The sequence below is a fragment of the Lagopus muta genome, chromosome 6 (assembly GCF_023343835.1).
Source record: "Lagopus muta isolate bLagMut1 chromosome 6, bLagMut1 primary, whole genome shotgun sequence".
Taxonomy (NCBI): Eukaryota; Metazoa; Chordata; class Aves; order Galliformes; family Phasianidae; genus Lagopus; species Lagopus muta.
Genome location: NC_064438.1, coordinates 21652060 through 21722977, shown reverse-complemented (window position 1 = coordinate 21722977; position 70918 = coordinate 21652060). Strand labels below are relative to the sequence as shown.

Genomic DNA, 70918 nt, shown 5'->3' with positions numbered 1-70918 from the left:
TTCTTATATAATATCAAAAAACATATCTACTCCTATTTTTACTGTTCAAAGACAAGGAAGAAGAATCAGTGAGGACAAAAAAATGCTTTAAAGCAAAAATGTGCAGGATTTTGTTTGATTGCTTGTTTAATTTGGAAGTTCTTTTTTTTTATTAAAAAAAAAAGTAATTACTTATAAAATAGTTTTGAATAAAAGCTGTTAAGTTCTGATTTGAATCAAAATTCTTGTTGCAATTTTCAACAAAAGAGAAATGATTCATTTTTTAGACCTTCACATTTTTTGTAATAAAATAAACAAGGTGAATCAAAATCTTCTGCAAAATGTTCTTGATGAATCTTAATTTGCATCCAATTACCTGGCTGACCAAGGGCATGGATTCCTAATTAATACTTTCTATGATTACCAATTTAACCATCTCCTCCTTGGCAGAGACGAGCCTCTTTGTATGCCATCCAGGAGACAAAAGTCAGAGAATGACCTACTTCCATTGCATTTGCTTAATGAATTCTGAGCAGCTTTGTAATGCATATACTGTTAATCAGCATATCTGAATCCCTTCCCTAGTGGAGAAGCAGAAATGAATATGCAATGAAAGTCAACCAGATAAATTGCACTGAGATATACCTCAGTATTTTGATGTCTATCCTTAGAAAGTCTGCATAACTTCCAACGATTGTATGCTTTGCAAAATAGAATTTAATGTGCTTTTTGCATCTTTTTTTCTATCATCTTATCTCTCAAAAATATGGTCACTGTACCAAGATGATTGAAATTTCACTCCTTGAGAAAAATATGGTCATATCACTGCTGCCAGTTTTAAAACCCTGGCTTTTTCTTGTGCCAGACACTGGTGATGAGGAGACTGGTAAGAGCTTGCAAGGACCTCTGTGTCACCTCGTGACTTCAGTCTCCCTGTCCTGCAAAACTCAGCCACAAGTATCTCCTCTCTCTCCTTGCAACTGTTCCAGCTGGTTTCCTTTTGGTTGTCAGCTAGTCTGGCAGTAGTCTTTGTTCCTCAGCAAGTGGAAAGAAGTGTTCATACCACTTTGATGAGATGGTGTACAAACAGTGCAAGAAACACAATCAGTAGGAGCAGTTCCATCAAGCTGGGAAAATGCCCTAGGATTTTACGTGAATTAGATTTTTATTCCACAAATTAGCCAGAGCTCTTGAAAGGCCTTACTAGACCCAGTATGCATTGTCACTTTGGGAAACTGGCTGCTGATTATCAGCATGGTAAGCACTTAGGAGATGGGACCATTGCAGTAGTGTAGCCATAAGTATTAGAAGAGATGATTACTGTTACTGAACAGCATGCTCATCTAAAACAGATACATCACTGATATTTGAGTCAGGTTATGACTGAAAAATCCTAAAGAGGAGAGGCTAGACGAGAAGGCAGAGAATGAGGAATTGTGGGATGAGAGAGAAATATATGGAACAACTTTAGTTTTATGAAAAACAAAACCACAAAAAAACAACCAAACAAAAACACGCAAGCCATAACAACAACAGAAAAACAACCAGAGCAAAAGTGCAGGAAAAATATGACACATAATGAAACAAAATCCACAAATGGATTGTAAGCTAGAAAAGCAAAAAACACAAAAAAAAATATGACAATGAGCCCTTATTAGTATGCAATACATGAAATCTAATGACGAAATAACCACTGAAACATGGATTCCTATGGTATTGACAAACACTTGAAAGCCTCTTAAAATGTGCTGCTGTACCACACATCATCTGCATAAATTTTCTACAGTTTGTTGTTTGATCTCATGGATCCACCTCTCCAAGATTTTGACTGAACTTTGCCGCTGATCTTTGCTTCAAATTCTTCAGTGCCTCTGCTCATAGTATCTTGTTCCAGCTCACAGACAAAGTAAATTTTTTCTAAGATAATTTCCTCTTACTTGTTTTTCAGGTTTTCTCTATGCTTTAATAATTGCATAAAACTGAAAAATTAAAAAACAAACAACAAAAAAAAAAAACAGCAACATAATATAAGATGGAATTCAGTCATGCTGAAGAGGCTTATTTTGTATATTAGTCCTTCCAGACTTTCTCCTGCTGATGAATTCTCCAAGCTTAAATAGAGACCAAATGAATTACTTTCCCTGCAAGATTTATCACAGCATTCAGAACCAGTGTCTTTTCTTCTCCTTATCCAGAAATCTGTTTGTCAGGGAGTGCCAACCATCCACTTCCCTTGCCTTTATCTGCCTTCATCTGTCCTCAGATGAAGCTTCAGAGTCTTTACCACCACTGTCAGAAGCTCTCGGCAATGCACGAAAATGAAGAGAAAAGCAGTGAAAATACAGAGGAGATCCTGCATTGTGGGAGGCAGCTTCTTATCATAATTGTAGTAGTGTTTTTGGTTGTATTCTCTTTGGACATTTCTTCAGGGCTTTGTCCTTGATCACACAAAGCACTTTATAAACAACACTGAATTTACATTTGTAGCCTTGGTCCAACCTGGGCATGATTTATATCTCACAGTAGATTGCTTAGCAGTTCTGTAAGTAAATTAGAGGGATAGGGGGGAACAAAAAACCGTTACTCTCAGCCCCACAGTCCAGCTCTGAGCTATTACCTTCCATTGCTCAAGGAAACAAAGGCACTATCCTGCATGACATCTCAGTTTGGTGTCCAAATTGTGTTTTACTTTCTTCTGCCTCCTAAGCTTCACCAAAGCCAAAGATTCCCAATGGACATTTTGAGAAAGCATGGAGGGAGGGAATGGAGCAGGGTGGCATTACATTTTATCACCCCCTAAACCGTAATACTTTCCTTTGCATGCTCTGTTTCTTATTCACATGCCTATAAAATTCGCCACATCCGGGCAAGAAGATCTCTCCAGTCAACCAGGCGGTGTTTACGAACTGGAAAAGGCATTCTCTTGCTCCTCACTGTAGGGGTGAAACAGAAACATTAACAAGTTGCTTGCAGTTTTCTCTTTCCAGGTTGGACAATCAGACCTTTCTTAACACCCTGGGAGGGGTGTCGCAATTTAGGGACATTTTATACCTCTGAAGATTTGCAATCAGCAAATTGCCTGGAACACTTTTCATTTCCCCACCCTTCTCCCCTCCGCAGTGTCCCACCATGGAGCCTCTTGCTAGGGACATCTTGATGCTTGTGGTCTTACAGATTCCTTGCTCAAGCCAAACACATTTCTTGGAATGCTGGTTCTCAGCCCAGCTTGCTTTACATCATAAATGTAAAAATGTTTCTTTTATAAAAATAAAAAGTGAAGAAAAAAAGAAGAAACACACAACCGACCTATAAACAGAACATAAAAGCTGTTTAATGGAGTGCATAATGAAGCAGAAAGGAAACAGACTTGCACTGATTTTCCTTGACATTTTACCTATTAAATTACAAGTTTCTTATGGAAGAGCCTGAAAATGTTTTTGAGTCAACTTAAGCTCTTTAATGAATAAAACACCACAGTTGTTCCCATTGAGCTGATGTTGTGTGGTAGGCAAATATCAAGAGGGAATAGGGCTGACGTATTAAGACCCCCAGGAAAATGTACCTCCTGGTTTGAGGCACCCCCAAAGCTTTCTCACACCAGTCTGGAGACAATTCAGAAGAGAGGCTGCAGGAAAAACAGGCTGGAGAAAGCAAGACTTTTCAGCCAAAGAAAAAGAAAGTGAGACATAGCCTGCTCAGCCTTGCTGACCAAGAAGTGCTACTTCAGCCATGGCTTTGGTGAGGTATTGGAACAGGCTGCCCAGGGAGGTGGTGGAGTCACCATCCCTGGAGGTGTTCAAGAAAGGGATAGATGTGGCACTGACTGACATGGTTTAGAGTGGTCACAGGCAGGGGCTGATGGTTGGACTAGATGGTCTTATTGGTCTTTTCCAACCGTAATGATTCTACCCTTCCATAATTCTATGGTTTTGGGCAGGCTGCGCTGGTTTCCCACGGCCAGTTCTTGTCCTCCTCAGAAAAGTAGTGATGATGTTAACTCACCAATGGAGGTTACTGGAAAGATTAACTATTCTTGCAGGCTCTTTTGAAGACAGAGATCACTCCTAACATTCATCTGGAAGTCCTCATCTAATAGTTGAGAAAAACTATAAAGCACCCGACATAGCTGGTAACCGGGAAATAACGGGCTGCCCAGACTGCAGAAGTGAGACACTTAATTAGGGACAAGATGAAAAAAAAATAGCAACGCAGCAGGAAAGTGAAAAAACAATGTGGGACTCATTCCTCCAGGCACAAACCACTTGTTTAATGAAAGCCCGTCTCCCCAGTCACCGCTTTCTGCGGTGGGGCCGATCTCACGCAGGGGCAGGGGCTGTGCCAGCAGGCCTGGCGGGTGGCAGGACCAGGAGCTGCCCACTGCTTGGCATGGGCCACAGACACTCACTGGCCTATGCCCTGCTGGCATGGCCATCAGCCAGGCTGCCCCACACAGCCATGCCCTGAGCGTTGGCCCAAGGGTCAGCCATGATTTCAGAGCATGCTAAGCACTCAAATACAAGGGGACATCTCTGAGAGGCCTTTGGCTTCCACGCAAACCCTTAGCATCAGGTCGGAGCAGACCAGGACAGAGCCCCAAACGCCAGTAATAGTGTTTCAAGGACAGACAGCGTCTTAAAATGAGCGTGGTTTGGTTTCTTTTTCAGACCAAATACTAAAAATATGTCAGACTCTTTGCTGAAGGAAAGAGAAAAAATCCCACTGCCCACAGTGGTGTCATGTCCTCTGACAATGCTGATTTGCCTTGTTAGCTGCAGCTGTAACCCTGCAGAAAGACGTGCAGGTTTGAGACAAATGGCTCCACTCCCCATGACAGCACTGTGTAAGAAGTTCCTCTTGTGAGATTTGGGTTTTTTAGGGTGTAGAGATGCCAAAAAAGTATTTTTAAAAGGTCTTGCTTCACACAGATACCAGTTCTTCTCCAAACCACACAGAGAAAACCAGAGCAAATAACACTGACAGAAACACTGGTTCAAGTAACTCTATCTCTTCTTATCTGGGTTGTGGTGACTTACACAATTTCAAGAACATCCCTGTGTGCTCCAAAAACCATGCATCACGGTAATATGTCTCTTCTGGTTTGCCATGTATAAGTGATAAATTTAAGTTCCTGTGATTAAGTAACCTCTGAGTGCTGTAAATTAAATAAACTTTATGGAAAACATAGAGCAAAGAAATGTTCCCAGCTCTGGAAAGTTCATTATGTCACCAGACCAATAGCAGCCTTCTTAAAGAAAATGTTTCTGCACTTTGGAGACCTCCTCAGCCCAGCACAGAGCACAACACAGATGGGCTCAGGCACGGCTCTGCTGGTGGGTGGCATGAAGGGGAGCAACTAGAGCAAGGATACCCCACCACCACCGGTGCTGGTGGCAGCCTTTGGCACCAAAACCCTCTCCAGATGCCTCTATAGGTGGAAGGAGAACATCATAGCCATCATGTCCTGCAGGTTGATGAGGGCTCACCATCCCCAGTGGCACGGCGCAGGAGATGGAAAGCTCAGTTATGTGTCCAGGCCACTGCTTTGTTTGTTTTTGTGTAACTTCTTGAACTTATTAGGAGACTGGGGAAAGGAGCCGTTGTTTTGCTTTGGCTGTGAGGTCCTGGATGCTTTGCTTCCAGGCCTCCATCCCAGTGATCCTAGCAATGAGGACAGATCGAGTGAAGATTAAGTCAGTGCCTCAGGAAATTTACATTTGGGGCCTGGAAGAGAAGACTGTCTTCTCTGGAGAATAGAGAAAAGTGTTAGTAATGCAAGTCAGAATATGTACGCACATGTGTATATATACACACACATACACAAACACTACTTTTCACATTTCTATGTGGTTAAGTCTGTATCTGTTTATTCCTGTATTTCTCTATTTTAAGGTTCAGGTAGACAGAGGTGATTGAGGAATCATCCTCCCACGCACACCCCGCTAGCTATAATGAGGGATAGCATCACTGTAATTAACGATCGAGATTCAGTGCTTAACAGCCAGTTTTTCTAAGTGCTGCAAAAATCCACATGCTTACTCAGGATTTCTTAGAAACTGCTTGCCTTGAGGGATCCTGGGGAAGAACTGCAGTGCAGCCTCCTGTGTCTCAGGATAAGCATACTCATCCTAGACAGCACAGCAGTAGCATTGCACCCCTCTTGTGGGGGGTCCTGCACAGCTGCAGCCTGTAACTCCCCCCAGCCCTTCCCCACCATATCCCTGATTTAGGGCTCAGATGGTGGCTTATCCTCTCCGCTATGCCTCTCTTTTAAAGCACTATTTTAACTTCTCTTCAAGGTATTAATTGAACAACCAGTCAAGGGGTGGGCTCTAAGCCAAGGCAAAGGGAGAAACCGCCTTTCACCACAGGCTGCTCGCAGTGGCAAAACAGCCCTGGCACAGCTGGATAAGGCTGGTGCCGCAGACACTGGGAGGTTCAGTTATGGAGAGCAGCTGCTGCTTCCCAGGAACCTGCAGAAATTGCCGTTGCAGGCTCTCCACAGGGCTCTGCCTCCCCTCTTCCCTTTCCCATGGCAGGAGAGTTTCGGCTTCTCTGCCTGGGCAACAAAGTAGTTCTGCCCATGCTGAGATGAATCTCAGGGTCCTGCATCAAGCCAGTGAGCCCAAGTGAGTTCAGTGATGGAGTAAATATCTTCTGAAGTACCACGCTGCAGGGAACCAGTTCAGGTATCTCCACACCCGGTAATTTAAGACCTATGTAGGTGTTTTAATATTAGAGAATCTGCCTGCATGACCCAGGGGTCGTTTTAGAGGCTACACTTTAAGACCAACATTTCTGATCCCAAAGCCCAAATTTTCAAGTCTGACTCTGATTTTATGTGATTGGTATCCAGAGAAAGATCATTAAGCAGAGAGATGTTGTTTTAAAGCAGTTCAGTAGAGCTTCATGCTCTTTATCCATTCCTGGACCATGGAAATGAATATCATGTTAAAAAAAGCAAATTGTCTATCTGCAAGAACTCAGCCAAAAGCCATGAAGGAAAGGTTCACAGGAGGCTTGTCAAACCTCAGAATATTGCAGTTAAGGAGAGCAGGAAAAATTGGACTCTAGGCCAGACTTACCACATGACCTTTCTTAGAGTGACTGTAATAAACTTCAAATGATATTTTAGGGAGTATGGAAAAAAATGAGTGGAATGAAGACAAGAATAAACATCAGAAATATGTTTAACCTGAAGCACAGAGGTCTGGCGGGCCCTTCTCATTCTCACTAAAGAGAAAATCCCCAAATAAACATGGTGATGGTGCCATCATGTAATTCTCTTTTTACTCCTCTGCCACATGGAGGCCAAAAGGGCTTTCTTCGTGGTCACAACAGGTTTTACCTTTTCTTTCTGTTTCGTTGCTTTCTGAAGCTTGAATTTGGATGAATTTATTGTTACAGCAGACATGCACTACTGCTCACTTCACATATCACTACTAAAACCAAGGCAGGGTACTAAAAGCATAGCTCTTGCGCTGTGTCATTTTGGGAGGTGAGTAGAATTAGTAATTTCACGGAATTCATGTTAAACTAGACCAGAGTAATAAATTAAAATTCAGTTGTTAAGATTGAACTTAATCTACCAGGTGACAAGAATGGAAATATTAAAATAGTTACACTCTTTGAGAGGAGGAAGGGAAAATCCTAGTTTTTTTCTGTGCTCTTGAATGTCCATTTCAGAAGATCAATCCTTGTGCTTTCATTAACACGAACCTTCTTCTTTCCTTCATGCCATAAACTTCTGTGCCTTGAGAGGCACAACTGCATTATCCATCCCAGCCATAGCTCTGATTCTGCGCATGAGAGACTTGCTGTGCTGCTTTGTGTTAAGTGCATCTGGAAGTTTATAATTACACAGGTACTGTTTCTAAAGCACAGTGCTAGACTTTCTGCCAACAGACAAGGCTTTCACTTTCATTTGTTGTTAGCAGCTTCATTGCAATAGGGTATACATTCAAGTACACTGTAGCATTTCCAAATGCCTTTTGGGGAGTTTGATTGTATTTGTGGCTGCTTAGGAGATAGAGACTCCTAGGATGGTTAAGATGAGAGAGAGTTCAGGATTCTCCTTCAAGGAGCTGGGCTGAATACCAAGATACTGGAAACATGAAGGGAAGGAGGTATCCAGAAATAGTTTCAGATGGCAAAATCCATTTGGAAACAATAGGTATCTTCTCAAGAATGCCTTTGACCTGACACAAAGTTGAACCTTTAACCACTAAATTGAGTGAGCTGATTCAGGGCTAAAGGTGAAGCTGAGGCACTTCAGACCAGCACGGTTTGGGAAATTATCTAATTAGGACTTTTTAGCAGTGACGTCAAAAGCAGTTCCTGATTCCACAGCTGGTTTGTAACTGACAAGGTTTTTGTGAAGGCTCAGGAGGTCTGAAAGGTCAGCGAGTCCCTGAAAGCTGGTCTGTTCTCTTCCCTATTGTGGCCTGTGTCCCTCGATTCAAGACATCTGAGATGCCAGCAGCTACTAAAACAAACCACAAAAATAGTTTATTTATCTTTTTTTTTTTTTTTTTTTCTTTTCTTTTTTTTTCCTAATGCACAGCTAGGAAGAAATATTTGCAGACTATGGCAATTGTCAATTGTAAAAGAGGAAGTTCAAACATAATCAAAACCACTGGTGCATCCCAAATTCCCCCGGTCATGGCTGTTGGCTGAATGGGGTTGCTGCTGGCCACGTAGGCTCACAGTATAGCATGAACCAGGCTGGTATCATAGCACCAACCAGGACCCCCTTCACAGTGGCCCGGAGATGCCCACAGCTGGTGGAGAAGTGCTACAGGGATCACACTTACCCCTGCTGTGGCTTTCAGGAATGAGTATGGGCAAATGATGATAATTTCCATGGGATTCTTCTGTCTCAATTCTAACTCTCATGCCAGGTAGCAGCAACCTTGACAGTGTTATAGTACATCCATCCTCCTCTGCTGGCTAGACACAAGCCCATAGAATTAAACTGCTTTTCAAAGCAAAATCATACTAGTGACCATCACCTTTGGGAACAACAACCAATAAACCCTGTATTTCATCATGTCTGTTTGCTCTGTGGATGGGAATTTGGCTTCTGGGACAATCAGCAGGGATCCTTTGGCCAGTGCTTCATTCGAGAATAAGCAAATGAGTTATCTGCTCCAATTCTGCAAGATGAAAAATTCAGAGTTTAGGAACAGAAAAAAACCATGAAGGCAAATAAAGAAAAAAAAAACAAAGCTGAAGGAAACATCTTCCAAACAGTTTCCTACAGTGCAGCAATGGCCAGTACACTAAGCTTCCTTCTTGGTGGATCTTTCTTGGCCTTTGTACTCTGGCTCTGACTGCTCTAATTTAGGTGATAGAGTGGGGAGACACCTAAGGCTGAGTTGTATGAGATTGCCATACACATATATGAGATTGCAACTGCACATATTTACTCAGATGAAGATTTTTCTTACATGTTGACTTGCAAGGTATTCCAAAAATGTAGCGAGCTTCTTCTAAACTTCTGAGCCTCAGCCATCAGCCAGGTGTTTCTTCATCTTAAACAAGCAGCCATCAAGCCAAAGTTATATGTGTACATGGAAGGGGGGAAGCTGAAGATACACTAACAGCTTTCACCACAGATTGAACTCAGTTCAGGCCCACTTTTGAAGGAGCTGAACATCCTTAATTTCCAGTTGACAGCATTGGCCAGCCAACAATACAGAGCCCATAGTGCATCAGATGATGCTACCCCATGTCAGGTAGAGCTTTTTGAACTTAAGGTAGAGCACTGCCTAGCAAGTATGAGATACAGATAAGGAGACATGGAAAAAGCTGCAAATGAGATTCTATAGGTACGCGTGAGAGATGGGAAGTGACAAACTGCTTTTGTCTTCATGTTCAGAGATCTCTTTCTTCAAGTGCTGTTAGAGAGGTTGCTGAACCTCCTATTGGAAATTTTATTGTAAAAGGATACTACTGGGAAGCCAATTCTCAGCAGTTATTGCAGTCAAGGCAAGGATGTGTTTCAGAGTGTTCTCTGGGTAAGAAGCTCAACCAAGAATATAAATGCTATTTAAGAATATTAGCAGAACATCACCTGGCCCTCCTTAATCTGGGGTAAAGATCTCTCTGGCTTCCTACAATGGAAAGGAGAGAGAAGTATTCCTGAAATTCATCCACTCTCATTCACATGCCAGTGCACTATATGTTCTGCCTTTCAGGAGGCATTTTCAGCCCCTTTAGATAGGGAACCCCAATTGCCTGGGCAAAGTGGGGATGTATATTCCATTAAGAACTCCAAAGAAAGGCAGGAAAAATGCCATGCTCATAACCAATCTCCTTCTTTTCCAAAGAAAACAGCTCTGTGACAGCTCAGACAGCAGCTGAAGAGATACGCGTGCATGTGTATATGCGGATGTACATTTACATATTTCCACAAAAACACTCTCACCTGTCCAGTCATACTTGCCACAATATGTACCCAATTCCCAGTCCAACTGGGGGAAAAAAAAAATCTAGCTATCTTAGATGATTTGGTGACAGGCTTTCCTCATGGCAGCCTCATTCCAGCAAGATTCATGCTGTCAGAGAACATCCTCGCTGCTCCTAGGTTACAGTGCTTTTCCTGCATGTGGTATTTTCAATACCCAAAGTGATCTTCACTTTGAGGAACTAATCATACTGGGTAAAAGAGAGAGTGAAGACTGGAGAAAACTGGTTTACATCTCCATTTTCATTCCCTTTCATTTCTTTCCTTTCTTTTCTTCCCCCAAAAGGCGACACTCCCACTTACCAACCCTAAAGCAATTAAGCTGAAGCAAGATAGTAGTGTGCAGAGGGTGATCTGAGACAACCCTTTAATATCAATTTCAGTTTCTGCTGGGCATTCTTCTGACATTTCAAAAGACTGTGATCCTAATGAAAACCACACAAGCTCTCAAAATTAACTCCTTTTGTAGAAATGCGAAAGGATAGAGAAGAAATAGAAAGGAAAGGGGGAAGAGGAAGGGAAAGGGAAAGTGAAGGAATATTCTTTTCAGGTTGTGTTGGTGCATACAAGAATCATATTGTCTATCAAGCCATGCTCAGCCTCATAAGCCAAAAAAAATATATAGTTATTACAGAGCAGAAACGCTACAGATATTTCTTCCTCAACAATTTTTGTCTCAAGAAAACAAAATGAAATATGTTTGGCATTATTAGTGTAAAGTGTAAGGAACAGATCTATCAAAAAAAAAAAATAATACAGAACTATGCTATTGTAGCATTTCTTGGCTCATTTCTAAGTTAAGGATTCCTTGGTAATTTGTGGTCATAAAGCACAAACAAAATGAATATCCAAGTCAGTTAGTTTCATCTGTCACTAGATTTCCCCTATTAGACCTGTGTGAGATCCCTGTGAGCTCATCAAAAGGATGACAGCTCTGTGCCTCCCATTTCAGCAACCCCAGCTGGACAGATGCCAGCCTATCCAATGGAATTGGGTTGGCAGTTCACTTGGGCGCATGCCTTCCTTAAAGCAAGCAAACGTCTTGCCTTCTTCCACCCTATGTTCCCCAAAAGCTTTAAAATGTCACTCCTGAAACTTGCTACTTGCTAGAGTAGTGGGGCTGTATTCTGGGCACTGGTAGTTTGGTGCTTGATGACTATCAGGCTGCTGAGGAATAAATAGAATAAATCTTGTCTCTTGTTTCCTGACAAACAAAAGAAAAAAAGAATCAAGAATCGTAAGCAAATGCTGGACCTTCATTGTCTCTTTATTATACAGAGTTTTTTAGATCACTTGCAAAGAAAGCATCTGCTTTTTTCATCAATTTTCAAGGATCACATTTTGATCACTCATCTGATTTTCCAACATCTGACAGTTCTTCAAATGCTCACCTTTTAGGTCTTCATTGGAAAATGCTCAAACTTTGGTGGAATACAGGTCACTCTGAAACAATCTCAGCCCAGAGGAGGTTTGGACACAGGTTATGAACTCAGACACAGAACACACTCAAGAAATTTGCTGATGTTTGTGGATTTGCTTTAAGTCCAGAACCTAGCTCTTTTTGAGTCATCTTGTGGCTCATGTCAACATTGACAAAAAATTGGAAAAGCTTCCTTTTGTTCTTGTTTTCTAACCAACTCAAAGGCAGCAAAAGATTTTTAACTATACAATGACTAGAGACTTGTAGCAGGTTTTTGCTTGTGTTTCTCATAATTTCTGGTGAGCATAGCAGAAAACAACTTCTTACTGTTGTGATGGGCTCCGTGTCATACTCAGATTGTGAAATCTTCCAGACTTTCAACATAAGAATGTGGCAACTGTTAGCAATGCAGAGCTCAGGCTCCTAGGCATGAACCATAATGTCAAGAAAGATGAAACTGGATTGCGTGGGGAACATTATATGCACTTTCTTATAGACAGTGTTATCCACTCCAATGCCAAGAGAAACAAGGAAACTGGAGGTTTTTGGTGCTTTTTTTTTTTTTTTTTTTTTTTTTTAAATAAAAATTTGAAGGTAAACAAAATTCCCCAAAAGAAACTTCAGACTCTGGATCTGACCCAGAACACACGCTGCAGAGGCCTTGGGTAGACCTGCTCTCCAGAGTTTTAAAGAGCAAATAAGCGAAAGAAAACACATCATCTTGAGGATAGAAACTTCAAAACAGGCATTTTCTCTCTTTCCATCTCCCCCTCTTTCTGTCTTCACCAATATCCTCAGGCAGCTGGAAGAACCACCAGGGTGATCTCAGTGGTAAACAACGTCCAACATGTTTTTCTCCGCTTTTGATAATGAGTTGGTTTCATCAAAGCTTGGCCCATTTGGAGAGGCTGATGGGGAGTTCAGACCCACAAGGCTTCCTCCTTCACAGTGTGCTTTCAAAAGTTTCCAGGACAATGACATCATGAGAAAAATGCCTGTCTTGTGTTGCCTAGACAAGTTTTGGGAGAGGTGTGCTTTCCCACTGTTCTGCTTCACTTCAGGTAGGTGAGTTGGACACAGTAAGCTTGATTTTTCAGAAAAAAAACAGCAGTAACTCATCTGTCCAGAGGCGCTGTAACACAGTCATTCAAGAACTGACCTGATTTCCAGACTCTTGGAACAGTTCACATCAACCTCAGCATTCCCCCTACATATACTTACAAACCTGATGATGTAAATTGGAGGTCTTGGATGTTGAACACCTCTTTTAACATTACCTGTGGCACATGAGTTACACCCACTCAAGTCAGGGACCTAGTAAGGAGATGTAATTTTTGTTGGCTAGAGTTGCCCAAGAGCTCCTAGTCAAAGCATAACTCCTGGGACCTTTCCATTTGGGTCAGCCATTATTTCCCTGCTCTATCTAGGCTGTTATGCTGCAGACACTGCCACTCGTATAAAATTCTTCAGTGAGGGGGTTAAACAATTTAGCAGATGTACTGGTGACTGTGTAGCTGCAACAGTGTGGAACTTGTCTGGGGTGTATGTTAGTGGGTGGCCCATGCTGAGCCTCACAGTGCTGCAGCACATCCACACTGCAATGATGGATCCTTTCAAGTGCAGTAAATGAGCTCAGGGGCTCTTGGCAGCATAGGCTAAATGCCAAGAGAGATCTGGATCCGGAGCTAATCCTGGCATTTCTGCTGGTAGAAAGACTGGAGTTAGGATAGACACACCTTGCAGGACAGGGCTAATGACTTTGTTGTCACAGTAAGGGACTAGGGCTATATTTCAGAGGAAAATCCCAGCAGATAACATTTCTAACCTGAGTAATGCTGATTTTACAACAGTGGGGTTCTTAAACAGACTAAATTCTCACCCCTCAAGCCTGCAGCCACACAGATTGGGTATAACTCCCAAGATTTGTGCATACAGAGCAAAAACCACGTATGTAGCTCCAGATCTCTTAGAACTGCACAGCAGTTTGCAGGGCTGGGAACCACAGATGATAACAAAGCTCCTTCCCAGCTGACATCTAGCAGATGATTTAATTCTCCTAATAAGAAGTTGCCACATTGTCAGGCCATGAAGAAGAGCTGAAGAACCCAGGGGTAAAGAAATAGCATGCTCTGGGCCAATATCTGGGAGACATAGACTGCAACATTTTCACTTCACTGCATTCTCTCCTCGCTCGTGGGTCTCGGTCAAGTCATTTCATTTTCCTTAGTACTCCTGCTGTAAGTCAAAGACAGGAACACTCACGCCATAAAGGAAGATAGATAATCAGAAGTAACTATTTCTACAGCCTGCTGTATGTGCTCAGCTGTATCAGATCCAGAAGCAGGTGGGAGCGCTGAATCAAATAAATACAACCACTGCCTTCTGAGAGCTTAATGTTTGAGTGCTCCTTTCTTTGTTTCCTCCTACTCTTTTTCCTCTCTCCAGCCTTGACTGATTGTTTCCCTCTAAGCAGTGGGCTGAGGGTCCCCTACAGGCAGATCTTCACAGTGATTGCTTTTTTTTTTTTCCCTGATTGCCGATGCTGTTTCCAGGTAATTACTGCATTTGACTTTCTTCTGTGGGTGTAATGTACTTAAAGGCTGTTATTAGGTTTGTCTGGTCAGAACTATTTTTTTCTTATAGATTACTTATGCAACACTTAATTTCCTATTTTGTAAATTGCTATTTGTAGGTGTTTTGCAACCCTCTCCATTCTGTTTTTGGTTTGACTACCCAGATCATACTGTATCCTCTTTATTTTATCACCTCACTTAAGAAGGCTTATGCCTTCTTCTGGAAGATCATTTCTGAACACATATGGTCCCAGAAGGATTCTTGGAGAACCCTGCGGGTAACCTCCTTCTATTGTGAAATCTGAGTATTTGAGCCTATTCTTTTTCTGTTTCCTTCCCTATTACTACAAGAGAGCTTATTTTCTGTAGTTAGCCCTTGTACCTGCTTTTTTTTTTCTTTCTTTTTAAATCAAGCACTTAAGTCTGTTCGATTGCCTTCCTCCATATACTTACTGATTCTTTGAAGAATTCTGTTAGATTAGTGAGATTTGCTTTCCATCTATGAAAGCTTTTTGTCTCACTGTATTATGTTTATTTATATCAATTGCAACTATTGATTACAAAAATTCTGCCTAGAGCCTTCTCTGAAGTCTGGTGTCACGCTTGCCACTTTCAGGGGCTGATCTAAGCTGGGGACTCTTCTCATCAACGCCTACATTGGGGTGTTCTCAAGCACTTCTCAGACACCAGTGTGGATGCCAGCTCCTCTGCATCTCACTTCCATCTTCTCTTTTCCTGGTACTTTCATCTAAGCTAGCATCTTCACTTTATGCAGTGTAAGAGCTGGAATCTGGTGTGAGAACTGCTCACAGTTTAACAGAAAGTTCCTGCCTTTCCAAGATACAGCTGTGGGGTCTGACACCGTAGTGTCCCTATAACACCCTTATAAAGCATTAGTCCCACCAGCCTAGGGATGTGCAAAGTTCCCTCTTATCATTGTGTTTTTTTCCTTTGCAGCTTCTTAAATTCTCTTTAACTTTCCATAAACACTACCAAAAACTGACAGGCTGATCAATACTACCTCACAGGCCTGCTAGTATTAATGGTCCCTAATGATTCTCCCCCCTGTTCTCTAGAATGCTGGTAAATAGAGGCTGTGGTAGGTGTTGATGTGATTAGCTTGTTTCCCTTATTTGATGTTATGCTACACAAGGCCACCCCCTGCAAGCACTATCAGATCTGTCTTCACAACCCTTGGGTGGTAAATTAATGTTGTCATTCATAGTTAACCATGAGTAAGTACTCTAAAATGCAGGAGGCTGAGGGGCCCTGAATGTCAGCCGAGAGCCATAAGCTCCTCAGGGCAGAGATGGCATCTTTGCTGTGAGTGTGTAACCAGGCTGTGCAACTTCCAGCCTTCGCCATTTCATTCAGTGAAGGGGTTTGGCTGAACCACAGTGCTCCAAGATTAAACTGTGTAAAATTTTCTGCTTCTCCAGGTTTCACGCAGCTAGCTCCAACAGAAAGCCTTGTGAACCTCTGGGAGCTTTTTGATGAACTTCTGTTGAATTTGCGGATGCTCACTGAAACATAACCCTGGATATGTTTAACAGCACTTCTGGGTTTGCAGCTGAAGTTCAAATGTGATTTCTTTCATCAAAGTCCCTCTTAAATAGAAGTGATGTCTCACCATGTCTTAGTGATGATTTCGATCCAGCTTTGCCTCTCGGGTCAACACTTTGTTAGGAGCAGATATTAACATATGTAGTTCTGTGTCTGCCTCCCACAACGCAATGCTACACTTTGCTAACTTTCTCCAGACCCGGAAAGATTCTCCTTTGCTTGGTTACAGCAATGGCACGGCACGTCTGGATCTCTTTCAAGTGACTCCTTTATCTTCCACAATTGTTTTTTCCTACCCTCTCTTTTCCTCTGCTTATACAAAATCAAAGTTTTGAACATGTTGTATTAGTTAACAGAAAAAAAAAAAAATCAACATACTTAAACTATGCCGTAAGCTCCTTTCCTACTCCTCCTCTGCAAAGGAAAAACAAAGGTTCAGCACCATGAAGGCAGAGGAGGAGGGAAGGAGGCATCTGTGGGATCGTGGTCCTATGTCCTTCTGCAGATAGATGCCTGAGGATGGAAGGGAAGGAAGAAGAGAAGGAAAGAAAGGAGGAAGAAAGGAATATCACAGTAACCACAAGGGTGGGTTAGGGAGAAGGCATCTGCTTTTGAAGTTTCTTTACAAATCCTCAAACTGACAAGAATGAAGTTATGAAAAGCGCAAATTGCTTAGATACGAAGTGGGCAGTGTTGTTACATAAACTGTTCTCTCTGGGATTAACCACTGTCCTTCACAGCCTCTTATCTCAGTTTCAGAAAGTTTGGGACACTTGGAAGAAGGGGGAGAACAGATATGCTGAGACTGTGTGTCTCAGTGTTCCCCACATTTGTGGGGAATTATATTACAGCTTTTAGGTTCTGTAGACGGAGACCAGAAGAGTGCAGGAGACAGGAGATGAGGAAAAAATAAAACCCAGTGTCAAGATTTTTTTTTAATTTTTAACATAGGAGCATTGACCGTTGTCTGATTTTTTTTTTTTCTGAGCTATTGGGTTAGGAGGGGCTGAGAGATGCTGGGGGGAGCTGGTGGTTAAGTGGCAGAACAAACACATCAATTCATAGTTCATGCTACGGTGAGTTAAACAGCTCTAAGTAGCTTGAAGACTGACTGAAATACAGCCTACGGCTGTCTGTCTTCTAACAGTTCATCTTTTATGGCCAATTGCCTACTATGAAACAGAACATTTATGGCATGGCCCAAGTAAAGAGGCAAATGATTCATCCAGATCCAAGATTTAAAGAACAGGATTGAGAGGCTGGTTAAGTTTTAAATTATAAAGAAAATAAGAAAGCATGAAAAGATCAGGTGGCAGGTTTGGTTTGGTATTGAAGGCTGAATATTGCAGCAGAAAACATAGAGACAATACCCCAACTTCTTAGTGAAGTCAGTCAGCACTCGAAATCATACTACTGTCCCCACAAAGAGAGAAAGAGAGCAGTATCACTTCAGAAGAAATGGTAACAAAGCACCTCAAAAAAATATATATATATATTAAAGATCTTGTGAGACAAAGTATTTCTGTGCACAGCCTCTTAACAGAGTTGCATAGCTTCCACACGTTCCCCTTCAGCTGGCTGCTGCCTCCCCATTGTGCACCTGCCTTTCCTCTTACCCTGTAAACAAATTATGTTCTACAAGCCAGGACGTATAAGCCTCCTGTTTTCACCCATGACCTAAAATCTTGTGAGGGAGTTGTAAAAGCTTTTTAATGATCAGAGGTAAGGTGACACAGTAATAACATACCCATCCTACACTATCAGTCTTATCTGAAAAATGATCACCCACATCACAAGGAAACTAAAACAGCTGAAAATTCAGCAGATGGTAAAGGTTTGCCCAAAGATGTTGGGCTGAGGTCTGCAAAGATGTCAATGGGAGTGAGGCCCAAGTGCTGGAAAAAAAAATTAAAAAAAAAAAAAGGCTGTCTCAAATAAAAGCAGCTTCTGCCTTTTTCCCTGGCATCTTCTCCAAAAACCTACAGATAGGAAGGTCATCTCATGTCAGGGGAATATTTTTTGGTTGCTGATGCAGAGCGCCTTTCTTTGCCAATTTGGGAGGTTCAGCATTACCTTACTCATACACAGCTGGCTTATGTTCTGCTGCTCAAGGCTACTTGTCTATGTACGTTCTGATGCATTCACTGCATATCTTGACATTGTGGTGTAACATTTTTTATCCTAGGTATGTGTAGGAAGTAGCTATGTTAGACTAGCAGCTGCTAGTCTAGCCACTGTTGGGGGCTGGACCATCTAGGGCTGGACTGGTGACCAATGTGGATGCACAGCCTCCAACTGATACAAGTTCTTGCTTAGGTAAGAGATGTCTGAGGTCAGAGTGGTGAGGAATATCCAAGGTTATTGATTTTCAAGTGCTGTTTTCTTGCCCACGTTGAGGAATGCATTGTAGCCACCACTGAACAGCAGAAAATAGGGCCACAGAAACCAATGCAGTGTTTTGAGAACAAAGCATTCCAGTGTGTTTGGCTTGCAATCCCTTCTGCCACAATCTGACTGTGGCTTTCTTTAGTCAATCAAGACTTTTTAGAAGTACACCTGTGTTCTTCCACCAAAGGGTAAAGAGTTGGCTTCTCCAGCTCACAGGGAGAGAATCTGTGAAAGAACAACGTTAAGCAATGCCCTCTACTTGGAAATGCACAAAGCTTGAAATTCAAGAATACTGTAAATATGTTAATCAGCTCTTACTTAAAATTATTATGATTCCTATTATAACTTTCTATAAAGTGATAACTGCATGTAAGTATGATTTGATGGATGCTTTAGTGGGATCTTGCCTTCCATTCTAATGCCTAGTGTTATCTACATAGAGAAGACTGAATACTTACAATAAGAATATCCAGATGTCTCTCATTGCTAATTAGTGTATCTTAATGCCAGCATGCTTCAAGGCAGGCCAAATTCAAGTCACCCACTGTTTCAAGGAAAAGAAGAAATCTCTTAAATTTTAACCCAAAAATGGTCTATAAATTATTTTTTTCCCAGTTCCTTATGAAAAAGTAGGCACATGGCACCACCCAGTTTGTTCATACAGCTGATTCATTAGATCTAGCACAAGGGTTCCTACAGTCAGGACGCAGGCAAACAAGCAACAGCACCTCAGAGCACAGAGACAAAACAGCATCAGGTGGGCCATTGCCTCCAAGAAGCACCAAGTTTCAGCTTGAGGGCTTTCACCACAGTAGGAATTCAAGATCAAATCTTTGCAAGAGTGCAGGAAGAATATCTACAGACTTTTCTTTTTTTTCTTTTTTCCTTTTTTTTTTTTTTTTTTTTTAAAAAAAAAAAAGAAATGTTCATAAGAATGAGAGGCATAGAAATCAAAAACGTATCTGAATTTGAATTAAATCTTTCTCCCTTTCTGGTCTGCCTTTCATCCTCTGACCTTTTCTCCTGTTCCCATTCACCTTTTTAAATGTATTTATCAGCTGTTTTCCAGCTCTTCCCACTCTCAACTCTGCAATCCTCCTGGGCCATGTTCCCCAGTGCCCATCTGCTCTTTCTCCTGCCCTTGCTGACACTGCTCTTCTTGTCACTCTGTGCCTGTGCTCTCATGCCTAGTGCTCCTCCTCTTGGACACTCTCCTTCTGCCTAGATTTCTCGGAACAGTTTGGTTTCTGAGTTTTCAGTTGCTAAAGAACAGCAGATCAGGCCCATCACTGCTACAGATGACAGCATAGCTCTGGATCTGCACCATGTGTAGGAGATGCTTTTGAAACCTAAGAGAACCTACCTCTATTATGCAGTCTTTCCTTGCAGAGATGCTCTGTCTTGATCCATGCTCTTGCCAACTGCTCACAACTGATATCTCTTACACAGATAATGATTGTACCAGCAAGTGTGATGTGGTGCCCATTGTTAATGGGGAACATAAGGTGTAGGGTACAGCATGTGAGCATTTCCTCCTATTGGAAGAAGAGGGAAAACCATAAGAATTGTTATTTGGTCTTTTCTCTAATCTCTATCTCCTCCTTCTGGATTACCATATTCTTAGTTTTTGTATTGTCTTCTAGCTCTTTCTTCTGTAGAGGGAATCAAATGGAAGGTGACTGTGTAGATCTATTGAGCTTTGTAGTAATATGCTGTATCTATCTCCACTGATTTTCTTCAATAGCTATCTGCCTGATCCTGTTATTTCTAAAGTAAGTTATCTGTATTTCTCTTGCCAAATCTACTAGAAGCACACAACTCAAGCTGACCAGAACATGTCTGTTTTCTTTGGTGGCAGGCTGCAAACCACACAGAAATGACTGTGTGTGCTGTCAGATCACTGGCTCTGAAGTCAAAGACTGATGTGCTTCAGCAAACTCAAGAATTTCATGGCCACTTTGGTTGATGGCTATCAGTTTCAGGGGCTTTCTCAAGGGGAAAATGCACCAATTTCACGCAGATTCTGGTGAAAGGATAAATTTCACAACTTGTCCTCCCAAGAGGCATGAAAGTTGTCACAGACACGAAGAAAGCAGAGCTCTATCACTGCTGCATTGGAGATGCCCTCAAAAGAGGCAGTTTCTTTCAGGTTGGAGATGATGCCTGAACTCACTGGATACATACCACAGTACCATCTGTGCAGATGAATTGAGCCTTTGTTGAGCTGTACTTTCCTATTTAAAACTTTACCTTTCTCTTATGAGCCCAGGTATATCTTTATGTCCTCCTACGTCAGTGGTCACCAACAGAAACTCATCTCACCCAGCATAATCTTCCACATCCTTCTGAACTCCAGAAGTACTTCCTTACTATGCAGATGACAGAGCAGTAGTATGTGTTACCAGAGGAGTAACAAGTCTCCCTCCCTGACCTTCAAAAACCCCCAGAGGTGGTTCTGCACACCCTGCTCTGGGTGGCTCTGCTGGAGCAAAGTGTGACAAGCTGTTCTACACTCCATGTGTGATCAATGAAGAGAAGCAGGTGACTCTGGAAGAGAGTCTGGAGAGTTGTTCCCTTGTCTCCATGGGGCACGTATTTCAGGACACCTACCTACCTCTGTCCAGGCTCCTGGTTCAGCAGTGTCACCATCAGCAGGTGAGATGGGGTGCAGCTAAACAAGGACTTCATGTTTTTCAGACCTGAGGACCCAGAATGGTGATAGCCTCTGTCATATTCTGCTCTTCATCATCAGGCAACAAACCTTACCTCACCCTGAGCTGTTCCTACAGCCAGAGTAATCAGCAAGGCAGTGAAAGACCATCCTTAGGGGCTCTAACATATCTGCTTATCCTAGGTCTCTATATAGGATTCAGAGATTTGTACGAGACTGGATAATAATGCCATTCTGTTCTACTGGGAGTTGTGGGTGCTTTTAATTATGCCAGGGTGCTCCAGTTGCATCACCATGTCCCATATCCACCAATGGACCACAGCATTCAGCTGATGTGCAGAAGAAGAGCTATTTTCTGCTTTGGCAGATGCCAATAGTTGAGCCAGGGAATGACTAATATTCATCAGTATGAGAAATAAGCCTGGTGCACAAAAACCTCAGGGAGAGTCTTGTTTGGAGGGATGAATCCAGGGTATGACTAGGTCTGAGTAGATCACTTAGCTCAGCACTAGAGCTGAACAAGAGATGTGATTTTTAGTTCAGATGCCAAACTGAAATTTGGGCTAGGCTGAAATTGATCATTAAGTTGGTATTAAGCTCTTTTGTCTTTTAAGAGAACAACAAAAAATGTGCCCATTTCTTGTTTTGTTCCAGCTCCAAAAGCTTTCTTAAAATCAAAGTGATTGGGAGCTTTTTATTTTTCTCCCTCTTTCATTCTTCAACTTGTCGTTTTGTTCAACTACATTACAGTTCTACACTTCTAAATTGAATCACATCAGTGCAAAAAAAAGAAAAAGGTATAAGAAAGGTTAATTTTTATTTATTTATTTATTTATTTATTTTAATCCAGATCTTTCAGCTAAAGCAACTTATTCATTATCTTTGTCCTTTCAGAACTCCATTTTCTGTGTAATTCATTTGAAGAAACAGTTCAGGTTCACCCTCCTAAGAACAGCGCGTGCCCTTCAGCCTCAGACAAGAGCAGGCAGTTTCTGTCTGTCAGAGCAGTAGGCATCGCCGTGCTGCATGGCTCTGGCAATCGAGGCCAGGGCAGCAGCAGGGCAATGCAAAGAACTCAAGCTCCTGCATCAGTTTAATGCGTTGCCATCTGCAAGGCTTGGTGCTGGGCAGCAACAAGGAGAGAGGGCAAGACAAAGATTGTGTTTAAATAACCACCTAGCCCAGCTGGCAATAAGCAGGTTCTTTTTCTCTCTGATGGTTTATACCCACTGTGTGTTTCTGTTCGACCCTGCCTTTTCCTGAACTGAAGCCAAGGGATTTTTCCATGTCCCCAAGGAGTGTGTTAGAAAAGCAGTGTTTATGTTAGGGGACTTCATTAACATTACGAGTAAGTTGTAGTACCCAGAGACTATCACAGGCTCAGCAGAATGGAGCAAACGACTCCTTGTTCCTTTGCGTCATTGGCCGAAGCAGCCACCAGGCTGAAACCCAACCCTGGCTGCTTGCCTTCAGGGGAAAAAATAAGAAGGGTAAAGTAAACAAGGCCCCTGTTCAGCTTTCCTGGACCTCGATGGGAATTGCTTGTAATTATACATCAAAACTATGAGCTGGTTCTAAGCAGGCACAGCTCTGTTCCGCTGAGGCTGCAACCTTGTCCAGAAACCTCCTGCCCGCAGCTTGTAGCCACTCCGGCTGGCCTCTATGTCCCAGGCCACAAAGCCAGGGAACTCTGAAGTGTGTGCTTAAACCTGCTGCTCCTCAGGACAGTGCTGATTTGATACCCACATAGCTTAAAAGCAGGCATGAGGTTACAGGCTTTCCTGAACATGGTGGCTTTGCCCAGGCTAGGTCTCAGCCGCTCGTTATTTTATCCTGATGACAGCTGAGGTTTGGGGTTTTTTTGCCTGCAGAGTTCCCTCCTGCTCTGCATTCCCATTCCCCTATCCACTCTCCATCAGGCACGCTCAGCTGTGCTGTTCCCAGGGCATCTCCTGCCTCTGCAGTCTCTCCCTGTCAGCATACCAACAACCCCACGCCCATGATGGAGAAGGCCCAGGCTGCCAGGACAGAGAGAGCACAAGAGCCATGGATGCAGGTGCCCCAAGGTCCTCTGAGCTGCTCAATTTCTTTCTGTCCTGCTGCAGATCCTCAGGGTTTTTCCCTGTTCCCCCACCAGCACAGGTCCTATGTATATCCATCAGGGAGCCAAGTACTTTTGCTTTCCTAAAGAAGACATAATTTTGTACGTTTATAACTAATTTCTTCAAACATGTGCTTTCAGAATATAGAGGTGCTTGTGTTGCCTGTGTTTTATTTGGATTTCAGAAAAATTTTTGCTTTGGATTTGATGCAACTGTTGAAGCCTTACTTCACTAATAATTTCCTCTCCTTCCTAATACTGTGGGCTCCATGCATCCTCTCCTCTCTTCTCCTTTCCACTCCTTTAGTAGTGATGCATTTAATTAATAGTGAATGCACATCGAATTTTTCTGGGCAACTGTACGACAGCCACATTAACACCAGATGAGCACCAAACAGTTTATTGTTATTACAGTGAATACTGAGTGAATTAAGAATGACTGATCAGACGTTTATTGTGACTCAACTAAATATATGCATTTTCAATAACAGGATTTTTCAGAAGAAGAAAGAAAAATGCTGGCAGAAGAGAAGTTTCAAATACATTTGCCTCTTTTCTGTTGTTTTAAAAAAGAACTAATTAGCCAAATTGCGTGGCTAGAATTTGAAAGAAATGAAAGTATTCACTCCATTGAGTACTGCTGTTCTAACCCAAGGTGACACCTACAGAAATAACTTGGAAGTGTCACTTGACGATCAGTCAATTCCTTATGGTTGCAAACAGTTAAAAAAAAACAACAACAACAAAAAAAAAAAACTATAGCACTGAAGGTATTAATAAAACTAATAGGGCATTTAAAATCGTGCTGAAAGGCAGTGCTGCATTCGGTCGGCAGAAAGGCAGGGGCAGAATTCTGTGCCCGATGTTCCCCACACCACTGCCTGCAGCAAAGAGAGCGGAGTGTCGGCGCTTCCCTGGCGCGGAGTGCCCCCATGTTTGCCTGGGAACAAAAAGGCAGGAACCCTTATTGAAAAGATTATCTTCCCCATCAATAATCCTCCTCTAAGAGTTCTTTATTAGTAAACCCCACGGCAAAACCTGACATATTTACAGCTTGCAGTAAACTTTATGTATCTGCAACGATATTAATAATAAAGAGCCAGTGACCACAGCAAATCATTCTGGCCTTCAAAATGATCAAGTGAAAGCTTAATTGTACTGAAAAGAGAGAGCCCTGACAAGTTCGAAATCCTTCCCGCACACCCTTGCCGAAAAAAGAGAACTTTACCGAGATGAAAAAAGTGTGCCGGAGGATTGGAAACATAAGAATACATATTTAAAAAAAAAAAAAAAAAAAAAAAAAAAAAGACCAGCCTGATATCACAGGCTGAGCTGAGACAGAAACCTGATCTTTTACATGGAATGGGCAACATTTGGGTCTGTTTTATGTGAATTGCTCCAAGCTGTTTTGGTTGGAAATGCATAGATTTTAAGGTAAGGCGTACCATATAGGCAGCGCAGGTCATACCCATTTTTGGAACGCTTTCCCCATTACTTTCCAGCTGACAAAGGTAGGGTCCAAACTTTTCTTTCTTTGCTGAGTAACGTCTTTGCTTTAGCACCGAGCTGGGTTTGGAAGCAAGGCACTCGTGTCTGCTGCCTGATTGCACTTTTCAGCACTCTCTCATTCCTTTTCTGCTCCCCACCTTTGTTACAATTACCTCATTTCAGTCACCAACCTGCAGAAATTTTTACTTTGGTTGCTTCTTCCTACATCCCCTAAGAAATGTTGTTTTCCGATAATTCTGCAGACTTGTCTCTGGTGGGGAAATTGTGAAAAATTATGCTGTTTAGAATAGTATTTTGAAAGGGATAAAGCCAGAGAGCTCCAATGGGTTTTATTTGCCTTTCACTTTAAATAGAACAGTCAAGTGGGCTTTGTTTCTTATTAGACAGTATTTATGCATTCTTATTATGATTTCTTTGCCTAAAAAAAAAAAAAAGAAGAAGAACAATACCTTTCCATTTTGCCAGTCAAAAATATCTCATTGTCTTTATTTTACATAACAAAATCGTTTGCGAGATTTTCATACTGACTGAAAAAGAGAAATGTGCATGGTTGGAATAAGGCAGTAATAATGTAAGGCAACTGGAAATGCCCAGTACGGTATAAGTGTTTTTTTATAAGAATTGTAACATTTTCTGGGATGTTTTCTAACGAATCTGTTGCTGCTACACAAGCCATCAAACTTAGTTCTGTTCTTACTGTCTTAATGATTTAACACTTTGATTTTGGCAGCGCCGTCTTTCTTACAGATGCGTGCTGAAACAAGGGAGGGAAATATCGTCTTTTATTTTTGAGTGGCTGATACGTCCCATTTGTTGATCCAGACATTACCACTGAAAAACATAACAAGAAAACTATAAAACACTGTTTAATGTGTTACATATTAGTGCTGTGTTTACTTGCCACATTTTGGCCAATAGTTACGTAGCCTTTTAAAATTAAAATTAAATGTCTGGACCATGATGTTGTAATTACATGCAGAGCTCATTCTCACTGCAGAATGGCTCTGCTTTATTCTGCTCTGATAATCACCGACTGATCTCTTCGCTGCACGTTCATTTATTTTTTGTTTTCCGAGTGCCCTCTAACAGCAGCTTCTGTTTGTGTGCAAGTGTGTATATGGACAAACAAAAGCGTGCTGCTCTGCCCCATGTATATACTCGCAGAGAAAGCTCCCTGGGCACCAGGTACAGCTCAGTTTTACAATGAGGACAAGACCGCTGCGGGACCTTCCCCATTAACTCCCTGCCTTGGAGCTGTGCTGGTTCACAACTGGGGCTCGTGAGCTCGGCACACTGACTCTCTGTCTGTCCCTTCGATTTTTTATCTGTTTTAAATCCTTCTTTTTTCAGTGTTTCGAGCACGAGGTCAGATCTGATTTGTTTTCCTGTGCCGTGCTGTTGTTTTTCACAAGCCCTGCTTTCACTAAATCCATTTTGCTGCTCCACAACTTAGGTTTAAATGCAGGTCTGTGGCAGGGCTGCTGCCGAGTAGTTTTTGGCCCTCTTCTCTCTCCATAAAAATTGACAGAGATTTCACATTAAGGAGAAGGGAATCCTTTTGTTTGAAAGAAAAAGTAATACCCACAGCACAGATCTGCCGTCTGCTGCCCCCGAGAAACTGCTGGACGAGGCTTAAGGAAAAGAATCAGCTATTTGTGCCCTGTGATTCTCTTTAATTTATTTTTATTGTCTATTATTATGCAGAGATGTATCTGTGTATAAATAGATTGTGCTACTTGCTTTCCAATATAACTGCTAATTGAATCAACCTCAAAAAAAAAAGAAATATTTTCTTGTCACGTCTTCAGCTTAACAGCATCAAACTTGGAATTAAATACTGTTATAATTTCATCACACTCAGAAAACTCGTGTTTTAAAAACAGTGCCATTCTCTAAACTTATCCCAATTTTTCTGTAGACCGAGATTTCTAATATTTTGAATGGCCTGTTTGGTGATTTTCAGAAACAATATCTCTGTAAACACAGCTTTTGGTGCATACACACACACACACACATATATATATGTATTCTAAAGATAAGTTATAAACTGCACCAAGCTGGCAGCCGGCAGGAAGATTATTTGTGGAGAGAGTACTTTGGCCTAGGGGCATAGTGGGCTCTTAATAATAAGCAAAGGGGGAAAAATTACTGTTTTCTTTAAATTAAGAATCATGCAGGATTGTTTTAATGAATATCTGGAGTTGCAAGAGTGACTTGCAGCCTTGAGTTTGCTCCTGCTCTAAAAAATTTCCTTTGTGCCTTTCACTGGAAGATCAAAAGGAGCCAATTAACTTTCCTATGAGGTAAACAATCCCATAGCTGGAAATATCCTTTGTCATTGTCTGGCCGGCACAGCCCAGCCTTTTCTCTGCAGCCCACTCTCCCTAGAAGAAGACAGCCATTTTCTGCCTCATCAGGGAGGGGACAGGGATGTCCCTGCAGGTCTGGGGTCCTCAGGACTGGCTGCTCTTCTGCGCCAAGATGAAACCCCCAAGAGTCTGTGACCCTGCCAAGCTGCGGGTGCTGGGGACGGTTCTGGGATATTGCTCCAATGCTACAGTCCTGTCCTCGTGGATCTTCTCTGAGAGGAGGAACATTCGGTTTGGGAATAACAAGAAGAAAAGGGAGCAAGGTGGATAGCAAGAAATGCAGGACACCTCAGGCCACCCCAGCTTTGGAGGTGCAAGGTGCTCCTCACCACTTAGAGGAGAACATAACCCACATCTGTATGTGGGGAGTGAGTACATTTCTCCACACTCCCTGTCCCAAATGGAGCCCATTGAAGCTTATGGAGTCCCATGTGGGGAAAGGGCTGGGACACAACTGTCTGTGGCCATGCTGCAAGTCTGTCTGAGGAGTAAGAGGATGCATGCCATGAGCACTGCCCCAAAATCTGTGATAGACAGCAGCAAGTTCATGGGCAGGAAGGATGGGGCAAGGGTGGGAGAAAGAAAGCATGAAAAGACTTTCAGCTGTAGCCTCTGAAGTTCTTTTTGCAAGTCATTAAAAAAAAAAAAGCATGCACACACACAAAAATATGCAGATCCTCACCCCCAAACCCTGCTCTTTTTAATTTGTGCTGCAGAGGATTTGTCCTGCTCCCCAAGGCTGCCTTGCTGGGGGGGTTAAGCTGGGAACAGCTGCACTGCTGCTGGGCGGGGGAACAGAGCCCGGGGATCTCAACACCACAGTTACCCTGCTGTCACCCTGCCATCACCCCGTGCTGCTGGCTGAGGGGACAGCCCGGCTGCTCCCTGGCCCCCATTTTCAGGAGCACCAGCTGCACTAATAAATACAAATGGCTGAGTGATACCACCTCCCCTGGGGGCAGGGGGGAGAGAGGCTTTTTGGAGCTCTGCAGTTGTGTTTAAGCGGAGTCGCCATTTTGTCTTGGCTGTGTCAGATGGCATGGAGGCAACTCTGAGAGTGCCCACGTGCTGCTGTGGGGATTGGGGCTGTGATGCCAACCTGCCTGGCCAGACTACAGTGCCTGCAGCCAAGTTCTGCACAGCCGAGCAGCCCTTTTCCACCACAGGATTGGCTAATGGTTCCTCAGAGCTTTCAGAACAGGTTTTCCTGATCGTGTCACCAGCGAGTGAAATTCAGAGCCTCTCCCCTGACTTCCATCCCCCACATTTTCTTGCCAGATCTCTGTGGAAGGGAAGGAGAGTTAGCAATATTCACAGATCCCAGTCATTAGGCCTTTCCTGCGTAATTTCTAAAATGCACTAAGAGAAAGGGGTGAGAGGAGGGGGAATAAAGAAAAACTCCTTTATTGTGCTGAAGCTCATAAATTCACTGCAGGATGATTTATAGCAGCAGAGCGTAGCACCTAACTCAAGTCAATGCAAGAGGTTAATATGAAAGGTTAAGGAACTCGGTTCTGGCTGATTTATGGCTGGTCTGTCGGCTTTTATCCTGACCACAGCTCTGCAACTGTAGCCTGGGACTCTACAAAGCACAAGAGGGGGTGGCGGTGTTAAAAAAAATAATGTGTATTTAGACATTATCCCTGCCTATAAAATAAAGACCCCAAAACACTTAAATGACCGAGGAGCTTTCGTATCACCATATGCCACTGCAAAAGCCAAGTGCCTCCGCTTCTTTACTCACAGGCTCTGAGACCAGCAGGGACGGCTGCGGCCACTTGGCTTCCTGTATTACACGGGCAATAGGGCTTCCCCAGAAGCTGGGCTGGAGCACGTCCTGCAGAACGCCACCAAGCGTGCCCGAGAGTCTTCGAACTCCACGACACCCCTCTTTCCCTGACAGGCAGCGCTGCTGTCAGAGGCTACAGAAGGATACCTCGCTCCAAGGGTGTATTTGTTTAGCTCCAGTTTCCAGCCTTTGCAGCTTAGGATGCATTTTTGCTTGCAGGATGGAGAAACCCCGTGTGCGTAGACATTTCTGTTTGCAAGTATCTGCAGCTGGTGATCCCCAGCCTTAGTCTCCAATGGAATCATTCTCTGCACAGCTGCCCACTCTTAAGATTTCCTTGCTGATCCCACCTTGCCAGCACTTCCACTGCCAGACAGACAGAGCTGGGTGTAATGTGTGGTCTTACTGAGGGTTGTGCAACATCTGTCCCCAGAAATATGCAGTGCTCTACTAGTGTCGCCTATGCATTAAAATCCATGAATAAATTCATTTCTAAGGAATTCTGTTTTAATCCCATATTATACAAGCTTTCAATCTAGAAGTGTTAAAACAGATATCATCAAGGAATTCTAGTTGCCAGTTTGAATGTAAGTTGACTTTGTCAAGCAGGCCTGTATTGGCGTTTGGAAAAAACAAGCATTTATCTTACAGGGCTAGATCCTGTGAAGCCATGCACAGGCAAGAGACTTCTGACGATGCAATTTGCCATAGCCTCTGCAGTGTTTAATCCATGACCAATATCAGACTACCCAGCCTGTAGCTCCCTGAATCTTCTTTCAGACCCAGACTTGGTATTGTTTATTCTTGGAGTCTTGTGGATTTATCCTAGATTTACCTCTGTAACTGAGAGCCTTGCCCGGGCAATTTGGAGCAGCTCTGAGTGACTGTATGTGCTGAAGAAGGGACATAGCAAGGATACTTTCACCATAACATTTAACAGTAATGATCCAAACCCACAAGAAATTCCTGTGCCTGAAAGTCTATTACTTTGTTAGAGAAAATCGGGTTTGCCCTTAGATTTTTTTTTTTTTGGAAAAGCATCTGTCTGTCAGCAGTCTGGGAGGTTAGATGTATCAGTGCTCCAGCCCAGCATCAGCCAAGCTATTTTCTCATTCAAGGATGAAAGGGGATTGAGGCCACCCTCATGCAGTGCAGCACAAGGGGACATCAGCTGCCCCTGCCAAGCCGCAGTGTCCTCACAGGGACTTCTGCAGCCTATGGCCGTGGTGGTCTTCACTCATGCTGCTCACCACATGCCATTGCTGAGCTGCTCCTCCAGCACAGCACAAAGGATGCTCACGTGCCAACACAGAGGGGACGGTGTAGCCGCCTGTTTGCAGATGCTCTGTGTGCCAAGGAAATGCTCCCAGTCAAAAATAGCCAGTGGGTTCACACGCGTTGACTAAACAAGGCACAAAGCTTTTAACCCTGCCTGAAACCCGAATCTCCTGAGGATCTCTGATCAGCGAGAAAGGTACCATTATGTGCTAGGAAGAGGCACCGTTTGTTTCTTAGCTGTGTAACTAAGCTTTTTGTCTTCACTTGATTTTCCTTATGGTCAATTATGGTTGAATGAGCTCAGATTTTAATATCAGTGTGTTTATGCTACTAGTCGCTATTCCTGCTGCTTCTGGAGAATGGGGAAGATTGGCTTATGGCCCGTATGAGCACAGGCTGAGAGGGAGACAGACAGACAGAGAGGAAAGAAAGTTAACTTTGGCTGCAGACTACACTTTATCCAGTTTTCTAAGAACAAGTAATGGGCATATTCCTGCTCTTGGCTCTCCAGGCATTTGAATAATCCCCGAAGTGCTCAAGATGTACAAATACCTTCGAGAGCTCTTGTGTTAGGGTGGAGTACAGAGTGACTTAACTGAGTTATTCTAATCTGGGAAGGTGGGCATTCATATAAAGAACTGGACATTTTGTACACAACTAGTAACGTGCTTAAACTTTTGCTATGGAGTATTTCAAGCACAAAAAGATCGAGTCTCTCTCTCCTCCTGCCTTTCCTATCACCACTTGACATCAGTGATTATGGACCTTGGCAGAAAAACTAAATCACAGATAAAAAAAGTAATATAAACAGAAAGTCTAATCCTGCTGCCAATGAGCTGAACAGCAAAACTTTTATTGACTTTAGTGCAGGCCAGACTAGGCCCATGCATACAAAAATTAGGACAAGTCACTGTCTATACTGTGTGAGCCAACATGATGTGGGCTTGGGAGGCCAGAGAGAATATTTCTCATTGGAAACACACCCACCCAAATGTTTGAAATACTGCAGTTTCACATGAACTAAGTGAAGGACGCAATTCCCAAAACTCAACTTTCCTCACAGACCTGGGAGTATGTTTCCTGGACAAAAATGATATATATATGTATATATCTTTTTAGCAGGTTGAAAAACAAACTTAATGTGCCTATAGTAGTTGCACTTATGTGCATTTGTACTTATGCTGGAAAGATGGGTTAAAGAAATGAGGTTTTTGAACACTTGTCAAGACAGTTGGCATGTTCTTCCGACTTTGAGCTCAGATACTTCTTTAGACATCACTAATTTAATACCACGAGCAGCCTCTGTTGTAGAAAACCAGTGTAGTGTTTTACTTCCTAACCAGAGCTGTACGAATGACTACAAAGACATTGGATTGTTCCATAAGGGGCCAACAACCAGGGCAGGAGACAAAGAGGTGGATCCGGATAGCAATGGTTCTGTGTTTAGCTTTGCTGGAGATACTTTCTTCCAGTGGGCTAATTTAATTTCCAGATAAATTTAGTGACAGTAGTTCCCCATATCTGCAACAGAGTGTAGGGACGCAATCTTGCAGTTCCAATCAAAATCACCCTTTTTTCTTTGCTACTGTCATTAGCTAGGGGTCTCAAAAAAGGACAGCCTAAAAGGATTCACTTAGTGAGCTCAGGCAGCTCCTGCTAGCAAAACAAGCAGTGCTTGGCAGGCTGACAGCTGCTGTGTAGGTGTGCAGAGGATGTCAGGGTTAGAAATCCAAGGGGACACCAACAAACTGTCCCCACTGCTTCTGGCAATAGGATTTTTGGGCACTGCCTCAGCCTACCAGCCTCACGCCCCTGGTAACCCAATAGGGCTGATTGTGTGGAGAGGAGATAGATGTCAGGCAAGGGCTAGAATTTCACTTTATCCTCAACTCTGCAAGGAAGCAAACCCTGGTTTCTGTGATATCTGTGAGGTCTCTGTTCATCTGTGCAGCTCAGTGATCTCATCCTCACTGCTTGTCCCAAGGTAAAATATATTTATGGATTTAAGGTGACTGAAGGTTTTTAAAACAAATCTCTTCTTATCCCTCAAGAAATATATATATATAAAAAATCATATCTCAGTTTTCTGTTTTGTTTAAATGGCATCACACTACTTCATTGCCCTCGTGGAAATATCACCCAAGAGCTGCCTCAAATATAAGCTAGAAGAGAGCTGAGAGTTGAAATAAATCATACCAGTCATCCAGAGTGAACTGTTATTCCCATTCTCCTTATAAAAAGAATATTAACCTAGTAAAAAAAATAATAGTAATATAGAATAAAATGCTGAGTTTCTTGGAACTGGCTGTCAGTCCACTGGGTCAATTTAAAGTTTTTTAAAGAATATATTTCCTTCATCCTGCTTGAGGCCTTGAAGAGGAACTACTATGCCTCTTCCAGTATTTTGCAGTGCTGTGTGCTGTATAAAAAAAGGACTCAGGTGGACATATCCCTGAGCACTCACTTCTTGTCCAGGCCTGCTGAGAGTCTTGCTGATTCTCAGTGTTGGAATATAACCAACCTAAGCCCATGCAGCCCTCCTTCTGAACAGCACTGTCCTTTTAAAACATCATTGGATTTCCCCTCTTCTGAATTGAAAGAAAAGGTGTGGAGTCAAATGCCTTGTACAAATCACCATGATGTATTTGGGGCCGTGTTGATTTGTACAGGTTAAAAAACAGCCTGGGTATTCAGTGTGCTGAGCCTGCTGTAGGGAATTCTGCAGGGAAGGAGGATGGGAAATATCTAACAGGTAAAAAGATGGAACTTAACCACTCCAAATACAACAGGCTCACATTTCAGACCCACGTGACCCCAGACTGATGTGTTTCTTAGAATGAGTCCAAAAGTTCCAAAAGCTGTTCACTGAGAGGATCACTCCTGCTGACTGCAGATACATGTTCCGTTAACGCTGTTGTGTTGTAATAATGAACAGCCTTGCCCTTCAGGCCTATAGTCTGCCCAACTATGTTTCTGTTGAAGAGAGGAAAGAAATGGAAGGACCGTGTTTAGGTGTAAAACTGGTGTTACCATCATTGAAACCACTCACCTGCACTGAAATCAATAGAGCAAGCACAACTTGAAGGAAAAGTCCTGGTGCATTTTCTAATCCTTCTGTGGCTGCAAATACAGTTTTGACATAATTGGCAAGGAGATAAGAGCTTTTTTATCACTGTGCCTGGTATCAAGCCTTGATATTTGTTTCATGCTACTGAAATGAACAGTGGCTCACTGGAAGATACCACAAACATGTGTAACGTATTTTTGGCCCACTGTGATCTGGTTGTCTTTTTTTTTTTTTTTTCTTTTGGCTGCTTGTTATCAAGACAGAATTCAGTTCCAAGAAGTTCATTCCACATTGCAGCCAATGCAGAAGTCCATTCCAACTTCCATGGTATGGAAATTTCAGAGAATCACAAACTGCACCAAATCCTTCTTAGAAGCCGCAGCCCTCATTACTAGTAAGGTGCTTGGACACCATTTGTCTTTTACACTGAAATACAAGAATTAATGTGAATTAATGAATTAATATATTAACAGATCCCTTCACTTCTGGAAGTCATGACCGTAGTGTCTGGTTTATGAGGTACGACTTGCCCCATGCACCTCATGTCCTAAGCCAAACAGCATAGAAGAGGTTGAATCTACAGAGTGGTTTTCTCCATACACCTTGTTGATTTTAGACCAGAGTTGCACGTGAATTTAAGAGTGAGATTAGCCTGCACTTCAGAAGGGATTGGATCACTCCTGTGCCATCATAGCAGAAGTGGATGGCAATAACCCAGCGTTCTTGGCCCAGGGCACAGAATCTTTCTGATTTTCCTGCTGAAAAGTGGGGAAATATGAAGATTGTGTTTATGTAGTCAGAGACCATAGAAATCCCATAAGAGAACACAGATGAGCCAGTGAACCTTTGGGGACCAGTGCTGTTTGGGCTAAAGGAGGGTGTGCTGGCCCTGAAAATTCAGCGTAACATCACAAGAACAGAATGGAGAATCTCTGGACCTGCCTGGGATCTAAGGAGAGGACAGAATCTGGGCAATCCTGCTCTGGTAGCAACATATGAAAAAGTTGAAGTGCAACCATACTTTCAGCACAAGGGATGAAAGTTGAGATGTGCCTTGCAGAAAGGGCAATCTCAGACTTTTCTGCTATATTTAAATCTGGTTACTCTTTAAGCCCATTTGCTTCTCCTGGTGTGTCACAAACAGATGAGCTTCACATGCTCTGAATGTGAAGGTCTCCAAGATCAGCCCCAGTGCCCTTTGCAGGCAAGTGCTCAATGTACAGATGGGACACATCCCTCATTAGTTAGCAACCTGGCTATGTAGTGTTGCTGCCCTCAGCACATTTTTTTAACTACATCTGAATCAAGTCAAATTCAAGGGTTGCTACTTCTGGGCAAGCAATCAGAAGTTTAAATCACATCTGGGTAAATATTCACCACTGTATGAGGGTTTAAGCTGCTCTCAGCAGAGTCAAGAGTCATCTCTTGCAGTATGCACTCTGGCTGGGAAATGTTCTGTCACATCTGGATGTTCCACCACCTATCCATGGGGTTTCTTCCTTTCTCAGTGGAATGCGTGGACTTTGAGCTGGTGAAAGTGAAGGACTGGTGGCTTCACAGATAAGCAGGTGCTCTGAGAGGTTCAGATAGTTCTGCCATTTACCTCAGACATAACTGGCTCTACCCCTAGTGTTCTGGCCTTGTGTTACGTGGCCAAGATTCAATCTGTAACTTCCAGACTGCTGTCTCAACCTCAAGCCCCCAGAATTCTCAGTCCCAATGTGGAACTTTGCTTGACACAAGTACAGCTCCCTGGGGTGCTGTTCAAATGTGCCAGGGATGAAGGACATAATGAGAACCCACGGCAGGACATCTGCTATTTAAGCCAGGACTGGAGCCTAGGCCTTGGCAGATGTCTAGGAGAATCTTGCCCAAGTGTGCTTGTTTTCCTCCTTTCTTTTTCCAAGTGTTTGTTTCCCAGTTTGCACTAAATTTTATTGAAAACATCAGGCTAATAGCAATGGGGAGAGTGGTTGAGTAGATTTTGCCTCTTTTTCCCTTTTCTTTCTGGAATGCAGCCATCAAAATAAACATTAAATACAAAATCCTGGGGCTTGAGTTATTACTTGTGAGGGTGCTGGGAGGGAAATTTATAGCAACATTACTGTGTTTTGCTAGAAATCTCTTAATGCACCAAAGTGGAGAGGTGTGTGTGTTTTTTATTAAAATGTTACACTCTATAAATCTGAGCAGCAGGGAGGACACAGGTGGCCCTGGGGCTCAGCTGAGTGGACTGTCACTGCTGATGGGAAGTTCTGGCTGTCCATCCAAGCATCGGTGCAGCCACAGTTCCTGGGATGCAGTGGCTGTGGAGGCACTGCTTTTGTTTCATAGACAATATCATTTTTGCTGTTGGTTGTGCTTCTTTTTTTTCCCATCCTTCTGGTCTGTAAGCCACCAAAACACAACAGTTCATAGCAAGTCATTGTTCCTGCTTTGGAGGTGGGTTCGCTGGTGGTGTCACTCAGGCTTTCCCTCCCCAGGCCTTTTTAGTTCCCTCTTTAGATGATGGGGAGATTTCATGGGTGGATGATCCCTAAGAGCTGATGGTGGCTGCTGATGGACAGAAGTCATTCATTCCCTGTGGCTGAGTGAGATTTCTGGCTATGCAGTTCGGAGGTCAGCTGCACATAACCAAGGTTTCTGACTCAGCAATCTAAACCAGTGTCCAGCCATCCGTCTGAACTGCTGCAGCTTTCTCAGTCTCTAGGAGAAGTTCTGGACCTGGGGAAATCCCAGCCTTCTGTGTTCCTGCGAGTCTCAGTGCTCTTACACCCAAAACTCACCTGTGAGAACAGTTGATGCTGTTTGCTCACGGGATAGAGCTGGCAGAGACCAGCAGGACTCTGGAAGATTTTCCCAGCAGACAGCAAACTCTGTGGCTCTGTGTGGGTTTGAGCGATTGCTTGCCTGAGCTTCACTTTCCCTGCCTCAAAACGAGGGCATGAGATTTTCCAGTAACTGTCATCCCCATGCAATGTACATCCAGGCAATCTCACTGCCTGCCTCACTGCCAGCAACATTTATTGGGTGCTTTCCGTAAGAAAGAGAAATCCTGAAGCATCCTGTGGAGAGGATCTGAAAGCCTTGCGGATCCACATCCCCCCATTCAGCACAGCACTGACACTATCAGCACTGATTGGATTTTTTTTTTTTTTTTTTTTTTTTTTTTTTTTTTTTTTTTGTGGGAGCTCAAAAATAAAACAAAACAAAAAAAACGGAAAAGCAGCGTTCCTGGAAGGCTTAAAAAAATAAGCAAGCAAACGAGTAACAGAAAAGTGAAGGTCGTAGCTTTGGTCAGAAGGCTCCAGGAGCGGCAGCGAGCCTCGCTAGGAACCCGTCTTGGGACAGGATGGGGAAGGGGGAGGCAGCTGGGCAGCACAGTGTCCCGAGAGGAGCCGAGAGGAGAAGTCGAGCACGTTATTTCCAAACGCCCTTTGCATCCTGGCGCTGCTCCTCTCCCTTGTCGGGACATTCTTGGACGGGGCTTTTCGACGCCTCTCCTGACCTCCTTCCCACGCAAAAAAAAAAAAAAAAGTCCCTAAAAAATAATTCCTATCCATTTATTCCCTCCCCGATTGAGCCCGATGGGAACCTCGAAGAAGGGGGCGATCCCTCCGGGGCTGCTCCGTGGATCGGCGCTGCCCGCAGAGGGGTGAGAGCAGCACAGTGCCGCACGGAACGGGCCCGAGCCGTGTGTGGGAGCTGCCGTGGCCGCTGTGGCCGCCCTGAGTCCAAGCTCCGGCTCAAATCACACAGAAAATTGTTTGCCCTGGCAGCCTGGTATGTTGCTGTGATTTCTCTTATGGGGATAGAATTATAATAAGAAAAAAAAAGAAAAAGTCTTAACGGTTAATATTCTTAGCAGCGGGTTGAAAATTTCTTTATTCGTCGGGCTCCCGTCGTGTTTGTTCTCGGGATGATTTTCGGTAGTTACTCAAGAAAGGTGGATTTTTTGCGAACGACCCGGGAGGAAATAGCGGTGCGAGATGGGGGTCAGGGGAGCCGCGAAAGGGACCGCCGGCCGAGGGGACGCAGCCGGGGCTCCGAGCGGGGCAGCACGGCAGCGGGGAGGATCTCCACGAAGCCCGGGCTCTCCTCCCCTACCTGCCTCTCCGGGAGAGCTTTCCGTCCACCCCGCAGCGGGCACCGGCTGCTCCCGGCCGAGGGATGCGGGTGGTGGGCGGTGGCGCAGGGGCCGAAGCAGAGCTCCCTCCCCGCTGCCCCTCGACGCTTCTCCCTCACTCGGCCTCTTCTCCCGTCCCGTCCCGTCCCGTCCTCCCCCCCGCCGCGGGTCGTCCCGGCTCTGCCCGACTTGGAAAGGTCAGGGGGAGCCGCTCTGACAGGTGCGCCGAGTGCCGCCGGCTGCCTTGCGCTCGGAACCCCGTCCTCCGCGACCTCTTTGTTTCGTGCGCAGGGCAAAGAGGACATTCCCATGAGGGGAAACGCCTCACTCACGATACATTGCGGCCCCTTCGGGGGCTGCCCTCGCCCCGTACCCGGGACTCCGTGCCGAGGGTCCTGAGGAACCCAAGGCGGTTCCGTGCCACACATGGGCTGAGGATTCGATCAAAAAATAACCCCTGACTTCAGAGAGAGGTCTGACGAGGTCACGCGCCAGTGGAAAGTGTCGAGGAAATTAATAGCAAGTGGATTTTTGCCTGCGGGAAGGAATTTGCAGATAGCCACTGATAATTCCGCTCCTGCGATGCCCTCCCAGCTGACGGGCATTGGTGCTCGGCAGCGCACTTTGGCTCCCCAGGCCGAGCCCTGCGCTGCCCACCCGCGTCCCGCAGCGCGGAGAGGGGCGCGGGGCCGCCCCTACGAGGCTCTACCATTGGCTCCCGCCTGATGGCGTCATCGCGGGCCCCGTGATGCCAAAGGCGCTGATTTTCGGTTCCGTGATTTTCTGAGAATAATGGAGGTGGGGAAAAAGGGACGGAACGTTCGGGCTGGGCCCGGGCACGGCATCCCGGGAACAGAGCGTAGAGAAGGGTCCATAGTTTCACCCTAGAGCGACTCGGCCTTGAATTGAAAACGAACAAGCAAAAAAACAAACAAGAAAAAAAAAAAAAAAAAAAAAAAAAAGAAGAAGAAGGAAAAAAAAGGAAGACTCAAATAAATTACCATTATTAATAATATATATTTTTTAAGTTTTGCTAGGAACCGGGGCGGGGCGGGGCTGGGGGCCGTGCCCGAGGGCTCAGGCAGGTGCCAGGTTCGGATGCACACAACGCAGACCCGGAGATCGGTCCGGGGCACGGGGCTGAGATGCAGCGGAGGGACTTCGGAGTGATGAGGCGCTGTGTCTGCACGACCCCAGGGGGGCAGGGGCAGCTCGGCCCGGCCCGAGCCTTCTCTTGCTCTCTCCCTGGGGTCAGCTCTATTCCAATATAAACTCCCTCATGCCGCCAGGAACGCGTTTTAATAATGATCGACATTACACGGATAGAGGCAATGTGTGTATTTTACGTGTACCTCCGAGCACAGCCCCGCCCGGTGCCGGGTGCGCTGCAGAGCCGAGAGGTGCAACGGGGCTGTTGCTGGGCAAAGTCCGCTCCTGAAATAAAGACTCGACCTTCGCCCCTTTGGAAAAATAATAATAATAACACTAATAATACAAATAACACTTTAGGAAGCCTAGCACAAGGACTTTTTCCCCTCTCTCCTCCTTCTCAGTGCCGTTATAAATAGGCCACCTTCAGATTTCGGTCCGGTACAAAAGGAGCCCGCAGCTCTGAAGTGACCACGCCAAATAACTCAATGAGAAAATAAACCGGAGACGGTTTCCAAGAGCGAGGCTCTGACAAAGGGCGGGGGAGAGGGGTGAAAGGTGCCCGCGTCTCTGCAGTCCTTCCGGCGAGGTGAGCCCGCTCCTCGCACACCGCGAGGGGCTCCAGGAGGGAGCAGTGGTCCCGGAGCGGCCCCCCGACCCCCGCTGTGCCTCACCCTGGGATTCCCCCGGCGTGAGCTGGAAAAGCGGAGGAGCGCATTCCGAGCTTCTCCCCACTCACGCGGCGGCACCGGGGGGTGCTGCGGCCTGCGGCCGGCCCGTGGCACACGCCGGGGTGGTTGAGTGGCAGGAGACGGGCTGGGGTCGTTTTCGCAGGGGTCGCGGTGTAACATCCACCCGCCATCGCCCGCCCCTCGCCCTGCGCCTCACCCCGAGCTGTACCCGCTCCTGCACCCACGGAAAGCGAACGGCCCTCGGGAAGGATCCTGCGGGGCCGCCCCCGGCAGCCCGCTTCTTTCGGAGGTTTTGCCGGGAGGGGATCACGCACGGTCTCCGAGGAGGACGCGGTGAATGGTCCCGACACGGACCGGTCTGGGGACCGCTGCCGCTCGGAGCCGGATCGCTCCTACCTGGGCGTCCCCGTGCGGGAGGTGACCCTCGGGAGTGCCGCCTCCCAAACCAGCAGCGGTTATGCCCGATCTAAAGCACACACAAAAGCACGCTTCGTGAATAGCCCAGCGGAGCTCAGACTTTTCGGCCGCTCTTCCGCTTTTCCCTCTTGTACGTATTCTTTGTAGGGACAAAGCAGATTCGGAGATACTCGAAGGAAGAACGATGGGATGGGGTCGCGTCCCTCCCGCCCCGCGCCACCTCTCGGAGCCCCGCACAGGGCCGTCCCGTGCGGGATGGGCGGCGGCAGGGAGAGGCGCCCGGCGGCCGAGCGTCGCGATTCTGTTCGCGGGGCTCAGCGCACAGGAACGGGGCTGGCGGGTCTTCCTCAAAAATAGCCGGGAGGGCTTCAGAGAAAACTCACCTCGGGAGAAGGAGAACTCTCGGGACAAGCGGTTTCCCGTTATTCCCCACCACCACCACTCTGCCAGGTATTGGCGTACGCCTTTTCTCTCGGTAACGATTCCCGTGGTAACCGCCCGCTCCCAGAGGCACAAATCGGCCATTAGAGAGAGGGGTTTATTGCATTCCTTTCCGCGGGCTGCGCATCAACCTCCGTCGGGACCCAATTTAGTTTTCGTTGCAGCCCGGGGCTAGGAGGGGCCGCGCAGCGCTCCCCGAACCGACCCGTCGGTAGCCCCGGAACCCGCACCCTGGCGCTGACGAAAAGATAATAATAAAAGAAAATTCATTTCCATCGTTTCCCGCTCCATCCTGGAATCTCCCCCTCTCTCATTTGTTGCTGTTATTTCAGCATCAGCTTCGCTGAACAGAAATCGCCACAGATCTGCACGGTTTCTTTCGCAGAGCGGTGTCTCCACAGCCGCACAGCCCTCACTGCCCGCACAGCCCTCACTGCCCTCACCGCCTGCACTGCCCGCACGCAGCGCGCACGGCGGCCCAGGAGGTGCTCGGGGCTCCTCCGGCTGCGGGCAGCGGGCATCGGGAGCGCCCCACTGCCGCCCGGCTCCAGGGCTGCCTGGCAGTGGGGAAAAAACGGCGTGCGTTAAGCTGCTTTGCTTTTTATTAAGTCGTGGAGAGGAAGAGAGGGAGCTGCAGTGGGGGAAAAACCGGGAGGTAAAGAGAAAAACGGAAAAACGAGGAAAGAATTAAGCAGGTAATAAAGAGAATAAGGAGGGAAAATCCTCTGGAAGCTGTCTTGGAACAGAAACCTGAGGGAGCCCGGGGCGGACGCACGGCTCTGAGAGAGAGGAATGATTCGGGACCAAGCGCGGGTGACGCGGGGGGAGCCCCGTTCTGTCAAGGGCAGCGTCGAGCGGTGACCCCCCGGCTCGCTCCGTCCCCTCGGCTGCTGCCTCCCCACAAACACGCCGGGGGAGGCGGTTGCCTCAGCCCGCCGGCCCCCCGAGCCGCCCCCCGCTCCCCCAAATACATACAAAGAGATGAAAGCCGAGGGGCTGCCCCTCTCCGCGCTGGGAAATGAGCCGGGGGCAGCGGGGGGACACGCGGGCTGGGCTCGGGGGGGACTGCTGGGGACAGGGAACCGCCGGAGCCCCCGATCCCAAAGGAGTTAAGGGCCTTCTTCTCCTTCCTTTCCTTTTTTCCTGTCTTTTTTTCTTTCTTTCTTTTTCTGTTTTCTTTTTTCCTTTTTTTTTTTTTTTTTTTTTTTTTTTTTTTTTTTTGACTGAAGAACTGTGGATGCAGTTTGCGTAATATCTTTATTACTGAGAACTTCAAGGTAAGTGGGCAATAGGAACCAGATGTGGGGCCGGGAGGAAGGCAGGGCGAGGGCGAGGGGACGTGCGAGGGGCAGCGGGAGGTACCCGGGGGAGGGGGCATCGCTTTGGCTGCTGGGGGGGCGGTGGGCGGAAGGTGCGCACTGATTTATTTGTAAGCCCCTTTTGGGCCGCCATTGACCTCTCGGAGCAGTAAGGCCCCTTCCAGACTCCGCTCCTTTGCAAGTTCACGTCTGACCGTCCCAAAGCCTATTCTGTGCTCTCGGAGGCCCCGTTGCATCCCCTCCCTGCCCCCCGCTTCCCCCCCCCCCAGTTAGTTACACCTGGAGAGAGCGCGGATGTCCGGAGGTAAAAAACCACGGCCGGGTACCCGCTGCCAGGAGACGGAAAGGCTCCAGGAGAGCAGGGAAGGGGTTAACGGGGCTAGAGGAGGCCCAGAGGCCCGCGGGGACCTGCTGTAAGGAGCCCAAGGGAGTGGGGGGGGCGTGGGTTAGGGTTGGGGGTCCCTCAGCTGCGCCGCTCGGCCCAGGGTAGGAACAAATGGAGCGTGGCAGCAGCGCGAAGCTCCGCGCATCCCCGCGCCTGTCCCGAACCGCGTTAATGCCATGTGCTCGTCTGCTTCGTTTTCTATTTTTTAAACATAAATAGCTTTATTTTTTCTAATGAGAAAGATACGACCCCCACCCCCCTCTGCCTCCACACCCCCATCCGCATCCACGCACACCCCTACCCGGGCCCCCTCCCCTCCACTGTCATCATCTCCATATTAATTGGGGGAGAGGTCTCTCTTTTTTTTTTCTTTTTTTTTTTTCTTTTTTTTTTTTTTTTCCTGTGCGTGGGGGGGAAAGCGACGAGAAGAGCCTCTTTGGGCGGCGGAGAGTTCGGAGGGAGAGAGAGTGTGGGAGAGAGGGAGGGATAGAGGGAGGCAGAGCCCCTCTGAGATCGGATCGGGGCCGGGCGGCAGCGGCTGAGCCCTCTTACAGCTCCCGGCCCCGCTGTGGGTGTGCGCGTATGCGGGAGGGGGAGAAAGAGAGGCTCCTGGTGCCCCTCCAAGCGCATTAAGGACACTCGGGCCTTTTAATTTTAGGAATGAATGCTGATACTTGTGTTTCTTATTGTGATCCGGCTGCCATGGATTCCTACTACAACGCAGCCTCCCAGGGCGCAGACGGCTCCTCGCCTTTTAGGGCATTTCAAGCGAGTGACAAGTTCGGCCCCGCTTTCCTGGCCGCCAAAGGACAGAGCTTCGGTGACAGCGGCGCGAAGTGCCGGAGCCGCTACAGCCCGCAGGAATGCCCGTCCCTGGACGGCAGCGGGCAGGCGCCGGGCCCCGCCGCGCCCCCGCCCGCCTTTAGCAAATACCCGCAGCCCCAGCAGCAGCCGCCGCACCTCTACATGCAGCGCGGCCCCTGCAAGACCCCACCGGAGAGCAATCTCAAGCTGCAGGAGAGCGGCAGCCACAACGGAGCCTTGCAGGTCTCCTGTTACGGTGAGTGCGGGCCGCGCGATGGGGCCGGGCCGAAGAAGGGCTCCCGGGGCCGGGGGGGCTCCGGGAGCGGCCGCGGCTACCCCTCGCCTCATTTTGCCGTGGTTTTGCGGCTAGCGCCGGGGCGGGAAGAGGCAGAGGCTCGAGGAAATTCTGGTAAATGGAAGAGAAAAGCAGTGCGGAGAGCCGCTCCTTGCTGAATGCCACCGCGGGATGGCTGCGCTGGGACAGAACTTGGGGCGAATGTCTCCGCGCTCTGCCCACGCCGCCGCCCCGTCCTTCTCCCCCGCACGCTGCTGCCCGATGCGGCCGTGAGCCGGCCGGAGCCCTGGGGCCGCTCCCCACGCGTGTCCCGAGAGCTCTCCGGAGGGGGCGAGCTGTGCCCGGGAGGTCGGGGAGCGGAAAAACAGGAAAGAAAAAAATAGGAATAAAAAGAAATCAAATCCGCGACCATCTATTTTTTCAGAAGAAGGGAAGGTGGAAATGAACTTCTCCCCTGGTCCCTCGGTGCACTGCGGGCAGAGCGGGGCTGCGGTGCCCCTGTCCAGGTGCGCCCGCCGTGACCCTGCCGGGCAGGCACGGGGACGGTGACACGGACAGACCCTGCCGGGTGCGCTGGGAGCACAGGGAGGGCAGCGGGGAGGGGTGGGGGAACTGTAGTATTGAGACGAACTCCAGCTCCCGCTTTCCCGTCTCCCGCCGCCACATCTACGGCGGCTTCTGTACCCTCTTTGCTTTCTCTTTCTCCCCCACGCACCTTCCTTTCCCTCTCTGCAGGTGTACGAGCACGCAGACTGACCTCCCCAGCCCCATTCGCCCTGAGTAAAGCTGAAGGGATCCCCGCACCCCTCGTCCCATGGCCCCGGGCACAGCTCTCCTCTCAGCTGCTCCCCCGTTATTTACTCTGCGCCAAGACCCGCTCCCCGGTGCCAGCCGGGGCCGCTCCCGTCACCCCATTTTGGTGCTGCACGCCTTCCCGTGGGAATGGGCCGAGACCGGCGGGTGGCCATTCCGCATCCGCGGAGGGGCAAAGCGGGGCGCGGGGGAAGGCCGGTGCCGCCCCACCACTAACCGGCTCTCTTGTTTCCGTAGGCTGAAAAAGCCCCGGGCGCCAGCTCAGCTCGCGAGGGCGTTTTGCAGCCCAGGGCAGAGCCGCCCGAATCTGCCCCCGCCGTCACACTAGCGGGCGGCCCCGATACATCTCTAAGGGGATTTCGGATGGAGCTCCGGGTCGGGAGCTGATGGCCCGGCGCGGCCCCGAGCGCAGTGCGGTGCGATCGGGATCGGTGGGGCTGTAATAGGAGCCACACGGCTCCTCGAGGATAATTAACAGCAACACTAATAACGAGGGCTAACGATTTAGGAGGGCGTCTCGTTAATGGTAGCCACGTTCGGCTTCCTCGGAGCGAAAGCAGCGATGGCGGCAGCGGGCTGAGCTCCGCCGGGCGCGCACCGCGCCGGGACCCTCGGGGCGGTGGCGGAGGCGGCCGCTCTGCTCCCGCGGATCGCAGAGGACGTCGGAGCGGCGGCGGTTCGCTCGGGATGGCCGGGATAGGCCGAGGCCCCGCGGCTGCTCCGCTTGTCCGGCTCTCCGAGCCGCCCACTGGAGCTCGGTTCTCTATTAAAATAACCCCACTCAAAATAAAATAAAATAAATATATGTATGTACGCATATATATAATAACAGCGAGAAAAGCACGAGGCCGTGGAAAACGGAGCCTCTCCCCGGCGGTGCTCTCAGCCTGCTCCTCCCAGCGCTCGTTGTACTGGGGCCGATGCCCGTTCGAGCCTCTCAAACCAGCCGGGGGATTTCTTCTTTAATTTTAATTCCTTAATAAACACGTTCCGAGCTATAAAAAGCCCCCGCCTGCCGTTTATAGCTCCCGGCGTCTATTTCCAGATCGAATCCCTTCCATTGCATTGTACGGATAAATATAGGCAGGGAGGGCAGCGGCCGCACATCGGCGCAGGAAGCGAGCGGCGGTGCTCGGGGTGCTCCGCGGGGCTCCCCCCGCTGCAGACGGCCGCGCTCGGCTCCAGCTGGCACCGCCCTAACGGGGGGCTGCGGGTCGGCCTGCGGACCGGCAATTAAAGAGAAATCTTCAATAAAGCCCCGGAGCGGGACACATATCGCGGTTCTCAGATGATTGATGCGCCGCGGTGATTGAGCTGCTATTTCTACAGTGCGGAACCGGAGTTAAGTTGTGTGTCCTGAACTTATGTGCGTCTATACCCGTACACGGCAACGCGCGCGGAAGTACGGGCTGGAAAAAAAGCTACGGGCGGTGGAATATGATGGGAATATGATGGGGACGTGTACCCGCGGGAGGCAGAGAGAGGAAACAGCCTTCTTCGTGCTGAGGAAATCTGTAAGTGCGGGGTTAAGCACATAACGAGCATTTCTTGTCTTTAGAGAGCGGCAAAAAGCGCAGTCTGGAACGCGTTGTTGTTAAGCAGAAAGCGAGTGCCGTAGGAATTATTTGTCCGCTGCGCACTTTATTACTGTTACTATTATTTTAATTGACACTTCTAATGTTTTTCTCCTCCCCTCCTCCCCCCGATGCACACGGCAGGCCCCCCGCCTCCGGGACACGTCGTGCCCGGTGCCCGCCTCCGCTACCGCGGTGGCACCGCTCTCCCGGTGCTCCCTTCGCCGGCCCCAAGCGGGGCGATGCCGCGCCCCCGCCCCGAGCCTGGTTCCGTCGGACCACCGCCTGCCCCGGTGCGCGCAGGGCGTACGGTACCGCGGGGTTCGGGGTGCGCCGCCGCCCCCGTCCCGGCTCCTGCCCCGCGGCCGAAGGGAGGCGGGCGGGGAGAGGGGGAGCTGCTCGCACCCCGGGGGCCGGGAGGGGTGGGGAGGTGCTGCCCCGGCCCCCCGCTATAAAGGGATGCCGTCGGGACGCGCGGCGCGGCGCCAGCGGAGCGGGGACGGAGGAAGGAGGACGGAACCCCGGGGAGGAGAAGGGCGAGCGGCCGCGCCGGCGCTCTCCTCCCCGCAATAGGATCAACAAATCCGCCGCTCAGAGAGAGGAGGGAGCTCCCGCCGGGAGTCAGGCCGAGGCGCTTGGCGGTGCGGGGTCTCCTCCGCGGGAGCTGCGGGACCCCCTCGGCCAGCGGCACGCCAAGGTAGGGCCCCGCTCGTCTATCGCCCTCGGAAGGGCTCGGTCACCGCTTTTCGCGGAGCTGCGGCGCGCTTCGCGTGGCTCGGTCGGAGAGCTGGCTGTGGAGACCTCGATAAAGATCCCGGCCCGTGTTGTTTATACCGCTCGTGTGTCAGCGGAGAGGAGCTCCCCCCGGGAAGGTCTGTTTTCACGGGAGCGCTGTTTGTTTTCCATTTGTCCGCTGCCGAGCGGGTTTAGCTCCGCTTTGGCCCCGCGCTGCTGTTGCGCACAGTTGTAACCTTACCGGAGACGGGACGGGTGCGGAGAGAGAGAAAAAAAGACTTCGACTCGTCCTTGTCTGAATTGTTTTGAAACAAGACGGGAAAAATACCGATGGGGAGAGAGATTTGGAGATGCTTACTGCGTGCGTCTTTTCCTAAGGGTTTGATGTGTTATTAACAATATATGCTGATGCCAGATAGCGCAAACGAGCTGCTTGTGTGTTATCTGGGGCTGCAGGCTGTTTATTTTGTGCTCCCTTTGAGTGCGCTCTTGGTGCGGTTGCATGACTAACCGGCTGCAGTGATTCACTGGCTGCTTTCTGGGTGATTGCTCCAAACAAGTTGTGAATCAAAAGAGAGTTCCCTGGCTGTGGTTTCTAACCTCCCAAGTCAAAACCCGGAGCGGGTTTAAGGGGAGCTGATGAGCAGTCTTCAGTCCTTCAGATCTTGAAGATTTATCCCCCTTCCAAGCCCTGCATTCAGAATCGTGATGAGTTTCCCTTGTAAGAGAGAGGTGGTGTCTGGGAGGCTCGCAGCCAAGCTCTGCGCTGGAGGACATCTCCAGCCACAGCCCTTCAGCCCAGCTGAATCTGTTCAGAGTCTTTCAGCAGCTGTATAATTCTCAGGTAAGAAGCATGGTGCGCTTTGGGCAGCAAGTGACTTCTCATCCCATTTTTCAGCTGGAAGAACTGAGGTTCAGGATGCACAAACAGCTCGTGCAAGGCCAGGCTGCCACCACGCAGTGGCATCAGTGCAGTCTTCCCCAGGCCCAGCTCCAGCAGCAGGACTCTCCCGCAGCTGGGGAAGGATTGGTGGAGTTACTGCAAAAACTCAGCAGGAAGAGGTCCCTTGGTTTGATTTTGGAGGGGGTGAGCTTGGCTTTCCTGAGCCAGGCCCTTGTTTGGTGCAAGCAGTTGTAGCAGTCGGTGTGTTCTCATGTGTCTGGGTGCCTCAGCACAGAGCAGAGGCTCAGCCTGCCAACCTGCATGAATGGGCTCAGCTTGGGCAGCTCAACAAGCGGTGGGTTGGTCACTGCTTTTCAGAAAAAGCTGAGAAATCCCTGCCACAAGAGTAGTGTGTTTCTAAGGCATTTCTCCTATGCCCCTGGAAGGAGAAAAAGAAAAAAAAAAGAAAAAAAAGAAAAAAGAAATCCTGATGTAACTGTTAATCAGTTTGGAAAGTAAAGGTCTTACATATGCATAGAGATATGCCTCCAAAAGGAAAAGAGACAGCTCTGGATGAGGAGAAGACTGAGCTGTGACACAGCTCATAGAGGATGCTGTGATTTGAGAATCATTTACAGAGGGGTGGATAGGAAGAGTTCATATGAATAAAATGTAATTTACAGTTTATTTACAGTTGACAAATTCACAGCTGTTCTGTGTCTGTCTGCTACCCCAGCTTCTTAAGTAAAAGTTCTGAAGTAAAAGAGGAAAGCTAACATGTATACGAAATGGACAACCTCCTCTTTATTTTCTGCGTGAGTTCAGGCAGATCAGCATTATTACACACACTGACTCTGCTGGGCTGTGCTTTTGTTTGTGCTCACACACAGCCTTTGCATTTTGACTGTCACTGCTACAGGCACAGTGTGAAAGAGAACTTCTGGTCAGCGTAGTGTTTTAGGGGCACTTTTCTGTTGAAGAGAGATGGAGGGAGAAGGGATCAGAGACAGAAGAAAGGAGGCAGGGAAGGGAGAGCTGGGAAAATTCGGAGGAGTGGTGTGTGGTGGCAGACAGCTCTGTGCAGAAGGTGGCCTGGGACTGATTTTATAGAGAACACAAACCCACCAGCGTCAAATTCTTCATCTCTCCATTGGGGATAGCTGTGATTCAGCAGTCAGTAGCTGCTGCACTTGGGTCTCTGCAGGGTCTGACTATGACAAGCTGATATGTCATAAACTGTGGTCTAGCTTTGTTTGCTAAAGACTTAGCTCAGTGGTTTAAATGTCTGTTGAATCTGATAATTACCTTTTGGGGGAAAATGTGAATTAAGGTTTTACCCTGTCAATGTTTATCTGCTTGGTGGAATCAGTACCGTTTCTAGGTATGTTCCTTATTAGCAAGATCTGTATTCATTAGGTGTGAGGCAAGTGCTTTAGCAGGTACCAGAGTTGGAAGGGCAAGATTTTTCAGTCAATGATAGGTGTGCTGTACGCTGAGGTGGTGTGAAAATGTCATGTTACCTTGAAGACAGCATCTGCCTTTGTTTGGTAAAAGTCTGTGAGCAGGGATGTTGCTGCAGGAGGGAGGGACTCAGCAATGAGAGCCACCATGCCAAGCAGAGCCACAGAGGGCTGTGGGGGCCTTGAGATGAGAAGGTACAGCAGTATAATGAGAAAGCTCATGCAAATCCTCCACACAGTTCTGGTGGTGAGATATGTGCGTGCATATAGGGCAGAGGGATCACAACCAAAACCAAATTTGAGGAGTCAAAGCAAGACAAGGCTGCTTATTCAATGGAAAATGAGGAAACTGAGAAGACAGAACACTTTGGGCAGGCTTCTATCTGGGGAAAATAACAGGCACTTGTAATATCAAGCCTAGAAATGACTCTTGTTCATTCTTCTTGCATTTAAGGAAACAGACAGGGCTTTGCGTGCAAACACCACTGCACTGAAGAAGCACCTCAGGTCTCACCGGTTTCTCCCTGCACAGAATCAGCCTCCACAGGCCCTCAGATGCTGCTGACTGCTTCAGCTGAGACTGCTAATGCTGGTATCAGGGTAGGGCTTGGTTTCCTAAGGGGGAAACAGGGAACTGCATATTATTTTGGTGCAAGAAGGATCAGGTAACGAAGGTGCATACTGAAAGCCGAGCTAGTCGGAAGCAATAGGAAGTGAAAGGAATCCAAACAAGAATAAAAACAAAACAAAGCTGTAAACTTCAGCGAGTGAAGGGCAATGTTGGGAGATTTCCCAGCAGTGGTTGAAGACAATGTGAGAATGACGTTCTGCAGGGACAGTGTGCAGGGAGACCCGTGAGCCTGGCTGCAGGACTCCGGTTTTCGAGGTGATGTGGAACTTGGGGAAGGGGGGAGGTTTTAATGGGACAGAAGAAAGAGAAAAGTGCTGTTCAGCCTCAACCACAGCAAGGGCTTCTGAAGGAATGGGAAACTATCTCAAACTGTAAACTGAAGGATCACCAAGATACCGGTGTGCTGGTATTGGCTGCTGGCCCAGTGCCGCTGGGCTGTCATGTAGGGGTTGGTCACCCATAGGATCATCCATTTCCAGCATGTGTGCTCTGTAACACAGGAAAACATCAGGGATTTCCAGCCCCAGCAATGCCACTGGCAAAAGGACTCTGTAGGAGGTTATCACATGTCTATTTTCCAGCTGGATGGAGCCTGGCCTGGCAGCACCGATCCACAAGGAGAGCATGAGGCTGAGCACTGAGCAGGTGTGGGCTGCAGCCCAGCCCGCGTGCCGATGTCTGGGTCAGAAGGCTGCAAGCCCTCCTAGAGCACTGAGTGGTTCTGTTCCAGCCTCTCCTCTGATGGTGCATGCCCAGACCTCATCCTGGAGTGGAGTCAGGAGCACAGCTGTGGCAAGGACCCATACCTGAGAGCTGAGAAGCACTCAGTTATAGACATAACCTGGCTTATCAAGATTTGCTCTGAACTTTTGTAAGCAGATTGGAGCCAGATATCAGTCTGAGCTAGACAGGACACAGCCAAATGCTAGAAGGCAAGAGGAAGAGGAGACCCACCTACATTGGCAAAAGACCTGCAGACATTTTGTGCTCCCCACGTCTCCAGATGCCAGTGAGGACTTCCAAGATAAATAGCCGGTGGACCAATTGCTAGACATTTAGGCAGATTGTGGAGAAGGAGGAGGCCAGAAACACTCTGTGAAGCTGTGGGATTTATGGCAGTTAAATATTGCATTTCAGCCCTTCAGCAGGAGTCAGAAAGCTGCTACTGGAAGAGAGGGAAGCTGGTTTCTTTAAGTCATACAATGTCCTATGCTGGGGAGAAGAGTATTTTCATCCAGCTCATACCACTTCAAACTATTAGAAGGACTTCTGCAGGATAGAGAGCAATGGGAGGATTGGCTGCAACATCAAACATGACTGCAGCGGCTGGGTTAAGTGTGGCTCTGGTAGGGAGTGGAAATATGGGGAGGCTTGTTGTAAATATATAGCTAGTCAGGACAGAGCCTCGTAAAACCTACTGAAAGGCCTAAACTCCGCTCAGGAAGCAGGGGCACCTGGAGCTGTGCATACTGAGCTGGGTGATGCTGCTTTTAAGTTAAGGCTGAGGCTGCAGCAAGGCTTTGTGGTGCCCAGGGCCGGATATTAAGTTTGTGTTCAGACCAACCCTCTTTTAATTTCCTTTTAGGAGGGGTACATTTGTGGCTGATTCTATGAAAAATCCCCTTTCCCTTGGCCTTGGTGGCAAAAAGTGGTGTTCTTGATAATATATCCAATTTGCCTGCATTTGGCAGTGGTCCACTTGAGAGGGAGGTCCATGCAGGAACCCAATCTGCTGTAGCAAGAGAGGGACTGCTGCGTGTGTGTAATGTACGGGCACTGCAGATGCTTGTTCAGGTTCTGCAGTTGTTAACCCGAACTAGACAGTGGGAGACAGTGGGGCAACACAAAATGGAGCAATTCATGGGTGGAGGAGAAATTCCAGCGGGAGACTGAGCCTGTGGGCTCCAAGAGAGATCCCAGCAATGCTCAGAGTGCAGAGTGCTGAGGATGGTGTCTGATCACTGAGTCTTTCAATGCCTAAAGACATTGCTCGTGTTAAAGAAAGAGGTTTGGGCAATGTTTGTAATGCTTGCTTCTGTGGGCAGGTCCCTGAGCTGTCTCTTTGAGCTACCAGCCAGCTCTTGGGCCTTGTTTCTTGTCCTCATTGGGAGAAAGGCCAGCAAAAACTTCGCTGTGCAAATTATGTTAATCAAAGGATGCTTGTGCCTTGCCATTAATAGATAATATCTGGGATTTGCTGTACTGCATTCATTTTGGTTTTCACAGTGGATCTGTGGAGGTGAAAATGGCTTTCGTGCTGGGACAAGTGCAAAAACTGTGGCATGGGTTCCCCAGCACCTGTGTGTGCTCAAGAGACTAACAGAGCAGGAAATGCATGGCTGGCCACACTGTTTCTGAGAAAACTGAGGGCATCTCTGTAAATGGTGACCTTCCAGGGGAAATCCCCAGTGTGAGAGAAGAGCGACATGGCACTGGATATTTCCCCAGCCTTCACAGCCCTCTTGGGCACCAACCCAGCTGCCAGGGTCTCATCTGCAAGCCTACAAGAGTTACAGAACACCACATACTTGTTGCAAGAGGGGAGTTTCTGCTGCACACAGACTGGGACAGGCACTGCACTGACATGAGACAAAGTGTACCTGACTGCAGGTATGGAAGTGAACTCGTGTCCTGGCATCGCATGGAAATACGAAGTATTCTTATTTCTTCTTTCTTTCACAATCTACAGAAAACTCTTCTGCTTCATTCAGTAGATGTAGGATTACAAGGAGGTTCAAGGAGCTACAAACAGCCCTCAGAAATGCTCCCAGTATCAAAGCAGGGTGCGATGCAAAAAAGATTCATTCAGCAGACATGCCTGCTTTGTTGTGTCTATTCTCTTCAGAGTAGCTGAGGAGAACCTCTCTGGGAAAGCTTAGAATTTGAAGACAAAATACTGTATAGGAGACAGGGAAATTGAAAACCGAATGATGAGTGCTCGTGAGAGTTCATTGTATCGGAAACTGTCCAAAAATAAGAGGTTCTGAGGTTTTGCTATGATATCAATACCACTGCATCCCTTGAGGTTGTGTTCTCTCTTAGGCCAAGAGATAACTAACTGGTTGTAGCAGAAATGCTAAGTCAGAGCCCGAACCAATGATTGAGCACCTGGTGGAAGGGAGGGCCAAGCCAGGGAAGCTCAGGTGTATGCAATGCCCCTGAATGACTGCACCCTTCCCAGACCCCATTTAAGGGTTGGTAGTGGAGGCAAGAGTATCTTGGAGGTTCCTGCATACCTGAGGTCTTCTGCAGGTAAGCAGTGGCTTTCCTTTGTTTCTGTAACCACGGCTGTTGCATTTGAGCACATCTTCATTTGTTGCAGCCTAGAGTTGTGCTACTATGCTGTTATTGCTGCCTATTCCATTGCATTACACTGGTTTTGGGGAAAGCATAGAGAGGTAATGGATAAATGCTACAGGAAATGTGATGAGTTTCTTGGAAGGGCTGTATCTCAAAATAGGTTTCCAAAGATGAGGAGAAATCCTATTGAGCTGTAACTTCTGGGTACATCACTGCCGTTTGTTGATGTTGTTGGGCTTTTGCCTGAGATTGAATCTGATGGACAATATTTGTTGGTAGCTATGGATTTCTTTAGAAAATGTCCTGAAGCTTACCCAAAAAGGAACCAACAGGCTATGATAGCAACCAGGCTTCTAAGGGATGCATTTTTCACCGTATTTGGGGGTATGGACATGATGGACATGAAGAACATGGAGCAAAGCTGATGCTTTTTGGCCAAAGTATTTCATCAGGTTTGTTAGATGCTTAAAAATGTAGTAGGAGTATTCTATGGCTGGAGGCTTGGGGAAGATTTGGCTAGTGCTGGGAGGAGACACTGATTCTGGCTGTAAATTCCTCATGCTGGCACGGATGTTCCCTTGTACGCTGCCTGGACTTCTGGTGCTGATCTTAAAAGGTCTGGGTTATCTTGCATAGTACTAGGAACCCAGGAGTGGGTTACCTGGGTACTTCACAGAAGAACAATAGAAGAACCAGGACCAACCCAGTCCTTGGTCTGTTCTGTTTGTTTTAATGACTTTCAGAGAAGTAGAAGGGAAAAGCACAGCCTGATCCCAACTGTCCTCTTCAACCATTACCCAGGAACCATAGCGTGCTCCTTACAAGCAGTTCCTGAATTTGGGCCATTTGGCATGCCAGTCTGGCCTACCTAGACTTGCAAAAATCTCCCAGTGGAATGGTTTGGGTATTTCCAGGGGAAAAAGTGAGTTCTACCTGGGGTAGAATAAACAGTCTCTGAGGTAGGTTCATATGTAGACACCTGGTTGATCCCTTCCCATCCCTGGAGATAGACAGCTCATAACTTCATTTGAGCTGGAAGGGACCCTTTAAAGGCCATCTAGCCCAACTCCCTGCAATGAACAGGGATACCCACAGCTACATCAGGGTGCTCAGAGCCCTGTCCAGCCTGACCTTGTGCCTCTCCAGGGAGGAGGGGGGGGGCCTCCTGGCCCAGGAGGATCTGTCAGAGGGTGCTGGGTGTCCCCTCCAAGCCATGAATGTTGAGTCTGATGGGAATTATTTCCTTGCTGAGGGGATAATGAGGAACGGCCAGGTTCATCTAGGGAGATAACAGAGAACAGTGATTTTTCTTTTCTGTTTAGCTGAGGTTATGTTCTTGACAAATTGCACTCGCACACACCATCTCTCTCAGCTGGTAGTTATTTACAAAACAGTTATTACAGGGGAAGGTTATTTATTCCAGTATGCACTACAGCCTAAGTGAACTTGGACTCTATAGCAGTTGTGAGATCCATATTTATAGGCACCAGCTTCATCTGCTGTAGGAAATGACTGTGGGGTTTGACTTAAGCTAATTCAGAAAGCTGCAGGCCCAGCCAAAGGGCTTTTTGACCCCTTCTTTGGGTTGGGGAGCTCTTACTGCTTTTGCTTGGCACTAATGCCTTAATGCTAAAGCCCTGGCTTCTTGCAATCCACAGCTTTCTGTGCTCAAGGAGTTTTGTAGCTTGGAGAACCACTATTTACATCTGTGTCTTTTCCTGAGAGTTTTAAGAACAAAACAAGTTGTTTCAGCAATTGCACGTGCCTCTTATGTGTGCTGCAATGTTATGACTAAAATATGCAGTCAGATAGCAAATCTGAGAAGGTGTTTTGTAGGAAGCTGGGTTTGAGATGAGAAGGAAGAAGAAAGTAACCTGCTGTGGTCCAGCAAGGTCTCCTCGCAGACATCTTTTCTCATCCAACCCAACGGTTAGAGATGCCCCAGGAGATGAAGAACAGCCAGTTCTGTTCCCTGTAGCAGATGCCCTGAGTCCTTGGATGTTGGAAACTGAAGTGATCCTGGCTCTACTCAGCAGTTAGCACATTAGTGTTGATGGGTTCCTGACTCATGCAGCCAGAAGGTGATTTGTGTTGGTAAGCTGCAGGTGGGGATGTGATGGACTCATGGAGTCTTTCCAGGTGCCTGGGTGGGTGAGCATCACTGCTGGAAATAGATTTCTGGGGCAAATTCTCCTTTTCACAAGTTCCTAAAAACAATTTCTGTAAATATCTGCTAATGTTTACTTGACATTTACAGTCATGCATGACAGTATGATCCTATTCTGGAATGTTAACTGGAAACAAGCACGAAAATGGGCATGAGCACCGTTGATGTGAGTGCAGTTTTTAATTTAGGCTGATTTTCATGGTCATCATCTTTCATATAATGACCCACTTCTGCTGAGAATTAGTGGTGCTGCAGGAGTTTTGCTGTTTTGAGGTGCTGTGATTTTGTTGTTGTTGTTCTCTGTTCAGAAGCACGATACCAGAGTCTCTGTGTCTACTGTCTGACACTTCCTATAAAAAGCTGCCTCCAAGTTGCCTCTAACTTAATCTAAACTTTTTGATTTAGGCTAAAATACTCCCACAGTATGTTTGCCTCTGACTTTTTTTATAATACTGAAGTTTTTTAATTTCATCTGAATCTACTAAGCTTTTTCCAAGAACATAGCTAAAATTAAGTGTATTTTTGTTTTCTCCATGTCAAAAAAAAAAAAAAAAGAAAAAAAAATCTGACACGGCCTTTTGTCAAATGTGGTACATGGTGCTGTGGGGAGCACAGTGGAGCTGGGATTTGGGTAGAATGTGTGCCTTCTGCCTTTCCTCTGGAAAAGCTGTCCAGAAACAAGACTGAAAGAGCTGTGGTTCTCACTGGCCTAGTAATGACTGATCTTTGACTCTCAAACCTAAATACACAGCAGGTTTCACGTGCTCTGGACAGGGTTACAGCCAGCTCTGAGTGTACTATTCTTGTAATGGCCATTTCCTCCTGTAGATGGTCCAACCTTCCTCAGGCCTGGGTGTTGTAGGGGAGCAGGTGAAAAAAGCTGTCCCTGGGGAAGCAGCAGAAGACCTGGGATATAAGATTTTATGGAAAAAGCTTGGTCTGAAGGCTGGGGAGTGTACTGCATTGAATGGGGGCTTTTTTTCCCCTCTTATGGCTTGGGTTGTGCAGTGCTCTGAGTTATGTGATATGAGGAGTTTACCCTTTCAACAATTTGTGGCTCCCCTTTCATAAGTAAGAAACATTTCTGTTGAGGCTTTCCTTGTTCAGCATTACCTAATGGATTTTTTTTTCCTTAATAACTGTCATTTGCCCTGTGCCTTGCTATTCTCAAATGAAAATGAAAAATGTCAGTTGCCAGCTGTGAACAGCATCCATTATTCATTTGCTAAAGGAATCTCAGGCCCATTCATCCAATTTCCTCTGAATGTCTCATCAATAAACCTTTACCTTGCTGCTTCTATAAATCATTTTCATCCCTTTGCTTTGCAAGCTAGGTGCTTGAGGTCTTGCACAAGCTTCTCACGAGTCGTGGGTCACATCAGGTGGTGGTGTTTCTACTCCTTGGTCAGCTGGTAAAACTTCATTAAGAGGAAATCATTGGGCTGCACATACATATGGATGACGAAAGCATTGTACTGAAGCAAGCAGAGGAGAAGTTGGGCAAAAGTTTCAGCCATCCTTGCCTTTCTCTTTATGACCCCAGTGCAAAATTTGTGTGGCTGATGTTGTAGCAGCCTTCTTGGCTGAAGGCACAGTTCTTCCTCCATGGAAGGCTGAGTGCTACTGCCATGTCCCTGCTGCAGTAGATACTCTTGGTAGTGGATGCTGTTGTGGTACATAGGTACTGATGTCAGGGAGAGGCAGGGCTGGCAGCCACAGAGGCCAAGAGCTTATTAAACTTCAGTCAGAGCTGAAATACGTTCTTCTTGTGCTGGGTAGCAGAGGTTAATGAAGCCCTTATCATAGATGGTTTTATGACACTCTTTTGGGATGCACATAAAAGGACTGAGACTTTTGGAGCAATTTAACTAAATATTTGCTTAGGCTGTGTAAGGAGCAGCTTGAGTTTCCAGGCAGGTCAGACATAAATGGATGTTCGTTTATCTCCCCTCACCTCTAGGAGCTGGGGTGACCGGTCACTGTGGTGCCTGTAGCACCATCCCCTGATCCCATGGAAGGGAAGATGTTTGGCAGTGGGTGAGCCAAGCAAGGAGGGGTCTGGAAGCAATCAACCTGTTGCTGCCAGGCTTACTGTTATTTCATCTTCATTCTTGGTCAGCAAGTTCCCATTCCAGCTATACTGCTTTTTGCTTCAGTTTGTGATTTTGCTGCCCTGCTCCTCTCTGCCAATAGAGTTGATCCTTGCCTGCCTCCCATCCCCACTGACTGTGAATTTTGGTTTGGTAGCCAGAATCCTAATTTCATTCTGGAGTGCCTACAAAAGCCTGGTGGAATGTTAGCAATTCCCAGACCTGGCTGGCCCTGAGTTTTGTGATGTGCAGTGAGAATGGAAACAAGTTCTGGTTGTGCTTCCAAGAACAGGCACGTTTGGTAAGGGCCGAATGTTTTCCTTCCCTCATCTGTGCCTTTCTTTACTAATCAGCTGTATAAAATTGAGAAGCAGCAGAGCAGTTATGCTGAAGAACCTGGCCCACACTTTGGTCCAAAATTTAAATTCAGCCTTTTCTGTGGTTCAGTGAGGTTCAGCCAGCTTTGGGTGTTTTCTGTTTTTATTTCAGCTTTCCAGTTTCCAAGCATCTCACAAACTGGGGAGCCCAGCTCGCCTCACACTGGGGTGCCTCACTTACCTCTGAGGGTCTGTGGACCCTTTGGGGATGAAATCCAAATAAATAGCTACTGGTGGGTGTGCAGGCGTGAGTCTATGACTGAGACAATGTGGAAATGCTTTGGAAGAAGGAGACCACTTCTACAGGTATCAAATTCAGGGCCAAAAGGAATCTGCAAGCCTTTCCAAACTGTCTGCAGGTTCTTTTCTGCCTCATCTCCCTTCCTGAGCAAATGTTTGTTGGTGATGGCTACGTTTAGAGTGGCAGGGTAGATTTTGCTACAGGTGCATACTTCTTGGAGGAGATTGCGAGTAGGATGTAGCACAAATCCACAGACATTCCAGTTGGACTTTGCATATAGCCTGGAATACTGGGGATGTGGGTTAATGGCCATGATGGTGAAGGATTGATGGTTGGACTAGGGGATCCTAGTGGTCTTTCCCAACCATTATGATTCTACAATTGATAGCCTTCACCATTCTGAGCACTGAGCTATCTCTGTGGGATCACCTGGGTCTGGCTGCCCAGAGCCACACACTGTTGACTGTCACTTCCCTCCACTGCCACTTGAAAAGCCATCCTTCCTGCCCCTGATAAGGCGGAGCAGCATGTCCCCAGGGTGCTTTTGTCACTGCCATCAGTGTAGGTGTTCCAACACTAAAGATAAGAGAGCCTGGTCAATGAGAATACACGGACTCATGAAGGAGAGGCAAGATCCCCAGCTCCAGTATCTAGCATATACCTTCATCTCCTTTCACCTTCAGAGGTGAAGCAGCGGGCATGCAGCCCAGCAGTTTCATACGCTCCCAGCAAGGGCAATGGCTGTGCATTCTCTTGCTCCAGTTCTTTTCCTGTGCTGCATTCTGGTAGCCAGTAGGAGAGCTGCAATGGCGGCAGAACCATTTCTGTGCTTTCCAAATCTGCTGTCAGCTCTTTCCTGCTCTTCAGATGGGTGTGCCTCACAGAGAAGGATTTGGGGCATAAACTGTGCCTTTTTGCTCCAGCCACAGCTTCCATTCAGAGTTGATGAAATAGATTTATTTCTGTAAAAGCCAGTTTTGTTAGTGTCCTTTAAATATCATGAGAGAGGAGCAGGCAGTGCGTGGTGCACTCTTGGAGCTGATGCTGAGCTCTGTGTATGCAGCCAAGGGGTGTGCAAATTCATCTGCTCAGGGAATAAAGCACTGTACTCGCATGCAAGGCTCTGGTCTGTGTGATAGGTGGGTATACACATGGGGACTGCTCAGCTTCATGCAGGCTCCAGGGACCTGCAGGCAGGCTGGGCACAAGGAGCTGTGCTTGTCCTTATCTGGAGTGGGAATGGAGGTGTTCCACTCAGTTCCCACCAGCAGCAAGGGCACTGCAGTTGTTATAGTGGTAACTCCTCATGTGGACTTCCACCTCTTGCATTTAGGAGAGGGATGATGCTTAGTGTTCCACCTGTGACCCAGTGTGGAGGTTTGGTTATTTGCTCACTGCTAATAAAGTCGGTGATTCTAGAGCCAGACACAAAATTCTGCATCTTTTCTCCATCTTTGAATCCATCTTTCTATCTGTAGACCTCAGAGTGATTGCTCCCTTACTGGAATAAACCTCAAGATTCCTTCCTCCTAATGAAGGATAAAAAGGAGCAGCTGGGCTTCTTTATTCATATCTAACCCCAAATGTGAATATTTTTTTAAATGATAGCCTTGTGCTTCTTGGGCTGCAACAGCCAACCTGGAAAAGCAGCAGAACAGTTACACCATGTATGGAGAAAGATACGAGGACTGTAGCATTGCTGCTGCTGATGGGGTCCTGAAGGTTTGCAGTCTGAATGGTATTGCAGCTCCTCCTCAGTAAGAGATGCAGCCAGTGCTGCCTATGCTAGGACTGAACTTCAGGGCTGCTACTGAAGCATCAAACCATATGCTGCCAACAGAGTGCACTGGGGAAACAGCCATGTGCCAGCAGTGTTTGTGGGTTGTGCTGACCATGTAGGTGTCTTGCAGCCTTGTGGGGTGCTTTGCTGTTTCCCCTTGTGGGGATCTGCCTTTGCTCAGAGGAATCCCAGCAGATGCTGTGTGAAGGAGTCATTGCTTTGAGCTGAGCCCAATGCTGCTGTGCGCACTGGAGACGCCCTGCTCTCCCCTGCCATGTGGATGTGCCAAGCTGAATTGACTTCAAATTAAATTTCATGGTTCTGTTTGTATACTTCACATCCTCATCTTTCCAAAACAGCCAGTTAGGAACAATCCAGATACGTGCTGTGAACCCACAGTGTGGCTAGAAGCCTGTTCCTTGTGGGGAGGGATCCATAGACATACTGGGATCATTGCAGGGTCACCTGGCCACCACAGTGCCCAAGCACACAGTGTGCTATGGGTTCTCCCACCTGAGGTCCCATAAAAATATGTGCTGGCACCAAAAAGACATTTCCCTTTGTGCAGGGATCCAGAAATAAACTATGGCAGAGCATCTCAATGCTGGGAACACACAGGCCTGGCTCTCCTATGCTGCATGCTGGCACCTCCGGTGGGTGACTCAGGCATGGCAGTACTGGTGGCACTGCAGATAGATGAGGCACTGGGAGAAGACAGCAAGTTTCCTTCCACCACAATGAGAGTGAGGGGGGAGCCAAGAGTAGCAGAGGAGGCACCGAGCAGCTCTGTCAGGCTTGTGAGGGTGTAGCAATGCTCGCATTACCTTCTTGTCATGGAGATCTTCATAATATGTAACTCAAGGTCTCGTTAGATTTGATTAGAAACAGACACCCCGAACTTTGCATTGAAACTTTGAGGCCATCTCCAGTTACAGGAAGTCTGGACATATCCATATGCAGATGTATGCAATTTGTTTCACTTCAGTCTTTAGCATGACTGGTTTGAGGTCAGGGATCCTGTTCCCAGGGAATGGCAGTTGCTCCTCTGGATGTGGAGCAAAGAGAGATGCATGCCATCCCTGTGGGCCACCTCCTGCCCTTCTTCTGCCTGTGGACAGCCAGTGGCTGAGCACTAGAGGTGAGAAATAGCAGGGAGCCACCAATGGATGGCATCAGGGCACGTGTTTCTGCTGCAGGGGTCTTGGGAGCACTGGAGGCAGCCAGCACGAAGGCATGGATGGAAATGCACCCAGCTTCATGACCTACTAAATTAAAAAAAGAAATGAAGGTAACAGTGATAGTATGAGAGAGAAGGACTTCAAGTTGTGCCAGGGGAGGTTGAGGTTGGATGTTAAGAAAACCTCTTCAGAAAGAGAAGTGAGGCATTGGAACAGGCTGCTCAGGGAGGTGATGGAGTCACCTAGAGGTGCTCAAGAACCATGTAGGTGTGTCACTGAGGGATCTTGTTAGTGGGCACAGTTGCGATGGGCTGACTGTTGGACTTGGTGATCTTAGTGGTCTTCTCAGGCCTTAATGATTTTGTGATTCTATGAATTAACAAGTATCATTGGTATAGCATGTGACTGATATACTCAGTGTCCAGCGTGATGAATCCTCCCAAGAACCATACCAAAGCACAGAGAATGACAGACGACATGAAGCTTGTTTGAGCACCTCAAGAGTCTGAGAGAGCAGCAATAAATCCTTCTTCTGAAAAGCCATTACAGTGGTAGAGGCAAATAGCTCCTACACCTCCACCATCAGTGCCAGTCCTGGCCACTTTTCTGCACTAATTAGGCAATTTCTTTCTCAAAGTCCTTTCATGTCTTATCCTCCCACAGTCAACTTTCTGCCTTTATGCCCAAGAGCATTAGCCACATTTCATCCCAAACAGCAAAACTACATATAAGTGATGAATAAGGCTGAATGAAGTTGTAACAGAAGATAAATGCTGAAAAAAAAATAGGGATTTCCAGACACTTTGGCAAAGGTTTCTGGATAAATGACCTTGGAAGTGACACTGCAAAATTATCCCAAAGGAAAGCTCCTCATAGGGTGGAATTGTTTCCCAGAAAGGTTGTTCCTGGGCACATTTAAAAGCAAGCTAATACGAAATCTTAAAAAGAAAAACAAGCAAGGTGTTGTGTTCTTTCATTGGTAAGGAGGGTTTGAGCAGAAAGCATTCCTGCAGCCTTTCTCTGTAGGTTCTGCAGGAGATGAAGGTGAAGGCAGTGTTTCTCTATCTTGTACCAGACTGGGGCTTTCTGCAGGTGTCCTACATTAGCTCTCTGTGTAGTGATGGGTGCTGCTTTGCCAGCGGCAGTGTGAGTCCTCACAGCAGGTTGTGGGGTTGCCTGGAGTGCAACCAGGATGTGTGGGGGCACATGCTTATAGTGTAGCACCCTTCGTACCCTGTCCCAAACACAGACTCTAATTTTCCCTGTGTCTTCTCCCTGTCACCTTCTGTTCATCTCTATTAAAGGCTTTTCCCATTGTTGGAGCTCTCAGTAGAAACAGTCAATCAGCCATAAGGTTTATACACATTTTCTCCTCTTTCTCCCTCCAAACAGGTAAGGAGAGCAGCTTGGGAGAGGCTGACTTGCAGCCCAACGCTGACCCCTCGGGCATGGACAGCAGCTACCTCAGCGTGAAGGAGGCTGGAGTGAAAGTCCCTCAGGACAGGGCCAACACGGACCTCCCCAGCCCCATGGACAAGGCGGACTCGGAGAGCAACAAGGGCAAAAAAAGGAGGAACCGTACCACCTTCACCAGCTACCAGCTTGAGGAGTTGGAAAAAGTCTTCCAGAAGACCCACTACCCAGATGTGTATGCCAGGGAGCAGCTAGCCATGAGGACAGACCTCACTGAGGCCCGAGTACAGGTAACAGCAATGCCTCGAGCTGGGATAGGGGTAGGTGAGCCTTGAGCCCCTTGTCTTTGAGCTGAAGGGGCAATGGGCTGGGTGAATCCTTCTGCCTCAGAGGGCCGGGAGAGATGAGTGGCTGTGATGCAGTCTCACAGCTGCCACCAGCAAGGTGTCAGCTCCCTGCTGCTAACCTGGGTGTCCAACCCAGCCAAACCCCGAAACAATAGAGTTTAAGTGCTTCTCTTTCCCTTGAATCAGTATTAACCCAAAGGCTTAGCAGAGCTTAGAAGCATAGGCAAAACAGAGAACCACTGCTCAGAGCAGATATCTATAACTCATGTTTTGATGGCCACCTAAGGCTGCTGGGAAGCTGGGATATCATTTTGTCATCTGGTTAACTCTGTGACTCCTGTATTCAGGTGTTCATTGCACCACCACTTCTACAACTCACATTAGCATCAGGAATATCTGGAGTGGGAAGAAATCTGGTTATACCTCTCAAACCAGGAATCCTGCTTGCTTTCTGCTCTGAACCCTGCAAGCACTTGTCACAAACAAAGCAGCTAGGCCAGCATCCCTGTGCATATTAATTCTAGGTTCATTCCTAGCTGCAGGACTTTTCTCACCCACTTGTCCAGACCAATCTGCAGGGCTCCATGTTCTTCCCTACAGCTGTTTCTCTTCATATCAGCTGTGGCTGTGTCTCAGCAGAATGCAGAGAGGCTCCTGTTAGTTCTATGGGCTGGGGTGGGCACCTAGCAGCATCCCCATACTTGGCTTTCCTCCATATCCAGGCAGTGCTGTCCCTCCCCAGCAGCACCATTCAGAGCCCTGGCAGAAGGGATGGGGCAGGATGAGATGATGGGGATTTGTGCCTGGGGAACGCAATGCCTCCTCTATCCACCTTCAGGGCCAGCACTCTGATTGCTAGGACTGCTAAGGAGATCTTTTCAGTGGTGCCCCTGTGATGCGGCAGGGGCTTGAAAGTGAGAGGGAAATGTCAAACTTGGCTGTAGAGAAATCACTGCCTTGGAGAAGAAAAAAAAAAAGAAAAAAGAAAAAGCAAAGCAAGAAGTAATATATCTTGATCCCTTTTCCCCCATAAAACCCTGGGAGGCTGGTGGAAGGAGCGGAAAGACTGAGCTAAGCCTGCAGGAAATTAAACATGAAATGAAAACAAGCTCAAGTTATTCAGTTCTCTCATCCCAGGCTCCAATTTCCCATTCCAGGCCACTGATAAAATGGTGTCCAGTTTCAGCACTCAGAGATGAATTCTGGCTCTGTTCTTGCAGGCTGGAAGGCAAAGGGCTGGTGACCATCTCTGGCAAGAGAGCACACAGCCTGGCCATCAGCATTGGGATAGGCCTGGAGACAGACAAACAGCAGAGGCAGGAAGGGGTAGAAATGGGATAATGGCCACTGAAAGGGGAAGATAGGAGGGAGGGTAGCTTGCTTTAATCTTTCATTTGGCATTAGGACTGAAGCAATGGGCAGCCGTGGGGAACTCCCAGGCACTAAGTGGTGTTGTGGCTCCAGCAGCCCAGGGGGCAGCCACACAGCAGCACCAGCTGGGCAGTGGGGAGAGCAATGCATTTCATTTCCGCTGTGCTGCCTCCATGGAGTGTCAGAGTGCGTGCATATGGAGTGAGGTACCAGCATATGGCCGCATGTTTATGGAGACACGAAACGTTTTCTGTTCTGTAGATCTTTATAGGACTGATTGGATACATTGGGGCTTATCAAAGCACTATCTGCAGGAGTCAGATCCACAACACTTGCCCACAGTCCCTCCCCACTCATTCACACCAGGGCCCAGTGCAAAAGGAGCATTCTTGCAAGCACCTTCTCCCCACTCATAGACATAGCCCCAGCTACTGCGCCCCTCGGTGCAGCACCATCTCTCAGCTGAAGGTGACAGGTAATGAACAGAAAATGCACACTTGTTTTTTTTTCAGTTTTTTTTCTAGATTTCTTCTTTTGGTACCTTCTGAATTCAAGGAAGCCAGGGGAAATCCTACAGGAAGATACCAAGCAGCCTGAAAATCATTTATTCTCAAGGAAAAATGATGGCTTTTAAAAGTGGAACAACTGTTTGGAGCAGTTGATTGCAAGAAGCAGTGGGGCACAGAGGGCAGGGAGCATCTCCATGCCCTGAGCCCCCAGCACCTTGCCTGCAGGTGCCCTTCAGCCTCACGGGGTCGCGCAGATATTTTGCCCCAGCCTCCCAGCTTGCACTTTGAGCCTGGTTTAAACCACTTTGCCTGGCCATTGCTGGCCCCTACTGGGGTCAGTCCCTAGCAGGGCAGTGCAGGTGAGTGTGCTTGCCAGGAGGGATCCAGCCACATGTGCTGGGCATATGTCAGCCCCAGCACCGTGCACAGCCCACGCCACGCTGCCTACCTGCAGGCACCCGCTGTGCACAGCAGGGCCCCGCCGCCCTGGGAAGAGCCAGGTCAGCACCGCTGGCTGTGAGCCTACAGATCAAAGCGGAACGATCCCAGCCAGCCCTGGGACTGGCTCGCAGCTGGGCTGGGGTGGCCGTGCCAAGATGAGGCAGAGGAAAAGCAGACGGATGGATGCCTGGGGCACCAGTGTGCTCCTGCAGGATGCTCTTCATGTGCAGCGCTCTCAGCTGGCGTGATATTAGGACTGTTCTGCTGAACTGCACCCTCTGGAAATCCTTGCGGGGTGGAAATTGCACTCATAGGCCATCCTCAGAAAGCACAAATCCTTGTGCTGGTTTCTTCCTAGACTAGTTTCTAGCTGAGCTGACACTGCAAATGCTGTTCTAGTCTGAAAGCTGCACCGTGCTCATTGCCCAGCTCACTGAGCACAGGAGCAGCCCAGAGGGGCTCCTCTGTGCTATCACTGAAGTGAGATGCCAGCCCCCCAGCTCCAGTCACCGTGCAAAACTTGAAGCAGAAGCAAGAAGCTTCCTTCATGTGCTGGCGTGACCTGCACACCCCAGCCCCTGGTGATCGCATGCATCGCTCGGTGCCTTCAAAGCAGCTCGTGATTGATGTGTTTCCCTGACTCACAGGCTTCAAGAGGCTTTGAAGACACTGGGCCAGGCTCTGATCTTTCTTATGCTGATGCAAATCAGGAGCAATGCTGCTGACAACAGTGCAATAATCCACACTGATGTCAAGCCAGTAAAAATAAGAGCAGAAACAGAGTTTTGGTCTTTCCACTGCCTCAAAGGCATCTGAGCAGTGCTGTGAAGAGCTACAAGACCTGCAAAGCAGAGGACATGCAACTCATAGAAGTGCACTTGTTTCCAGAAGCTAAGACAGAAAGGAGCACTGAAAACTTTTTTTTTTTTTTTTTCTTCATTTTTTTTAACAGTTAATGAAGACTGAAAGTTCAGTAGTAAATAGAAGTTCTCAGCCAACAGCATCTTCACAGCCAGGACTGAACCTGGGGAAAGCCCCAGTGCTGCAGGTCCCAGCCTGGCACAAGCACACACAGATGTGTTTGCTCCTTGTCTGAGCATGGGGGAGCTGGGTCACCCCAGGGCAGAGCTGGCTGCAGGGCAGAGGCCAAGGCTGGGCTCCTCCTCTAGACCAGGCTGCTCAAAGCTCCTGGCCCCATGGGCTCCCATGCCCTGTGCTCAACAGCCCCACACCCCTATCTCCCCACAGGTCTGGTTCCAGAACCGACGAGCCAAATGGCGCAAGCGGGAGCGGTTTGGCCAGATGCAGCAGGTCCGGACCCACTTCTCCACTGCCTATGAGCTGCCTCTACTCACCCGTGCTGAGAACTATGCTCAGGTGAGCACATCTCCTGCCCAAATCCATCTGTCTGTCTGTTCATCACTGCCCTGCTCCTGGAGCCCCTGAAGCCATGCTTTGCTACTGGGGTTCATCCCCTGCCCACGGGTTGGGATGCAGGAGCATGGAGTTGTGCCATTGAGCAGCAAAGGCACAGCAGCTGTTCAGGTGGGCGCCCTGTAGTGCTCCTTTGAGCCCCGTTGGATCACAGCTACCACAGCAGCCACCAAGCCCTGTTGGGCTTCAGATCCACTGTGCACTGTGTTTTCCAAACATCCCATAAGGTCCAAGGTGTTGTCCTTCCCCACGCCCTGATGCATCTTTTTCCCCACAGATCCAGAACCCCTCCTGGATTGGCAACAACGGAGCCGCCTCCCCTGTGCCCGCTTGCGTCGTCCCCTGTGAGCCGGTGCCCTCGTGCATGTCCCCCCACGCGCATCCCCACGCGGCTGGCGGTGTCTCCGACTTCCTCGGTGTCTCCAGTGCCGGTGGCCACGTGGGCCAGACTCACGTGGGTGGCCTCTTTGGCACAGCTGGCATCGGCCCCGGCCTCAATGGCTACGAGCTGAACAGCGAGCCAGACCGCAAGAGCTCCAGCATCGCGGCCCTGCGGATGAAGGCGAAGGAGCACAGCGCCGCGATCTCCTGGGCGACATGACAGGGCTGCCGTCCAGCGCCTCGGCACACCACGAGAGCCAGTGGGGAAGCTGGGAGACCTCCAGCTGGGATTCCAGCCAGCCCTTGCCTCCTCGGGGATGTGAACGCAGCACTTTGAGCTACCCTAGGTGTATAGAGGACGTGTGTGAACGTAAGTGGCGTGTGCCCAGCACGGACATGGGAGGTCCCAGCCTCCCGGCACTGGGTCAGGGCTGTGGGGCAGCGCTGCTGTCCTCTGCTCTGGGGGTGTCCTCTGCTATCGCCACTGCCTCCCCGGGGACTTGGATGCCTTTTCTCCCTGCTCCTTTTTCTGACACCAGATCTGCCTTTCCGGAGAGCAAGAGCCCACCAGCATCTCCAGCAGCTGCCCCGTCCCTCCACATGTACAGCTCTTCCCTCCTCAGAACCCATCTGCCTTGCACAGGGGACAGGATGGGGACTCTGGCACCAGCAAAGAGACGCTCTTCAGACTGCTCCTGCCTCATGGGAGCCATGGCTGAATTGGGTGAGGGGATACTCAAGGCCAGAAAGGTGGCAGTGCTATCCCACTTCCTTCCACCCAGCAGGAGCTGAAGTACGAAGCTTAGGGGCCTCTTGTGTAGGCACAGTGCCACCACTCTGCTGTCTTTGATGGCTCCCCAGCCATCCAGCTCGAGATGTGCATATGAAGTGATGGCACCTTGCAGAAGTCACACCCCCATGAGCACTTAGAGGTTGCTCTGTTATAGTTGTGGCTGTTGTGTCGTAGCAAAATGTCTTCCCTGGCTTTTACAGGACTAGGAGTCACTACCCTCTGCTCTCAAGTCCAACAGGGCCCCCAACGAGGAACAGCTTGAGCAGAGCATTCAGCCAGGGCTGTGTGAGGGCATCCTCACATTGTCCCTAGCCTGCCCCATGTAGCAAAGTCTCTTCCCATCGCCTCTCATTCTGCTTCCCCAAAGCCACCTGCCAGCACCTGCCTACACCTCCTCCAGGGCAGGGGAGGGCTGGGGATCAAGGGTAGTGGCACTGCCCCATCTCTGGCCACTCCAGTTCACCCTCACCTAGCAGAGTGAAGGAAACAGCAGAACTTGTTCTCTCTCCTAAAGTCCCACCAATGGTTTTCTCCCCATGTGCTCCCACTTGCACAACTCTGTTTAGTACAGTCTCCTCTCCAAGGCCAAAGCTCTCTCAAGCCATTCAGTGGCGTCATAGCACCAAGAATAATTTCAGAGTTTCCTTCTGCCCCACCGAAGGTCACCAGCAGCCATAGAACTCAGCTCACATGCTGAGCTCCAGCTCAGTGAGCAAGAGAAGTACAGGGTTTTGCCCCATACAGCCATCGCATCATGCTCCATCCACTCTAGGTCCAGAGAGATTTGCAGCAAAGGGTTGCAAAAAGGCTACAACCAAATGCCATGATGCAGGTTAACTGCATGCCATATAAAAATATTTCTACAGTGCCTAGGCATTACCATACACAACATAGATGATTATATCAATGCTAGATCAAATGTAACACGTACTTATTGCAATATGGAAAGACCTGTAGTGCTGTATCTTGTCTCAGAAAACACACTGAGATGCCTGGCTTGGTGCTCCTCAGGAACAATTTGCAGTCAAGCAGATTATGCAGATGACCTGGGCTTTTCCACAGAAGCAAACCAGACTCACGTCCCAGCCTGAATGTTCAGCTGAGTTATTAGACTAAAATGTGCTTCAGGTGCTGATTACTGAATGGCTCTGGATCACTGCCCTAATATCTCTTTTCTGCATGCACTGGCAATAATGTTTAAACTGCAATGAATACCACCTTGTACCTTACCCCAGACTTCCTCGCCCAGAGCCCTTTTCCCCCAGTGCAGAGGGAAGGGTGTCATTCCGCTGCAGTGCTCAGCCCCCAGAACTGAGCAGGGTGCAGCAGGTTGAGAGGGTGCATGGGGATGGATGCTGCAAGGGCATGGGTGCTGCTGGCTGTCCCACTGTGTGGCTATGGGCCGTGCTGGGGCTTTGCTATGTTCTACTGAAGCTGAAGGGCATTCCTGCCTCACAGGGCCAGGATTTCATCCAGGCTGCATAATGGCTCATGAGATGAAGAGCTGCTTCCTTTCCTCCTCGTGAATTGGCCTCAGACAACCCTAATCACTGCCACGCATGCCCAGCCCTGAGCTGCTGGGTGCACTGTAAGTGCAGAGCTCTGCTCCCGTGCCCCACTCTGCTGCCATTCACCAGCATAGCCCCTCTGCATCTGCCATTCTGCTGCATCGTCCTGCCAGCAACAGCCTGGACATGCAGCGACGCAGGCAGGTCTCCAGCTGTGTGCATCTGTAGTTACACATATTTTTTAATTAATTTAATAGTTTTTTTTAAACTAGCTGTTAAATTAATAAGAAAACCTGTACAAATATATATATACACACACTTAAATATATGTGTGTATAAATATATATATTTTAATCTAGCCAAACTGCAGCCAATGCATTTTTAAGGGTCACAGGGTCAGTGCTGTTCTTGCAATTTCAAGCTACCACAAGGATGCCTTTTTAAATAATAATAATTATTATTATTTTAATACCTTTCAACTCTATTTATGACTTTCTTCTCTATTTATTTCTTCTTTAGTATTTCACTCCTGTCCATACACACAATTGCAGTTCGCTGGCTGGGATTTAGATGCCTGTGAAGCTGCAAGTTTTGCACCCCTCCTCCCCAGCCATGCTGTATCCTGCATGGTGCAGCACTGCAGCCTCAGCACCCTGAGCTCCCCTGCTCTCAAGCTGCCCTTTCCAGCCTTGCAGAGGGAGCAAAGGAGGCTGGCTTACATTGCCCAGGGCTAGAAACACATGAGACATCCCAGATTTTGGGGCTAAGAAAGGCAAGCAGGGAGAGCAGCACAGTTTCCAACAGGGGCTGATCGGTAGATGCGTGCTGCAGGCTGCCAAGTGCTCAGAGCAGTTGTGCATGTATTGGCAGCAGCTGCAAACCAGTGGTGAACATCCCACAGCTCCCCCAGTTGCTGTCCCCTCAGCCCTTTGACTCCTCTGAGCATCTCCTGCTGTGTGTGCTGGAGCACATCTGGCCCTGGGATACGGGCAGGGGCACTGCAGTAAAGCCACCCGCACGGACACCGCTGTGCGTGAGGAGGCAGAGCTGCTGCACACGTGCGTGGCACCCCCTGCAGCACTCCCCTGGGGAGAGGGATGCAGGGGGCACTTTGGCAATGGGGGCTTTCTGGGGGTGGGGAGGCCGGGTTCCATCTCACAGAGCAGAGCAGCGCCTTGTAAAACGTTCTCCAAACAAACAAAGCCAAAAAGGTAGTTTCCTGGAAAAGGATTTAAAAAACAATCAGGCAGACACAGAGATCCGTGTTTATTTTGCTGCTCTGACTGACACAACAGAAAGCAAACAGACCGAATTAGAAATTAAACCCAAATGGGAACAGGGGGAGGAATTGGGCTGAAAGTCATCCCCAGCCCTTGTTGGGCCGGAGGAGGAGGCAGCCTGGTGCAGCCTGGCAACCCGCTAGCTCTTTGCTGGTGCCCCACTCCCCACATTGCTAGGTAGGTAGGTAGAGCTAGGACTTTTGTACTACTGATTTTTTGAAGGACAGTTTTCAATGTGTAATAATATATCGGTTTAGGTGTGCAGTGTTTGAAAGAGAGACTGGGAGAAAGAAAGAAAACAAACCTCAATCAATATTATTGTTTTTGTTGTAAGATATTGTAACCTTGTATAAACACAAATTTTTTTTTTTTTTTTTTTTTCCTTTAGCTTAAAGGCCTGGGGTAGAACGTATTAAAACAAAATTTAAAAGTTTTTAAAAGTTCAGGAAAAAAAAAAAAAGAATAAAAAAAAAATCATTAAAAACATTGCCATGTGAGGTTTGTGCCATGCAATGTTAATGCCTATGCAGCCGTGTATTAGCAGTTCATTACAGTGGAACATTAAAAAAAAGAACAAACAGACTTGCAGCTTGGTCCTTTCCATGTTTTTTTTTTCAAAGTAAGTTATTGCACTTGCAGCTTCCATTTTATTTTGTTTGTTTGTTTGTTTGGGGGGAGGGAAGGGCTGGGATTTCCGGGCACTAATTTTTATTTTTCCAGTTTTTTAAAGGGGTGCAATTGCTGGGAAGGCCCCCGCTCCCGAGCCCCCGTGGCCGCGGAGGTACAAGCACTGTTGTTGTTGTTTTGGTTTGCAATAAACTCCTTCTCTTCTCTCCTCTCAACTGGAATCTGTCTGTTTTGTTCCTGACTCATGACAGATGAAACGCGATCAGAGGGGCCTCCAAAATCTCACGTTAATTGAAGTTGGCAAAAAATACTAACAGTGCCCTTTTGAACTGCTGACACAGTGCAGAATGGATTAGCCGGGGGTAGATTAACAACAGGTGGCAGCTCACGGGCCCGCTGCCCCTGCCCTACAAAGAGATGGCCGCCAGCCCGTAGCCTGGTGCGGCAGCATCCCAACAGCCTCCCCACGTCCACACCAGCCCACATGGGGACTTGCTGGGCTGTAGGCAGGTTGAACCCCCAGGCTTGGCCTCTCCCTCAGCCCCAGAGGTTCTCCGCACATACCCATTCCTATGTCCCACACCTCATCCTCAGGTGGGGAAAACTCCACAGCACTGGCAGAAGCAGATTGGGTAAAAGCTCAGGCCCCCGCATCCAGCTGTGTACCAGAATGTGCCCCCTGCGCAGGCAGAGCTGAGGAGGCACTCAGCAAACACCAGCAACCCAGTGAGAATAGCCGAGCTTTCCATCAGCTGGCGGGGAGCTCCAGCTCGGTTCAGCTGGAA

At 47.6% G+C, this 70918-nt stretch overlaps 1 protein-coding gene and 1 long non-coding RNA gene across 3 annotated transcripts; both read left to right on the top strand.

The window, feature by feature from the left end:
* The first annotated feature begins 14278 nt into the window (after nucleotides 1–14278).
* Nucleotides 14279–17542, top strand: LOC125694847 (uncharacterized). 2 transcript variants are annotated; one of them, XR_007377733.1, is made up of 3 exons: nucleotides 14279–14416; nucleotides 15054–15175; nucleotides 15877–17542. It is a non-coding gene; the product is annotated as an uncharacterized LOC125694847 (long non-coding RNA). The 2 variants fall into 2 exon arrangements; XR_007377732.1 differs by having other exon boundaries at nucleotides 15014–15175.
* A 24625-nt stretch (nucleotides 17543–42167) lies between these two features.
* On the top strand, nucleotides 42168–70460 carry ALX4 (ALX homeobox 4). Its single transcript, XM_048949442.1, has 4 exons — nucleotides 42168–42761; nucleotides 61422–61732; nucleotides 65359–65487; nucleotides 65822–70460. Exons 1-4 carry the CDS (start codon nucleotides 42362–42364, stop codon nucleotides 66143–66145), a joined length of 1164 nt encoding a protein of 387 aa, XP_048805399.1. The 5' UTR covers nucleotides 42168–42361; the 3' UTR covers nucleotides 66146–70460.
* Nucleotides 70461–70918: the final 458 nt, after the last annotated feature.

Excerpts from the sequence above, each read along its gene's own strand:
- ALX4 (XM_048949442.1), top strand. The coding sequence starts at position 42,362 with ATGAATGCTGATACTTGTGTTTCTTATTGTGATCCGGCTGCCATGGAT. Across the intron at positions 61,733-65,358 it reads TCACTGAGGCCCGAGTACAG|GTCTGGTTCCAGAACCGACG; the intron begins GTAACAGCAATG and ends ATCTCCCCACAG. Across the intron at positions 65,488-65,821 it reads GTGCTGAGAACTATGCTCAG|ATCCAGAACCCCTCCTGGAT; the intron begins GTGAGCACATCT and ends TTTTCCCCACAG.